Raw genomic sequence first — 72,089 nt, 5'->3', positions numbered from 1 at the left:
TTCACCATCAACAAAGGGCTTTTAGGAACTGAGAACCCAAATACTTTTTCCCTTGAAAAGGTGAAGAAAGACAAACACAAAAAAGAATGGAAAATAGTAAAGAAAATTCAAGATCAGCGGGTTGTGACAAAATTGTAAAACAGATTGCCAAACTGCTAACTGCAGTGTGCAATCTATTGCTTAAATCTGTGTTGCTGCCAGAGAAACATAAAGGGGTAAATGTCATGCTGAATTTTGAGAATTGCTCCTGGGTGTTGCAAGCCAAAAAGTCTGGTTTTCAAGAAAATAAAATTAGATGAAAATATAATGAAAGAGGGAATGAATAGATCTAGGATTAAAGATGATTAAACAAGCAAAAGTCAACACAGTTTTTGTAGAAAGTAGTTCTGTACATACCAAAGAGCTTTTTCTCTGAGGAACTCGACAAGTAGATGAGCAGACTTTTATCTTTAGAAAGACTAAATGGTTAGTTCTCAAAAAAAATCATCTGTCCAACACAGGGACGTACCATGGGATGTATGCTCTTCAATAGATTCCTAAATGATCTAGGGAAGTTGCTGAATAAGAAGAAGCCAAAATTATTCACAATAGTCAAAACTATAACTGATGGCAAAAACAAAAATATACATCTTAGTTTGTAAAATGACCATATTACAAAATGGCAGAGAAATTCCAGTGTTACTAATCACAGAGCTGCAGGAAAGTGAGCAGGAAACTAACCTGATAGCTTATGTACAAGGGGTGCTCCAAAAGTAGTGCCTCCTATTTTATGATGTTGGCCCACAGTGTCAGTAGTGAATCTTGGTGCCGTAGCAGCAGAGGTTGGACCTTCCCATTTTGTTTTGTTGCTGTGTGACAGAATGGCTGAGAACTTGCTCTGTCAAACAGCATTACTGTGTGCTTTGAATCTGTGGCTTCCTGTAAGCTGTTTTTATGCTTGAAGGTCTTTCACTGGCAAGAATGCAGTCCTAGCCTTGCTGTATAGCACTCTGTAGTCCAAAGAGTCAGCATGAAGAGTAGGAAAATTGAGGCTCTGGGTGTCCCAGAAGGTAGTAAGCTGCAGGTCATGATAGCTCAGGACTTGTTAATGTATATCCTGTGGAGGGTCATGCGAGAAGAGCTCATGCATAGTGAGAGAAGACACTAGATGTACACACAATTCATTATGTGGCCAGTTTCTTCTGAAATGTAGAATAGTGAATTACTCTGGTGGGCAAATGTTCTCCAGGTCAGGAGTTTTGGGTGTCTTCATGTCATTACTGGATAGTGTCCTGTCAGCCATCTACTTTGGGACAGGAAATGCAGCTCTCCCCCTGCCAGATAGCCAAAGCCCCAAAAATGCCCAGTGCATTATCCCACCTTCTATATTCTGCTTGAGGGATTTCCTAAGCTTGATATGATTTCACACTTAAAAGCCAAGACATCTTACATGCACAAATAAAGCCCATCCCATGTCAGTTGGCCTCAGTTCTTGGAAATGTTGCGAGGCACATTTAATTCTTATTCAGCAGTACTTGGGATTCAAAATAATGTGCCTTTCCCAAGGAGTTCTTGTCTCTTGACAGCTTTCCACAGGGAAATCTCATGGCTATTTCTTCTGCAATTTTTTCTCCTTGTTTTGAAACTTTTTTTTGGACTGTGGAAGATTCTGCAGACTGATGTAACCATACTTTCTGCCTAATCTCTACATTCACTTCTCCAGCCTGAACACTCATCATCTGTGCCTAGGGATGGTCTGAATGTAAGAACAATCACAGTAGGCAGTATGGACGTGGCAATATGCCATGCACTCTGCCATGTTCACTCTGGCATTCTTTGCCCTATTCCAGCTGACCTTGACACTGCATCCTTTCTTCCATGTATACACTTCATCCAGTACACATCAAACATGCTTCTACCACTTTATTAGAAAAACAGCTCTATTTCTTCCTTTCCTGAATTTTCAGCTCATGGGAGTGCAGCTCCTTAGTTCCCACTATAGTCAAAGGACAACAGAGGACTATGTGCACCAAGAGTGTGATAATCATTTACTCTCTTTGAGAAGATCTCGCATAGGGAAAGAGGTTTAGGGAATAATTTGGATTCCACATGTTATATCTCTTACAACAGCACCTGTTGCTCTTTTTGCAACTTAAGGAGAGTTAGTTTAGCAGCAGGAAGGATATAACTGCACGTGGATGGACAACCATCATAAATCATGAATCTTTAGAATGAGGTATACACAGGATAAAGATTGCAGCCTGTATTCTGGTGTAGCCTAGCATGGATCCCCAATTCTGTGATGAGCTACAATAGATACTTAGACTGCATGATAACACAGAGTCCCTGGTCATCAGCAGCCTAGGCTGGAATACAGTGGCTTCTTATTAAGAGTCCTCTTTTTCAGCTAGGCCTCTTCTTCCTGGCACAATTTGTTGGAATGGAAAAGAGCAGTCTGTGGATGCTAGAAAGTGCTGTGATTACTCAGTGATCTTCTCCACAGCAAGTGGATGTAAAGGAGACAGTTGTGCTACTGATGCACCATCTCTGAAGGCATTCAAGGCCAGGCTGGATGTGGCTCTGGGCAGCCTGGTCTGGTGGTTGGCAGCCATGGCAGGGGAGTTGAAACTACATGATCTTTGAGGTCCTTTCAACCCAGGCCATTCTATGATTCTGTGATTCACTAGAATGCCAGTAAGGCCACAAAGGCAGTTTATTCTAGTAACCCTGTTTCCCAGTGGATGGTCACCATTTCTATCAGATAAACTAATTTTGTGTGCACGTCTACAGCCCTGAAAATATTTCACCACGACAGTTGTTTCCTGGCTGGAAAATTACTAGCCCTGTAACCTTTAGACAACAAATGGACCAAATGGGAGGTGTATATGCAGTTCCTACTGATACCCATGTGTTTAAAGAGCAAGCATGCCTTGAAAACTTAAAGAAGAGCAACAGATCTGAGTGACCTGGCAGTGAGTATACAGAAACAAGTAATTTATCTTAGGATATTCTTGAATTGTAACTTAAAATAAGATAGCAGTACAATCAAATTGCAAATAAAGCCTTAACTCTTTCCTACAAGCTGTGCTGTGAGAGTATTCCTTGCAAGGAGCATGGCTAGCTCAGTGTAGCTGGCCATCCCTTTATTCTTTGTCCATAGCAAAAACGAGTCAGCTTGGTTTCCATGGTTTCCAGCAGCGCAGAAGGAAGAAAGCAGGGAAAGATTTTTACTAAGATCAAATGCTTGGTATGCAGTATACACCAAGCCAGGCAATGTGCCATAGTGAGTGAGGGGAGAAATCTTTCATTACTTCATCTGATAGTCTCCTATAGCAACTGCAGCAGTACAAGCAGTCAGAGGCATACAGCTGCATAGCAACCTGCTATGTCATACAGAAGGGCTTCATTCCCAGTTCTGAGACAAACTCAGGAGAGTGGAGACCTCATCAAGATCACCCCAAGTCTTTTCCTTCTAGGGGAACTCAGGAGTTGTGTCCATATAGGTGTTCACCTATCACTCTGTAACATGTGGGCCCAGGGTGGGTCCATTAATTTGCTGTGACAGAAACAGCTCTGGCAGTCACTGTGCCAGCCAGACTGCTCTATGGGATCGTCTCATAGAGCAGTAATACAGCAAATCAGGACAGGGTGCTTATCATCTTGATACCTTGTTTGTCATAGTCATCCTCCTCTTGCCAGCATATGCTCCTCATTTCTTCTGCAGGCTGCTTTTCCAGCTGCCTCTCAGTGGCAGTGGTCACTGAGCGCACTTTGGAGGCCATGCTGCCCCATCATTCTGGGGGATACCAGATGGATCTTGCTCAGGGCTCTGCTGCCAGACATATTACTTAGTGTGCAGGGAATGTATGCTTATAACTTGGGCGTAGCTTCTTGGAGAACAAGGGATATATTTTAGGCTTATATTCATGCTGTGTGAGTGCTTCTGTAATGCTTTTGTCCAGATAGACTCAGGAATGGGTCAGCAAAGGTTGCTGTGTTCACCACAGTCTGCCCTTCCTAGGGCACCAGCAACAGAGTTCCTCCTGCAGGGGAACATTCTTCACACTGTGGACTACCTGGACACTATGCCAAGCTACAAAAAGAAGCCCATAACCATGGAGAACTATTTTCTTTTGTTACTAGTTGTTGTTGAAAGAGAATTTTCCTCCCAGTCCCATGGGGTCTTATTTCATTCTCCCTTCCTAGATGTCCTAAAAGTCAGGCATGAAACCCATACACATACCTCCTCTGCATGTCTGAGGCCCATAGGACTCCCTTCAGGTTGGTCTAGTACAGCCAGAATGAGTGGTTAGAGATGTGGGAATTGAAGTATTGGGAACAGGTGTAGTCCTATCTTTGATATTGCCATGGAGGGCAGAGCAAATTTGAGTTTGCATAGGGAGAATTTTGAAGCTTTCCCACTCTCTGCTTCACCAGAGTTGGGCTTTTCTAACTCAAAGAAAGTTTAGTGTCTACATTTTGTAAGGGCAGACCTTCCACAGCTTGGACAGTGCTTGTTTTGAGGGCTGAGCCTGTGTTGTGGGGCAAGGAAGGAGCTGAGAAAAGCAGAGGAATGCTTATCCAGAGCTGATCTTGGTCAAGAGACATATGGACCCTGCTGTGTCATGTTCCTTGTACTTGGAAGACAGCAGTCCATCTGACATGGCTGCTAGCCATGCAGACCTAACTCTCTAACCACTAATGTTTTGTTTTTGAGGCAGGCTGTCAGCTGAAGAGATGACAGATGGTACACACTTCAAACCTCTGTGTCTGCTGCCCAGCATCATAAGGCATCTGATTCCAGAACAGACTCCAAGTTTTTTTCTTTTTCTTCTCTATCAGTAAGAGGGAAAAGGATACTTCTTGTACTTGCCTCTGTTCTTAAGGTGGAGGCTGCTAGTGCTGGTGGGAGAGCAGGAACGCTGTGACAGCAGCTTACTCAGGAATGGCCCCAAAAGAGACAGCCTTTGATACTGGAGGCCAGGACTGGGATGAGAACAGTGACTGATGAGGGTATGGGATATTGTAGGCCCTCAGTACCCAAAGACACAGAACAATATCCCAACCTATCAGTGAGATTAGCGGACTAGGGTCAACCATGCCAAGTTCTGCCATATCTGCAGTCCAGACCTCTAGCTTGCCTGAAGCCCATCACTTCTTTTTATATGTACTCTGGGGTATTTTTGCTACCATGTGATTAGCAAGGTCCCCTAAGCAAGAAAGTGAAAGCTGTTAATGCTCTTCCCCAAGGTAGACTGATAAATAATCTTCTGTTTCAGCCACTCTCAGGCTCCCATGATCAGTCTCTGCTGTCTCGAGTAGCAATATTTTCAAGGCTCCTTGGAGGTAAAGCAAGGTCCAAGGGAAGAATCAAACATCTGTTGCAGAGTTCTGCAAAAGTAGAGGACTGAAAATGATGAAAGAAAAGACTGAAGAGACCAATCACACATATAAATAAGAAAGTAAATTCTTAGGCATCTGCAGATAGTGACCTCTACACACGAGGAGGGAAAAGTGAGCTGAAAGGAAACAGCAAAACAACATAGGATTTAACTGCAGGAGGGACAAAGTCTGGCACTAAAGAAGAGCAGGTGCAGTGTATGTCCTGCCATGATGAGGTTAATTCATCAAAAAATCTTTGCTAATTGGATTTGGCACAATGATTTTAACGTGGAACTTGGCTTTGTGTCTTGGGGACATGACTTTTTTCTTGCAACATTAAGAAGCCTTACAGCCAAACTCAGAACTCAGGTCAAATAAGCAGGAACACATGAGAATGAACACTGTAACTTTTACTAACTAACTATACCATCACAATGAAAATGAAAATGTAAGGACATCTTATAGCACATACACAAGTGATAATTAACTGTCAGGTTTATTAACGCATCCAGAAAACTTACGTGCAAAAAAAGACACCTTTTGTTAATCTTCCTGAAGATTGTGCCTATGAGGGAAGCTTTAAAACCATTGCCTCCTATTTTATGATGTTGGCCCATGATGTCAGAGGTGGATGTTGATGATATGACAGTCAAGGTTGAACCTTCTCGCCAGTATTCTGTTACATTTTGTTGCCGTGTGACAGATGGCAGCAGCGGGGCAGTCTGACAGAATGGTGTCTGATTTGGGAGTGTGGATGAAGCAAAGATGTATCATAGCACTCCTGCATGAGACAAAAAATGGCACACGTTGACATCCGTCAGTGCTTGCTTAACAGGAAGGTGGTAGGTGGTGCATTTCAGCAGTGGCAACAGTGATGCATAAGACGAGTCATGTTCTAGATTGCCATGCACAGCTGTCACGCTACAAAACAAAGAACAAATCAGTGGGTTATGGCCAGAGAATCGTGTATGGAATGGGATATCAGCTTTGCTGCATTGGAAACGATGGCGACAACATTGGAATATGGCACATTTTGCTTCAAGAGTGTCTCACAAATGCTCATGGTGGAACAGAGTGAACACCATACGCAAATTTGCCAGCCCCTCTTGAATCACAGTGGTGCAGCAACATGTAAATTCCCCATTTTCCTACTAACAACATCATCACAGCAGCTGTGAAACAAGGGGTCAGCTCCGCTGGTGCAGATTTTTATGAATACAGCATGCAGGCTCTTGTTTATTTCTAAATCATCACTAATGGTGGTGACTATGTTTAATGCTAGTGTTTTGTAGCTGATAATTTGCTCTACCAGTGTTACTGTGCTCTTTGTATCCGTTGTAGTTTCTATGGAAATAAATAAGCATTACTTTCAGAGTGACCCATGTATTCAGTGTATCCTGAAAGTCCTGGTATCTGGAGACTGAAAAAGATGGAAAAACATCATTATTACAGTAATTTCAAAACACGTCGGGCCTTTTCTTTTGTACTGACCATTTATATCAGCTCTTAATTCCTTAGTCTGTATCCACCTGTTTAAGTATCCAAATGTAAGTGCTTTTCTTATACTGAAATTTTCCTAGTGTTGGGGTTTAAGGAGGATGTTGATTTACCTCTGGACTATATTGCTGCACTAGAAATTGATGCCAGAGTTTAACTCTCTGTAGTTAATTTCCTATACTAGATTAATTGGACTGTATTCTCAGTTGCAGTCTGGCTATGCAGCATCTCCATTCCACACATCTGCCAATGCAACTGACTCAGTTTCCCAGTCCACTGTTCATCTGTGTGACTGTGCTGTCCCAATAGGGTTCTTCTGAGTCTGGTTTTAATGCTGGCTAATTCATTGTAAGGTGAAGACATGCTTGCTTTCATTTACATTTTAGACCATCATAGAACACAATGGTCTACATACATGATAAGCAAAAGAAAAAAATATCAAGCACTACAGTTCTCAGTCTTCTGCAGAAAATCAATCCATTGATTTGCTTGGCTGGATCACATCAGCTGGGCAATGCTAAAAGGTATTGTTGAGCTTTAAGACTCCATTGAACGTAGGATCATTGGTAACAATGAGTTAAAAAAAATAAGATGGTTCTGAGCTAAAATGAAAAAGATAGCAAATGGCAAATGAAGTGAAAGAAATGAATGTGGAAATAGGCTGAAATGAATAATGGGGCCCTGCATGTAATAATACATATTTGAAAACACAAAAGGCAGCACAAAATAAAGGTAAGTGATTTAAAACTGTTAAGAGAGTTATGAGATCAATGCGTCATGAGTGGCATACGGAGAAAATGTGTCCTGTATATCAGTAATACAGGATTATAACATTATGACAGTGATTCAGTACAGATACAATTGTTTTTCTCTATACAAAAAGCAAGTGTTTAGGAGTCAATACATCCTAGAACTTGTAAGTGGTACTAAAGCGTTCAGTGTTTTTAAGAAGGGGAGAAGGATCTATAGAAATACCCACAAAGTTGTTGTGTGTTAATTATTTGTAAGCTTCGTTTTCTTTGTGCATTTTGGGGGGGGGGGGGGGGGGGGAAATGTGGCCATTACAGAATTTAACTTCCACTGCTGTAAACCTAAGTCAATAGGAGTCCTATTTTAACCAGGATTCATTAAAGTAATAACATTTCTGCAGGGTTATTTAAGCCATTTGTAATGTGCATAGCCCTTTATATTTCACACAGTCTCTGCTGATGGGATTGCTCTGAAAGGAAGAAATAGTGCTGATAATCAGAATGAAGAATGCAGTTCTAATTTGATTACCAATGCACTTCAATTAAAAAGGTTGTTGTTTTTTTCAGAATCAGAGGCTTAATCTTAACTTTATAAACCCTGTGAGAGCAAGCAGGGTAAAACCCAGCTGGCTCTTCCTTCTGTCAAATAAAGATGTTTATTTTTTCTTTTGACTTATATCAGAAGCACCTTCCTATACTTAATTTTATTTCACCTCTCTTTGATTTTCCTGTATTAACGCTGTAATTTAAAGGTTAAATACAATGCATCTTTAGATCTCTTCGGCGCATCAAAAATGTAAAGCCTAGGAAATAATGATTTAATTCTAACACAAGACAGTCTTTAAGTGACTGGAGCAAGACTGAGATCAAAAAAAGAATCAAACACACAAATTCATCTGGAATGGATGAAAATCTTTAATCTTTTGTTTTAATGTAGGCTATTTGCAAAAGCCCAGGACATTTGCAATAAGTGATAATGTCTTTGCCAATAGAATAACAGAAATACGGGAGTCTTACAGAAAGATAAGTAACTACAGAAGGATTTTAATTACAAAATCAATGTACTTTTATATGTAAGGGCTAATTCATTTCAACCATAGGCTAGCTATTAATATTAACACTGACTGAATATTAACATTAACTGACTGTTTTTTTGCTGTGAAGGCTGTGTGAGCTGCTTCATTTTGCTGAGAAACAGTATTTTAAAAGCTCTGATTTTTATTTTTTTTTTTTTGACAAGTAACAGCTCAAGATTTAGTCCTCAAATGTATGTGAATTGAGCCTCCTTACACATTGTGGGCAGTTATGGCCAGAAGCCTAAAAGCAGACTGCATAGGAGTACATTGCATCTCATTGCTCTCCTTGAGACACTGGGTCTCCTGCTTGCTGGAGGCTGTGTCTTGTTGTTCCCTGACATGTCCATGACCCTGACAGGGTGAGCTGTTGTGACTTAGGCCTTCTTGGGGGTTTCAGTTTTTCTGTTATCAGTCTTCAGATTGTGCTAATTGATATCAATACAAGTCTTAAATCTACTGACTTTAATCTATTGACTTAAATGATCATTGGTAGTTAGAAGTCTTTAACTCCAATCACGACCAAGTCCCATCTTACATCAAGGAGGTTTTCTTCACGTATTTTGGTTGTTTTGTAAAATACACTGAAAATACAGTTTTTCAAGCCTAATCTTGAAGGATGTTTCATCTTCAGAAGTCTTTTGATGCCTTTTTGTTTGCCTTTATATAAAGAACCATCACTTTGATGAACAAAAAAAAAGAAGATTTAATAAACTGTTATTCTAAATAAGGAAATATAAGAAATGCATGAGTAGAATTACAACTATGGAGCCTCTAACTTGAGCTACTTATCAAAGGAATCGAATCTCTGAATTGCAGACTCCAGGTTCTGGCAGTAACATCAAAGCTTTTAATATTAGCTTCTTAGTGAGCCAAAAGATCCAGTAAACTCTGTAAAACAGGCTGCAGGTCATCCTATTCATCTGACATGATATGTTTTAGGCACGTTCAATAAATCCCAGCATACCACAAGTTCTATTTTGTAAGAGAGGCACAGGGGAGGCAGAATCCTCTACAGTCTGTGCAGCTGCACCAGTGCTGCTCTTCCCCAGCCTCTGCCGCTCTCTCCTCCAGACCAGTCTTTGGGTAACAGCACATCTCATCTTGCTCTGCTGTTGGATTCCTGCCCTGATGGGATCTGACTACATGGCAAAGATAGGCCACATTCTGTATTGCGGGTGGGTGGCAAGGTGTTGTTGGTGGGGTGCCCTCTGCAAGGGCCTATCACTGCCCAAAGCTGAGCCCAGCCATAACAAGTGGGGCACCATGGGGGAAATATAGTCAAAAAGGGCAGAAATGCTGGACAGCAGTCTGTGGGAGAGAGGAGTGAGGAAAAAAAAGTGTGAGAAGTAGTTCTTTAGATACCAAGGTTGGTGAAGAAGGAGGGGAGGACCCTCACCCCCTGCACTGCTCAGTGAAGAGCAGACGTAGAGGAGTCGGGGGTGAAGGAGTGGAGTTGAGTCGGGGAGAGGAAAAGAGTTGTTTTAATGTTTGCCTTTTGATTTTTCACTACCAAACCAGTAATCACATTTTTATTTTAATCAGCCATGTGCTAAGCTAATTTTTCCCATGTTAAGCCTGTTTTGCCCACTAAGTCAATTAGTAAGCAACCTCCCTGCCTTTTATCCCCACCCATGAGCTTTCTCATACCTCTCCTTCCTATTTTGTCTGCACTCCCACTGTGAGGGTTGGTAATGAGGTGCCAGAGGGAGTTGGGCTGCCAATTGGGGCCTACCCACCACACACTCTTTGACATGAGCCTTTATGAAACCAAGGCATCCCCTCAAGATAAAAGAGTAATGTCAAGAAAGTAATTGAAATGATAAGAAATATTAGACTGCAGTGGAACATCTAGAAATTATCATTACTTTTTGAACAGTCAAATGGCGATAAATCTGGAAGGGATTTCCCATAGCGTTAAATGAATCTGATAGGATCATCTCTGTCTCGTACGATCTTATGCTTCTGATGCTTGTGGTTAGATAAAACAGTAAGCTAGAGTTTGTGTTTAATTTCTTCTTTGCATGTGAAATGAAAGTCTTTCTTCATCCACGTAAAAGGAACAAATGCTGTCTCCTATTTATAGTTGTCACTCAAGAACAAAAAGGCAGATGCAATTGTTTGCTTTCTCAAGCAAGAACTTCAGCTTTATAGGTGCAGATGCAGCTCTCCTGATTAGAAGTTCAGTAAACTTCAGTGGGAGCTGAACTCTGTCCTAACTGCCTGACATTCATATACAATAAGGTGGTCTCTGCTGCTCATTGTAAATATAATGTAGCTCTTTGCCTATTATTGTAAGCCAATGCTCATGGGTGTGGGGACAGGCCACATGATTTTGTGGATGGCGAAAGAGAAAAAATGGTATTTCTTTGCAGTTTTATTATGGCTTTTTAGGTTCATGTGAAGGCCAGAGAACTCATGTTAAGCAAAGGAGAAATTCCTAAGTCTCCTTCATATTGAAACCATTATGTTTCTTTCTGCTGAAATACTGGCAATGTTCTTTCCACATCACAAAGAGGAATGAAAGGATATTTTAATAAGAAGATGACCCTCACAGTAAAAGTGTCTATTTTCCCCATGTGCAGCACATAACACCTGCTGTATCTCAATAAAACAAATGATTGATTCTGAATCACTCCTTATGAGAGAGTTACCTTGGGAACAAAACCGTGTACCAGCTGTGTCACAGCCATCACTTAGCAATTAGCCGAATCCATCCTCAAGCAGAAACAATGTCACTTTATCTCACAGGTCAGAGTTTTTAGGCCAAAAAGGATACAGTTCTGCATTTAAGTAACGCATGTAATTCAAAGTCAGTCCACAAAGAGCTGAAAAGGGATTTATGGGAAAAATGAAGAGGATGTCTTATTCTTTGGCATATGTATTTCACAAAATGAAACCAACCATTTTTAAACATACTTGTTCTCCAAAAAGTGTATCTTACCAGCAACACTGGTAGACTTTAACATACAGTGTTATCCAACTAGTAAGTGAACTGTATAGTATAGTAGTCTTAATCTTAAAACACAGTAAGAAAAGGACAAAAGGCTTGCTTAGCCCTTGAGTGTTCTATATTATGAAATATAAATGTTTATTAATTAAAATCCTAATTAAAATAAGTTAATTCAGGATCTTTTATTAGTGAAATTAGTCATGATAAGCAAATCCAAGTGCTGATTTTACAACATGACATTTCCTGTACTGACCTCAGACTTCCAGAAGCACTGTGTTTTGCTGAACTGATCATAAAAGAAGGCAGAAAAGTGAGACCTCACTTCACTAATATGGACTTCGGTTTTCAGAAGAAATTTAAAGTTTGAGATTATGCCCTCCCTTCTGAGCCTATTTAAAGACCCATTTCACTGGCCTTTCCCACTAGCAAGACCCATCAGATCATGCATTTTGCACTCCCTTGGCTTTCTGGAAGAAGGCGTGTGTTGTGGCTGGTTTGAATTTCTCAAACCTGACTACAGAATAGGGATGCAGTCGCAATTTTTTTTCTCAGTGCTACTCTACCCATTACTTCTCAGTCTTTCACACAGGCCAGAAGTCTTGGCCTGAGCTTGTTCTTTGAGAATGTTTTCTGCATTTTCTAAAGGTCACCCAAAGAGTTAGGCTTCAAAAGACCTCTGGAGGTCTTGTACAGTCAGCTTCTCCAAGCACATCTAACTGCCAAGCCAGCTCAGTTGCCAGCTCTCATGCTTAATCAGTCTTGCAATGTATTTCCGCCCTACCTCTCTATGTTTCTTTTCAAATGCCAAAGTGGATAAATAAAGACAACACAGCACAAAATAAACAGGAGCATACAAAACATTACAGAAAAAAGGAAAAGCAGATCAAATGCATAGCAGGCAAATCTTAATTATTCAACAACTTAGAAGAAGTTAGATAGAAGTCGTATAAAAACCTCCCAAAACAGCTGGCCTCCTACGCATGGCAGAACTTACTTTCTCTCTAGTTGCAGGTTATGCAGTCTCTAGTGATAGTTTGGTGATGTGTAGTCACTTTTAGAGGTCACTCTATCCTTTGTGATCAATACCGCTACAGTACAGTGCAGAGAAACCCACCCTTTGGACATGATTTTATCTGAAATTGTGTGTTATCTCGAATGAGGAGACTAGTCACCTGAGGCATTTTATATGATTATTTTCAATTTATGGAGTGGTAGGAAATATCAAAGGGACTTTTTCACACAGAAAAGTAACAACAGTTTCTCTTTTAGACTGAGGGTATTGTGAAAAAGGTGCTACTTTTTATCAGGGAGCTGCAGAGCAGAATTGCATAGATCTTTATCCAACCTAATTGTTAATGCTACCCTCTGTCTTTCTTCATGTCTCTAGACCTATATATTCAGGAGGTTTTTCTTTATAAGAAACATACCCACATAAAATGGTGTTCACAATCTGTTGATTGCTAGAAAATATTGCTGAATGCTGTATAGTATTTATAGCAAAGGAAGCAAATCATCTATTACTAAAGAAAGCACTTGTTAGCAGAAAGATACAACAAATTTATGGACCAGTGAAAGCTATACGGGCTGGTTTAGAAGAGGCTTGTGATTCACAGTAGCAAATGCAAGAGTGAGGCGTTCCTCTTAAAGTAGACCTTATGTGTTTTTTTCTTCAAAGGAAAAGACTCCAATGAAGATAAAAACACAATTGGTGCTTTATTCTAACCTGAAAGAGTTAATATGACTTTTAAAAGCCTGGACATATTGAAATATCTGACAAAGACGAAAGAAGTAATATGGAGAGATAAATTTTTATCTTTGATGACCTGTCATGAAGTGTATTGAGTACCAGCTGCTGTGAATTTAATTTCAAAGATGTTTTTGACAGTGTGTTCCAATTATATCCTTATTGAAAGGCTACAGTTTTGGTAGATTGACAAGTTTCCTTTTTATTTTTACCTTCTAATGAGCAAAACAATCTGTTGCAGTATATTGATGCAGCTTATTTATTTCTGGATATTTAAAATATGGTCTGTTGTCCTCGAGTCTCGAGACACTTTTACCACCTCTAATGGAGAAATACATTTGCATTTGTAAAAAGAAGGGAGATGATAGTTGTTTTCAAGGAATTACATTTTTGTGTGTGTGTGAAAGGACAGTATTTTCAATAAAGGCTATGTGCTTGTCTTAGTTGGAAGGGGGTTGGTTGTGTTCAAACTAAACACTTTATCTAGGTCCAATAAGCGTCATCAGCAACCTCAGGAAACTTGCCAGACTATATAGTCTACTTAAATGCCATGAATTATGACTAATACTTAGACACTATCAGCATCTGTTGGCCTGATTCTAGGCAGTGCATGAGGACCTGATTCAGAATATTACTGTTGAAGAGTCATTTTTCAAAGTGGTTGCAGCATTTGCAGAGCGTAGGAACAACAAAGAAATCCAATACATCCATTCCGTTTCAAGAGGGATGCTATCAGCAGAAGAGAACTTCTCAGAGTGCGGCAAAAGGACAATTGGTTACAGTAGTATGAGACATTTTGATTGGACATATTGAAAGGAATGTTTGCTAAAAGAAGGCTTAACAACTGCCCAGAGAGGTGGCAAGATGAATGTCTTTGGAGGTTTATAAAACTGTCCTGGAAAAAGCCTATGCCAACCTGATCTAGCTTTTTTCATCCAAGTTAGCTCTTGGATGAACTTCCAACCTAAATCCTTCTTGGAGTCTATGTTCCTTTCAAAAGAGGCTATCAGTTAAATAAGCCATCATTGCAGGCAGTTTGGTGAGCGTCCTGAACGTCACACTGGGAAATCAGAATTTATCCTTGCTGGATAAAATTTCAGAAGGTCCAGAAAGAAGACAGCATGGATGAAGAGCAGCGCAAAAGCAAGAAGTAAAATCAAGCATCACTTGTGATCTTTCAGAAACATGAAAAATAAGAAAGACTATGAGTGCTGGCAGACTAAGTGTGAAAAGCATCCTAAGTCTGTCCAAACCAGGTATTAGTATTTATTTTTAGAAGATATCAAAACTAGTCTTAACTCCTTTTTGAATGCTTCAGGAGCTGGAAGGCAGACAAAGAACAACAGAAGCAATAAATGACAAGGATACATAATATATATAGAAAAAAAAAAGAAAAATGACACAACAGGAGAGAAACTACATATCACCATTTTATTATTTCTGTGTTGGGTTCAGCTTTCCATAGGGAGTACCATTGAGAAATTTTACCATGAACCCAAGTGAGGAATACAAAATTCCTCTAACGTTTAAGTTAGGAACTCTATGACCGAGCCAGCAGAAACATACCCAGAATAAAAATTCATGAGATTAAAAGGACATCATTCTGTGAAAACCAAATGAAAACATGTCAGGCTGTGATTAATGGTTATAATCAATGGAGTACAGCTGATCTGGGTAATTCAGCAATGGGGGTTGGGCCTCAACTGTGTTGATGTTAATTATGTTTTCATTTAGCTTGCTTTTTGTGTTAATTTAATAGTGGCAGAGGATATTAATGCTGTTATAGCTAAAGCAATATCCTAATGGCTGAATTAGATTATGGCCTTAATATGAATTTCTACCCGTGTGAGCGTTTGAATTTCCATTCTGTGAAACTCCCCAAAGCAGATTTCTAAGATAAACCTGTGGAGATTCATATCACACTCGAATATGTGCACACGCATTGGAACATCATTCATACCCTAAGACTGCATTACTTAACATTCTTGTCAGGAAATATTTCTAGGCTGATGGTGTCCTTGCTTGTTTGTGTTACAGTCTGTGTTAGAAAAAGAATCGCTCAGTGGTGGGTTTTTGTTGTTGGTGGCTTTTTTTTGCTCTAGCAGAAGTTGTACAGATTAATGCAATAGCTCTGTTAAGGAAGCACGGACTCTTGGGGAGCCAGGAAGACTGAAACATTTGAAATAAATAAGAAGCAAATTCTCCGTGCATGGTAAAAACACGTTTTTCTTTATTCCCACAGGATATCAGCTAGTCAAGATAGTGTGTATTCCAACATTAGCAATATATTGTATAAATTAGATTTATTGATAATTCTTAAAAGCGTGCAGTGTTTTCCATCTGTTTATGTAATGAGGCACACCATCAGAAATGTGTAACTTGACCATATGTTTGGATGCTGGGAAATTTACATCCGGCTCCCATTAAAGTTTGGGGTAGTTGGCTGGAGGTTAAAAACTTTGGACTGTTTTAAATAAGAGATAACAACATTCAAGCTGATTTGGGGGGGGGCAGGGGGGGGAAGAACAAAACAAAACAAAACAAAACAAACCCCACAGTATAGCTTTATCTAATACACCTGCACTCCAAATGATAAAAATATATGGACTGTTAATGGGATCCTGGGCTCCATCAGGAGAGGGGTGGTCAGCAGGGAAAGGGAGGTGATTGTCCCTCTCTACTCGGCCCCATCTGGAGTACTGTGTCCAGGTGTGGAGCCCTCAGTACAAGAAAGACATAGAGATTTTGGAAAGGGTCCAGAGGAGGGCCACGAAGATGATCAGGGGGCTGGAGCACCTCCCCTATGAGGACAGGCTGAGGGAGTTGGGCTTGTTCAGCCTGGAGAAGAGAAGGTTGCGGGGTGACCTCATTGCAGCCTTTCAGTACCTGAAGGGAACCTACACCCAGGAGGGAAGTAAACTCTTCAAAAGGGCTGACAATAGCAGGACTAGGGGAAATGGATGCAAGTTGAAGGAGGAAAGATTTAGGTTCAATGTTAGGGGGAAGTTCTTCACTAGGAGAGTGGTTAGGCCCTGGAACAGGCTGCCCAGGGAGGTTGTGGATGCCCCGTCCTTGGAGGTGTTCAAGGCCAGGTTGGACGGGGCCCCGGGCAACCTGATCTAGTAAATGTGTATGTTTGGTGGCCCTGCCAGGCAGGGGAGTTGGAACTACATGATCCTTGAGGTCCCTTCCAACCCGGGTCATTCTGTGATTCTGTGATTCTGTTAACCACATGTTCCAAAAATACTGGGGATGGATAAAGCAGATAATAAGAATTTCTTTCTTGCCAAAGAAAATATTTCTGACTTATGCTTATGGTCACGGTCGTTCAACTTTAACAGGCATACAGTAACTTCTCTGAATATGATGCATGATTCTATCATCAATCATCCTTCCTCCATTTAGGGCTTTCACCATTCATTGATGGACACAGAAATACCAGACTATATTTCCCTTTTTAATAAATATTATATTATAAAGCATTTATTTCGCTCCGAGTGTTACTAAGCTGAGGCATTTTTCTTCCTAAAAAGTAATTCTGTCATTTTTGCAGATGCAGAAGAGTCTGAACAGACCTCTGTAAAATGGTATGGGATATTGAGAATGAAGCAATCAATTGCTTGGATGAATTGCACTAAAAATAGTTTGGCAAATCAAATCTAGTGTAGGAAAGAAGTTAAATCACTCTATACCCCTCTGCTGCCATCTGTCACACAGGGAATACTGGTGGCAAGGTTCAGCCTCTACTGCCATTCCACCAACACCTGCCTCTGCTGTCATAGACCAGTATCATTCAAGAAGAGGCATTAATTTCTGAACAGCTGCCACACATTGTGCTGTTCATCTAAGGATGAAGACTCTCCCTCCTCTCTGGAGAATCCCATACCAGGCTTATTTGGACTCCCTGTGAAGACTTTTTTCCTGTGTCCACTCAAACCTCCTCTATTGCACTTTGTGATTGATTATTTTTCTGTCTGCACTTTGAGAAGAGTCTATATCCATACACTATGACTCGCCCCTAGGTAGGGGAACACTGTACATAGGCTTCCTTCTCCAGTTCTTCATGCAAAGAACAACTTTGCCATCATAAACATAGTAAAACATTTTTTACCTATCAGACTCTTAGATGAGTGCTCTGGTAAATGACAACACAAAAGCAGGCAACAAAGAAACAAAATGTAGTAATACAAGAAGTAAATCAAATGTATGTTTCAAATGATTTACTTTTATGTATTTGGAAAATAAAGCATATAAACAGTTGTCACTTGTATTTCTTTAGAATATATTCACCATTTGATTCAGCAGGTGCACTTTAGGAACCAAGAGACCACTGCTTAAGCACTTAATATTTGTGGTATTACCATGCACTGCAAACCACTGTGGTATTACCATGCACTGCAAATCACTGTACAGCTGTGAAAGACTCCTAACTCATCCATTAGTTCTCCTCATTTTCCCTCTCCCGAGCCCACCTCTGTCTCGCAAAGATTCAAATACATGCCTTAGAACAAAATAACTTGGTTAGTCCTTATACCATGAATAAAGCAATGGCCAGTAAAAGGCTTTGTGAAAAGACTGAATTTTTCCACACAAAGCTTGTATCAGCTCCAGCCCAAAACTGTGTGACCCCAGGAGGGCTACTGGAGTTGGCAGTATTTCTTCTTCACCTTTTGAACATCGCAGTGCTCTGCTTTCTGGGCTCTTTGAAACAGGAACTGTTTATGGCTTCCCAGGAGGGCCAAAGATCCTATAAAAGATCCTACACAGTACAGAATGTTGTTTGCAGTCCTGACAGTCCACACCAGAGGCTAATGTTGATGTACATTAGTTTAGAAATGAAAGCTTAGATGACCAGACTTACTGACATGAGCATTTCATGCTCATAAGGCAACATTCCTTAAGAATACATCTAAAGGTATAAGTCCAAAAATTGGTAAGAGCAGTTGATAGGGTACAGTGGTTAATGAGAGCACCTTACAGCTCACACTGTATCAGATGACAGGCAGAATACCTAAAACAACCTAATTTTCTTTCACGTTTTCAGTATTTTGTCATTGAAAGGGACCTCTGAAGGCCATCTAGTCCAACTGCCCTACAGTGAACAGGGACACCACAGCCAGATCAGGTTGTCCAGGGCCTGAATCAGCTACACTTTGAAAGTCTCCAGGGATGGGGCATGAACCACAGCACTGGGCAACCTGTTCCAGTGCATCACTACCTTCACTGAAAAAGATTTTTTCCTTATGTCCAACCTAAATCTGCCCTCTTTGAGCTCGAAAACATTTCTCCTTGTTCTGTTACCACAGACCCTGCTATAGAGTCTGTCCCCTTCTTTCCTGCAGCTCCCCTTTAGATACTGAAAGGCTGCTATCAGGGCACCTTGCAGCCTTCTTTTCTCCAGGCTGAACAGCCCCAGCTCTCTCAGCCTATCCTCTTGGGAGTGGTGTTCCATCCCTTGGATCACTTTTGTGGCCCTCTTCTGGATGCAGTCCAACAGGTCTGTGTCTCTCCTGTACTGAAGACACCACACCTGGAAGTGCTCTTACTATGTTAGGTCAAAGTGAAGTGAGGTGATGCAGAGTCTGTCACTCAAGGCACGAGCTGTGCCTGTCCAGAGCTCTCCCGAAGGCACTCCACACATACAGTACAGTGTTCTGTCTTAGGGCCAGCCCCTTTTCTTTCTTTTCTCATCAGTGTATCCGGCAGCTTGACCACATGGGGCAATTGCTCCATTCTCTTCAATGCTGATTTGCTGTGACAACTTTGGGGACACACACTGTGCTCACCAATGGAGAGCAGGGGAGCTTGACCGTTCTGATTCACTGAGCTGCCACAGCAAGAGATAAGTATTTACCCGGTTCTGCTGTTCTACAGATAATAACATGTTTCAGACAAATTATTTCAGTAATTAAATTGAACTTCTTATCTCGCTGAAAACAATATCCCGAGGGTTTCCCTGTGAAAATCCTAATAATGGTTTTACTACTTCCCTTCTGGCAGCAGCTCACTAAGTGTCAGTAATTCCATTCTCTCCTAATGTATTTCAAGGCAGAAGAATTAAACAAATGCACTGGAACAGCATGAAGTGATGTCCCATAATCATGAAGGGTGAGTTGGTCTGGAGAGTGCTACTGGCAACTACTGAGCACAAATGCAGTGCTTCTCTTGGGACAATCCCCATTCAGAGATCTCCTTCTACTGGACACAGAATACCTCAGTGGTTCTGTCATTGGAAAAGTTCAATTAGTATTTGCTTTCCAGTCTCTTCAGCCAACACCACCCATAACAGACTGAAGTGTTCCCCTTCTTGATGCTCCTAATATTGATTTCATTTAACGGTGAATGTTCAATTCTTACTAAAAATTTTAAATGACTTGATCTTCGTCAAGACAAAAGTCATTGATGGAAAATACCCAGTAGACAGTGTTAACCCTTGTTATTTTGGCTGTTTTATCTTGAATAGAGCTGCTGGATTCAGACTGCTCCTGGACTTCTAAAGCATTTCATAGTTCAAGGGAAGGAGATACACAATAAAAGCATATTTCAATGATTATAAAAATAGCATCTAATATAGAACAACATATTACAAGTCAAGACATCTGTTCACATTATTATGAAAGTCTCAGTTCAATTACATTCATTATAAATTATGGAAGAACAATTACAATAAAAATGTGCATGTTATTGTTTCTGAGCTTGAGGCTAAATTGAAGATTAGATTTCTGTGCATTATGAAATCTGAAAGAATTTTCTGAGCCATCGCAATCCAGAATTAGTGCAATAACTTACATTAAAAACTATATTTGAAAGCAGATTAAACACAACTATGCCCATATATTTAAACCTCGGATGTCCAAAAATAACTGCAAGTACACATAGGGCTTAAACACAGTCTTTAAATGGGAATGTGTGCCATATCACAGTTACCTTTCCACAACAATATTTATCCACTGGGAATATTTGTGCACGACCTACACAGAAATCAGGAACATTCAGTGCAATTTCACTACTTTACGCATCCTGATGAGTTTTACCTACCACTTAAAACAATTTGTCTCTAAGTAGTCTGTAACTCCATCTCAAAGCAGGGCCAACTCAGATAAAGTTATTCAGGGCCTTGACCAACTGAGCTTTCAATATTCCTGGAGTTTACAATGCAGTGAAGTCTCTCAGCAATCTCAGTGATTCACTGTTTGTTTTTTCCTCACATTGCAGCTTCTGTTGTTGCCTCTCATCCAGTCACACTGCACCTCTAGAAGCATCTTGGCTCCATCTTTTCTAAACCTTCCCTTTCAGCAAACGGAAATGTAACAAGATCCTTCCCTTATCCTTCTCTTCTAAAAACTGGAGGAAGTAATTTGCTGAGCTGCTTCTTGCATGTGATGTGCTGCAACCCTCTAACCATCTCGGTCATCATCTGCTGATATCAGTGGGTTTTTTCCTAGCAGAATCACAAAACAGGGCACAACATGGTACATGCAATTTCAGCAGTGTTAAAAAGTAGAGGGGAAACCACCTCTCATCACCTGCTGGCTACACTCTTGCTTATGCATCTTCAGTATGCTTTCATCTTTCCCCATCAGGGAGCACTGCTGACTCAGCATGTTATCCATGAGGATCCCCAAGCTCTTCCTGACAGCAAATGGGAATAAATGCTGGCATTATCCCAAGAAGAAGGTTTAATAAATGAGGATTTTGAGATGGGTCCACTGTTAAACATACATGAGCAGTTTGGTTTGAGCTTATCAAAACAGAGAGCTGTTGGTTTATTTGGGTTGTATCACCACAATAAACTTAATGTGTCACAAGCTATTAATCTCTCAGAGCTTCACTCTTCCTCCTCTAGAGAATAAAAAATATTCTCTAGAAATTAACCATCACTTTTTTCTCAGTTTTGATACAGATAAACTATGACTGTTCAAATGTTAGAATCTGAAATATGGGCTGCATCTACCGGTAGAGTGAAGTGAACCTTGAAGACACTTGAATTCAAATAGGAACAGCAGTGGCTAAAAGCCAGGGCAGGACACAGATGAGAAACAACAGTTGGTGTTTTGGTTAACCCTATGACTCTGTAGAGACAGGATTTCTGTGGGCTGTAGTTACATTCTTGTTTTAGCAACCTAAGCATGAACCTCCTGGCTTCCAAGAACACTACAAAGATCTCAGAGTTTGGCAAAGAGTTTTGGAGAGTCAGGGATTCTGGACTTAGGTATATCAGAGCAGGCTACCTAGTATCATGATTCTTTTTTCTATCTATCATCTCCTATATCATATTGGAATGATATTTCCTTAATTCAGTATTGTAGAAACAGTGAAAGTTTTGCAGTAAATGAGACCTGAACTGAGAGAACATATTTACCAAGCTGGTGTGATGCTGGATGCAAGGTGGTTAGAAATTATGAGATGAAAATAACTGTGGGAAAAAAAGAGAGACATCACTGAAGTCACATCATACTTCAAACTTAGTATCACACTCGTTCTTGTGTACACTGAGTACAAATCAATCAGTTTTTTCTCCCTCATGTAACTTTGCTGGGACCACTACAAGTATCTGGAAACATTTTTTAAACTCACCAGTGAAATACCATCTACCATCTTCAACTGGTGTTTACCTGAACATTTTTCTTACATTTTCATTCTTCATTTTCAAAATGGAAAAACCATTTTGCTCCAACATAGTATTGTTTAGACCACTTGCTGCGATAAAATTCTTGTTTTTTTACAGTGTTTTATAATTTTTTTTTCTATATAACACATGCGGATGCAATGTGAATACAGTTAGTTAAAGAAAATGAGCTGTAGGAATGCAGAGTTACAGTTTTAAGTATGAACAGCGCAGGCAGTAGAATCATAGAGTCATTTGAGCTAGAAGGGACCCTTAAATGTCATCTCAGCCAACTCCCTTGCAGTGAATGGGAACACCTACAGCTATATCAAGTTGCTCAGAGCCCCATCCAGCCTGACTTTGAGTGTCTCTAGGAACGGGGCTTCCACCATCTCCAACCTGTTCCAGTGCTTCATACCTAATATCAACTTCCCCTCTTTTAGTTTGAAACCATTTCCCCTTGTCCTGTTACCACAGACACTGCCCCCTTCTTTCTTATAGCTTCCCCTTCCGGTACTGGAAGGCTGCTCTCAGGTCTCACTGGAAATTTCTCCTCTCCAGGATGAACAGCCCCAACTCTCAAGAGGAGAGAGTCTACAAGGACAAGCTCCTAGAAGAATGCCCCTAGAAGAACCAGTTTCTTGGTGTTCAGTTACTGGTCACTGAAGGAACAACCTCAGGAGTGGGAAAGTCAATCAACCAAATAAACAAGCTTTTTCTTTAAGAAGGAAATCTTCTAGCGAAGCTATTGAAGAATGCAACACATCTAAGCAGCTGGATAAAGCCACCTTCCAAAGCCAGGCACAGCAGCAGAGGGCAAAGATTGGAGCCCTGAAGACATCTTTCAAGAGGACAAGATCCAAAAGCAGGGAAGAATATTCCTAATCATACAGTCAACGTGTAGAATTCAGCCATTGAATTTTTTATATCACATTTCTTACAAACAGGGATAACAGGATACTTTTTTTGAAGATAATTTGCTCTATTGCTCTCAATAAAATAATCACAGAACTAGTGCAAGGAAGGTCTGGCTTACACAGGAGCACGTTGATCCGCAAAACTTAATAAGCACATTCTGATCATGAATTAGAGAAACAAAGTTATGAGTGCATTAACCAAAATAATAATAATAAAAAGAAAAGTTAAGTGAAAACTGTGGAGAATCAAAAACTAAGAAAAATCAATTAAGAAAAACACTCACTGATTATTTCCCTTTCTCTTGTTGTGCCTAGATGTTGCAGACCCTGAAAGCTATTTTGAGCTTCCTGCAATAATCTGGAAAACAACACACGCTTAAAAGTAGACTCAAATGCCTTTTTCCTTCTGGGTATGTCTGCAGTACTGCCAAGAAATACTAACATAGCCATGTTAGCTGTAAACAAGCCAATTCAGCTGGGAAGTAATGCCAGACAGCTGGATAAATTGGTACAGAAAAATCTTTCAACTATGTGAGGGGCCTGCTGCTGGTTTACATCTACATTTGGTCTGGGTGAAGACAAGTGAGAAGAGAGAGACGGCATATTGGTGTTAAGTAATACAAGTAAAAAGCAAGTGGGCAGATTAGCAATGGTTCTGACTCAATGCATACTGATGAAGAAGAAGTTGTATAGTTTTATCTTGTCCCTGGGTCAAAAGCCTTCACTGCTTTCTGTTCAGAGAGCTGGAAATCAGCACCACATTGCAGCCTTCAAGAAAGACAAATTCCAATGTTCCACATCTCTTCATGTAAATCCTCCTCTTCCTCTCCCCCTCTCCCTCTCCTTAATGTTCCTTCAAAGCCCTCATGTTGATAATCTGTTCAAGTTATCATAAGCGATCTGCTGCATTCCTTTTTCCTTGTTAAGAAAGAGCGTAATATTTCTTCCTGACTTGGTTGCATCTGTACAGTTTTCAGGTTTTGTTTTTATTTTATTTTACTAACAAGCAAAGAATGATTTAAGCCACCATCTGATCAGCAACTTTTTGCACTAAAAATGGAATCGGTTGCTTGTTAGGGTTTTTAATATGAAGAAACACAGAATCTGACCAAGAGATCAGTTTATGAGGATGGCTGTGGTGGATGGAATCCTTTCTGCTCCCAAGTTTAGTGAGACTCTTTCATACAGAAAGTATTTTTGCAGCTGTTGGTATTAGAAAAATGGGGCTCTTATAATTCTGATGTGCTGAGATACTCTGTAAATGTGCCAGGGTCTCTTCTATGAAAATAAACCAAGAAAAGATGCTGGAAGGCTGTATAGAGACTTTATACAATTTTTAGGCCCTAGGTGAACTACTCTAGATTTGGTACGAAGCCCTGAAATCAAAGAGATTATAATGAGAATGTTGGCTCATCTCCAGCAATGTGGACAGCTGTGCAATGCTGTGTCCTTTTCTAATTTTGATCTAGCACAGTGATGCCCTTCATTTCATGCAAACCAAACAAAATCAATATCCAGCACACAAAGAGTACTTTATTTCATTTTGTTGTTCCAAAATACTTCTCCTCAACTGCATTATGCAAGATAGAAGTTATGAAAAAAAGAAATAAATGGGTTGTGATCTGAATATTGCTCTGAGTGGTAAAACCTATGTCATTCTCTTGGAAAACAACTCACAGTACATTGAATGGCTGGTTACCTTTTTCCTTCTGCTTTAGTTGGCTGCTTAATTAAGGTCCTGTTTTAAAATACTGAATAATGCATATTGATTAATAGCTTTCACAAAACCCGCAAGAGTAAGATTGACATCTGGTGGACTTGACAGATGCACAAGCCATTCACAATGCTTTGATGTCAGGCATTTCAGTCCCTAGAAAAGGAAACTGTGTGACTAATGAGTTTTGCACCACCTCTTCATGTGCTCATCTGCTTTCCCATTGATGTAATTTATTAGGCACTTATGTGAGTCACGGTTAGCACGCTGAAGTGGGTGTGGTTGTTGGCAGCAATTATAATCACCATAAAGCAAATAAAACAGAAATCAGTAAAGTAGCAAATGATGTCTAAGATGTGGGGAACACCTGTCTTCCATATACGCTTGCACAAAATATTTGCAAGGAATTAAAGAGACAGGTTGGCATTTGATAATATGTTTGTACTCACATCTATTTCTATGAACAAGTATTTTGTATCACTGGTGGACTTTTTTAAAGAGTATGGTTAGTTCTTCCCTATTAAATGAAAACTTTCATGATTCACTATGATGAACAGAGTTGTTTATGTGGCATCTTCAATTTAGTGACACTTTCAACAGTCATACAGCAACCTGCTAAACAGAATGGGAAATATTTGTAGGTTATCATAAGGATGATATATAGTTGCTGGAAGAATAATCTCCAAAAATAACTATCCGTGTTTAGTTCTCAAAGGGGTAAGACAATGAAAGTGAGATTTTGAGGTGAACAGGAACGTTGTGTTTCACGTGAATAAAATCAACAATGGAAGTCAGTCCTGTGAAGAACACAAATTTGAGCTAGCTCCAGGCAAACTGTAATGTAATTGTACATACGAATTACCCTGACAGAGTATGGAAGTGGGGTTGTCTAGTTTATTTATATCCAAGCCCAAAGGATTAGTAACGAATTTTTATTAGCGTCCTGCAAGCTTTGTTGATAGAAACCCAAGAAACTGAAAAATGTTTGTGTGCACGTCATAAAAGCAGATATAATAAACTGATTACATTCAGCACGGTAGATTTTTTATTATATTTTTTGTAAAGGAGATTTTTGCTGACTGTGACAAATATCGAGCACCTCAACACTGGACTAATCAAAAAACACTGAGTCAGGTTTGGAATGTGTCAGTACAGACTAGAATATGACTGCACGAACAGCAGTCCTGCTGAAGAGGACCTGGAGATAACAGCGGATGGCAAACAGAATATAAGCCAACAGTGTGGTCTCATTGCAAATAAGGCAAATCATGTGCAGAGTCATTTTAATATCACATCAAGCAGGCTGAAGGAAGTTATTAGCTTCCTGTACTTGCCGTTACTGATGGATGACTCTCCATCTGTGTGCAGATATAGGCCTCTAATTTCAAAAAAGAGATGTAGGAACTGGAAAAAGTCAAGTAGCAAAAATGGACAGAGCTCATGTTGGGGGAGGTTGTAGTACCTGACCTTTGTTGGTCTCTTGAAGAGAAAGTAAAGAAATAATCTAATATTAGCCTATAGCTATCTAACTGGTGGTTACAAACTTGAGGGGCCACATTTTTTTTTTTTGGTAGCAACTGATGAAGCTGACAGAAGACACAATGGACTTGATTTATAGCATGAGAAGCTCAACTTGGGCATTAGGAAAAGATATATTCACCAGAAGGGTAACACAGCACAAAAGCATGTTAGCAGTGCAAAAGTAAAAACATATGTTTCTAACATCATTTGCATACTCATCAGTGCTATATGATATTTCTTAACTTGGCATTTAAAGAAGAAACTAAGGACTTGCAGGAGAAAAGTAGCTCACTCTTTCTTGAAGACCTCAAAGCCAAAGCTTTCCTTACTTGTGAAAATCATGCAAAGAAAGATGAGGTTAAAGATTTGAGTTCTGAAGAGACCCACCACAACAATCAGAAATTCAAGACAGGCCTTGCTGCTTCTCTTACAAGCTGTGACTAAGTGTTTTCCATTTACTGGAGGTAATAAATAGAAATAGAGAAATGGCATAGAATTTATCAATATGATAAAGGTAAATCTGGTGTTTCAAAGTCAATGTAGCCATTGAGTCAAAGGCAGTTATGTCTAAAAGTTGTTTCTGTAGCTTCTGAGACAATCATGCCTACATTATGTGTGCAGAAACGAATAATTTCTGGCTATTTAGTGCTCCAGTCCTATACTTACCATGATTTAAGGAGCAGAGGAAATTTAGCTGGTTAGCACTGTTGTTTCCTAGTTTAAGTCAAGCAAGGCACTGTGGATAGGGACTGAAAGAAATCTGTCCACATCCATCCAAGACAAGACTGGCACAATGCAATTTCTGTGGCTCATTGGTTGAGTCAATTGTTTGCTGCATTTGTGTGGTGTTCAATAAACCTACCCTTCTGATTATAGGGATTACGTTTTAATTTCAACCTGAATTTGATTATTGTGGTTATCACACTTCACAATTTTAGTAAAAATCATAGTAAGTTTGCTTAGTGTATGATCAGCTAAGTAAATAAATATAAGACAAGCTGCAAGGATGGAACGCTGAGACCATCAGTAGCCGCAGACAATAAATTTGCCAGTCAGTTATGTCACTGCAAGGTCATTTCCTCTGAATAGTAATTCAAAAAGAATCAATTCCCTACAGAATTAGTGCTTTCTAGAAGTGCAAACCTTCTTCTGTAGGATATTATTGAACAGAATAAGCAGTTTTACTGGTCATACAATTGGAGGTGACTTCTTGGAACAGCTTAGAGAATTTCTTAAGCGTGGAAGCCATGCTAACCTGCAATCACAGTACAGAAGGAGATACAGGAAAGCAAGAAAATGAACCGAATGAGAAGAAGCCAATTTTATACTTCATGATTTTTATTGTATGATTTTAGATGTAATCTTCTCAGCTGCAGCCTCTATTCCACTTCTGTTATTATAAACTGGAAGTTGTTAATATTCATGGCATTTATATTTTCTCCTTACTTTTGAATCATGATATTCTCTTGAAGTGCAAAGATGAAGATACTGAGTCTCTTAGCCCAGTCTCCTGGTCTGTTGCAGACAATCACCCAGCATAATCTTATGAAAACTTAGTAAGGGAAGAGAAAGGGAAAGGGAAAGGGAAAGGGAAAGGGAAAGGGAAAGGGAAAGGGAAAGGGAAAGGGAAAGGGAAAGGGAAAGGGAAAGGGAAAGGGAAAGGGAAAGGGAAAGAAAAGAAAAGAAAAGAAAAGAAAAGAAAAGAAAAGAAAAGAAAAGAAAAGAAAAGAAAAGAAAAGAAAAGAAAAGAAAAGAAAAGAAAAGAAAAGAAAAGAAAAGAAAAGAAAAGAAAAGAAAAGAAAAGAAAAGAAAAGAAAAGAAAAGAAAAGAAGAGTTTTTTCCTGCCTTGGAATTCTCATAAATTCTCAAGACAAGGATTTTGCTAAACAAGAAGACAATAGCTCTACATATCCCACAAAACAATTTAAAAAAATGATTTAAACACAGAGATGTATAGGTTAGTTTCATCCAGCTCCTTCACGGCTAGACAGAAAGCACAGTTAGTTAAAGGCAGAATAATATCCTGGGTGGAGGCAGAGTGAATAGAAGGAAGAGGAGAAATCACTACAATATCATAATACATTTTTTTTCTAATTGTTGGATGAGGTTTACTCTAATATTACAAGCTCGAGAGTGATTCCTAGATTTTCAGGACGGCTACTCATAACATTCCTGTAATGTCTGAATTCCTCACAGCCTTGGTAACACATACCCTCACTCACTGTGGTTGCTGTTTCACACACACATGATCCCCTGCCACCAACAGTCACACTGCCATTGCTGCATGCAGACTCCCTTACAGACATATGTGTGCCCACCATAGGCAGCCCCTCACCTGGGAAGAGGTTTATATACAGACTTCACTGAGAAGGCAGAACAGACAGCATGAGGCGCAGGGCACAGCCAGGCAAATGCACTGAGCAGCAGCCTGCTTCCATACACTCACCCCATTTATCTCATGCTTGTTCCTCCAAAAACCACTTTGTTCCTTCCCTTTGTCATAATTACAGTGCTAGCTACTGCATCTATGCGTTGCCACTGCGTGGCCAGTAGCAGAACTGGATGTTGTGCATGGGATATGACACCATGCAGAAGGAGTTCTGAAGGGGTGGCAGTTCCTCTCGCTCTTTTGCACTTCTCAGGGACTAGCTGGGCATTGGTCATAGGGTGGTGAGCAATTGCTTGTGCACCACTTGTTATATACATTCATATACATAGATATATTTGCTGTAATTATTATCCTTTTCTCTGTCTTAGTAAATAGCTTTATCTCAACCCACAAGTCCTACTTTGTTTTTCTTGATTCTCTCCCTCATCCCACTGGGAAGGGTAGGAATGCGTGAACAACTGTGTGGTGCTCAACCACCTGCTGTGTTAAACCACAACAGCAACTAAACTATAAGCAATTAAGCAATAAAAAGTATTCCCTAACTTCCCTAACTGATTGTAAAAGAAATGTACCATTGTGAGAGCAACCAGATTTGAAGCCTGTTATGCAGTGCCCTTAGCACTACAGGTTTATTAGCCTGTAAGATGACTCCCTTCATCTGACAAGTACACAGAGCCTTCCTACTGTAGGATAGAAGTAATGGTAAGGCTCAGACCCTGTATCATCAAATAGTCTTCCTCCTCCTCCTCAACACTGATGCTGGATACAGTAAAACACAGCTATTCAAGGGTTTGCATGCATTTTTGGAAACTGTAAACTAACTCTCTTGTCATTATTTGACTAAAGAATTAAGTCTAGTCACAAGCAGTAATGTAGTATAAATGCATCTGTTCATTTTTTCCTAGTTTAAAACATAAAAGGAAAATAATTTTAAAAAAAGAAAAATCTTTACTGACTTAAATAGACTCACCCAACATGACTTCTGGCACATGGATGGCAGTTCTTTCTCCACCTACCGGCCCACAGTTGCAGAATAGACACAGTGCCCTGGTAGCAGGAGAGGCAGAAAGCTGTATCTGGGGAAGTATCAGAGTGTGATGCCAAGCGTGAACCACGCATCAGCAAGAGGAGGAAGTGGCAGGGGACAGTAGTGGTTGGTTTCTGCTTGTAGAGGACAGCAGTCCCCATCTGCCCACTTGGCTTGCTGTCTAGAAAGATTCATTGCTCACCAAGGGCTCAGGTCCAAGATACAGCAGAGAAACAGCCAAGGCTCTCAGGCTGTAAGCCCCTGCTGCTTATCCACATGGACATCAACAGTGCTGCCAGGGGAGATCTTAAGTGTACTAAAAGTTACAATGAAGATCTGACTAGATCTGGAGCTACAGATTGGTCAGACTCAACTACCAGACCAGACTGCTCAGAGCTACAAGGAAGACAGTCTCATCTTCAGTCTTCAGCTCCACCCAAGAAAACCCAAAAACAACATAACCAGATTTCATTATGTTGCAAAGTCCTTCTCCTGAAAAGAGGCAACGGTACCCACACAAATCTCTGAGCGAACTGAATGTTTTCTGCAGTACAGGAACAAATGAGGGGCTCACCCAGCTCCTGGAGTGACACCACAAGTGAGGAGAGGCAAGACAATTAAAGAACAAGATAAGCAGCTGAAGCTATCAGAGCAGTAGCTGCAGAAGAAACTTTCTGAGCCCCCGTTAAACCTGACAATAGCCAGACACATCTTTAGAATCGTAAGTATCTTCACTTCTACAGGTTTGAAGCATTTGACTGAAGATTGCAGTCTGTCCCTGGAGGACAGCTGGAGGTCTCCAGGAGCTGCATGGAGATATACTGACGCCCCAGGAACCTGCTCTGCCAGGTGCCATTAACATATTCACCATTATCCTTGACATCTTCCACCACTGCTTTTAGGGACTGTAAAGGAGAATGAAAATCACTTTAATTTGATCAGGATCTTTTGATGCGTGGAATTTCCATTTTCTACAGGCACTTTGGGTGGGATGTTTGAAAACAAAGTTACCACTTCATAATCACAATGACTCTCAAAGGAAAAGGGCAGACACTATCGTTTGTGTCAGGAGTTAAAATAAACAGTTCCACTTCAAAACTGGAAACTCTTACAACTTTGGTTTCTCAGATGTTGAAAATAATGCAGTAAAAGTAGGAAACAAAATGAATTGTTTTAAATAATTTGCCATTGGTTTGTCTTCCTGTGAACACAAGTAACAAAACTGTAGCAAACTGCAAGCTGCTCAGCTGTTTTCCAATCTGGAGAAACACCAATTTCATATTCACAGAAGCCAATATTTTGTTATTTCATTAGAAAGAGGGAATATAAAAGCAATTTCCTTCTGTATTCTGAATTATAGGGTTGGAGCTGTGTGTTAAACATGAATGTACCACCTCTGCCCCTCTTCTTGCTGTATTTCTTAAGTGGGATGTGGTCTTAGAATAGCTAGATGACCTTCCGAGGTCATCATGCTGCCTAAACCCAGAACACATTGGCTAACACTTCATGTTCTGTAAACATCTGTGAAGGACGGTCCAACCTGGTGGGTAGACAGAAACTCAAGAGGAAGAACATAGTGAGTAGAGAAGGTGCTGCCATTGCCACTCTTATATAAGAACCCTGAGGCTGACATCAGGGACGCCACTGCAGTGATGGTGTTCCCCTGCCTGTGGAAATCTGAATTTAAAGCTCTTTTAAAACGTTATTATCATAAAATCATATGGCAGTTTCTCAAGCTGCAGCTGATTTGGATTGAAAACAACCAAGTACCCTGCTGGTAGCAGATGACTTTCTCTGCACCAGGCACTTCACAGGACATGATAAATGCAGGTGAAAGAGGGAGAGGACAGAGATCATTTTTGGCTTTTTGCAGCAGGAATAATAAAAATAGGAGTACCAATCCCCTTGCCCTGCTCCCTCAGTCCAACTCTTTGTCCATGCATGTTCCCCCTCCTTTAGTTTGCTAGGTCTTATCCCATAAAGAATTGGTGAAACAGTCTTGATACAAGACATTTTGGGTTGGAAACCCCTTGGCATCTCAACCTGTTCTACTCTGAATGGAATAACTGAGTGAGAGATATACAGTAATGATAGCTTAATTTTCAGAGCACTTGCCTAGAAGCTGGTGGATAGCTAATGTAATTGTAATATGTTCCCATAACCAGATCCATATCAAATGCAGGTACTAAAAACCATCAACAACCATGAGAAAACATCACCATATGGGTGAGGAAAGTGTTTTGTTTCTTCCTAAGTTTCACTTATGTAAGCATGCACATATATCAGTAGTAGTAGCTCTAGTCTCCAAAACAATCAAGAGCAGCAGCCTGCACATACAGATATCCTCTTTACAGACGTGAAACCAGACCAGAGAATCCAGGTGTTGACATGCACCTTCTGGAAGTTCTCTATGGAAAAACCAAGAATCCAGTATATATATACATAAAAAATTGTTATTAATTTGCTACTACCTCCCTTTTCTGCTCAGCTGTTTAAGCACAACTAAAGCAGAACAAAATAAAACATGGAGCAAAACCACAATCAAACAGCACAGAATAAAATAAATTACAATAGTAACACAAAGGCAAGATTCCTGTTCTCCAGTCTTCACCTTAAAAGCTCAAATACAAAGATGTAGCCCCTAGTCTCAAGTGCCTTTTTTAACTGTTCCCTCTTGAAAGTCAATCCTGTTCACTGGTCTGAGGTTTAGAATTCCTAAATTCAATCATTCCTAAAATATTTTATTTTTAAAGCTTCGTAACTGTACACAGTGCTGTAGAATGGCATGTGAGGGAATAACATCAGTTCCTCTTGGTATCTGTGCTATGCTTATCTCCATGGTAGCTAAGCAATTTAGAAAAGAATAAGCAAATAACTTACTGCTGCATACTTCTCTCCCCCAGCCCTCTATTAGTACATACTATGGTGTCTGAATCAGAAAATGCCAAGGTTAAACAGTCACATAATCTAACAGTGTAAAACACTTCACAACTTTGAAAGTCCTGTTCCTGCTAAAGTCATTAGTCTGATCCTATCCAATCTGGAACAAAGAAGAACTGAGAGGGGAGCATTGTAATTAGCAGGTATGGGTTAATTAAGCTTCTCACAGCACCAGGTTCACATTGTCCTCAACTTCATATGTGCAGATTGCAGCCCCAAGCCTTTCTCATGTTTCCCTCACCACAGAGCCAGTTATCTGAGTTACTTGTGCAGGACTGAGCTTCCCACCAAAACCTGGAACTCCCTCACATGAGATGTAGCCAACAAAGCCACAAAACAGCTACATCAGAAAGACAAACTCCATCAGAAATGGAAGGTGCGTGCCTTGCTAGAGGCACAGCCCTGATCACCAGTCTCTCTTTTACCTTAAGCTGCAGGTATGATGCTACTGCATGACCCAAATTGGGGACTGCTAAGGGAGTTGCTGGCACCTGCATGAACACAACACCACTCATATAAAGGTAAACACAGGTAGCAAGGTCCTGTTCCTTCTCTCCTATTTATCATGATTAAAGTTCACTAATGCAAACACTACTCACGCACATAAACATGGAGGATTGCAGTGAGCTCAGAAAATGTCCACACAGACTCTCCAGTTGGCTCTATGAGCCCATGACCTGAGACCCTACGCAGCTGCTGACACATAGACCTCTCCTCACATAGGACAGCAAGTGACACTGCACCAAAAATAAGAATAGTTAAGAACATGATTTAATAAGAAGACAAGAAAGACTGTAGTACATGCAAGAGCTCAATCAGATGTTTATAAACCACTAGCTTTCTATTACCTGATTGCCCTGATTTATCCCCATTTCCCTCAGTTTTCCCAAGCTTACAAATCCCCCATCCATCTTAATTTCTCCCTTTCTTCTCTTAAACAACTCACTCCACCTAATTTTTCCCTACCAGTCCTAATTTTGGTAAACCATATTTGGTATTTCTGGTACTGTTACCTAAGTAATTTAGGCTTTACATGATGTTACTGAAAACTGTAAGTTAGGCACTGTTTTCTATTCAAGACTGCTCTCCCCAGCATGTCCCCACTATTCCCCTCCACATCCCTATGTACCCTGTCATCCTCTCAAGTAGCTCCCTATAACAATCTGTGAAATGCAGTCATTTCTCATGGTGTTTTCTGCAATGTTTGTCAGCTGCTCACACTGCTATTTGTTATGGAATCATAGCATCCTTAGCACTGGAAGGCACCTTTAAAGGTCATCTAGTCCAACTTCTTGCAATTAGCAGGGATATCCACAGCTAGATTGGGCTATGGTCAGCAATTTCTCTTCTGATGTCTGGCTTTTGCTAATACATCTGATGCAGGACAAAGACAGTGTAAATCTTCAATCAGCATTCATGGATGAATTCTTGAAAACAGAATTCAACTGTACTTCCCATAAGTGGCTCTTTGAGACTATAGAGACATAAAAGTATAACAAATAAATTACAGCTTTCAATTGTATGGAACCACATTCCTGGAAGCAAGGCTAATCTCTTGTGCAGAGAAAAGCAATGGAACAGTCTTGGATTTAAAACATAAGAGAAGCTGTTACAGAGCTTTAAACAAATGAAAGACACTTTCAGAAATTTAGAAAAGGAACTAGATACAACCTGGCCAAGGATGTTGGCATTGTCGGGGTTGCTAAGCAACTAGATAATAGTTATTCATTTCAGGATTAAGTAAATTTTGTAATTTAAGGAATCGATTACAGCCTACTCTGTGTTATTTTGAGGGAATCAAAATATACTTTATAGCGACACAGTACTTCTTTCCGGCTGTACTGATAACACAATAGTTAAGAGATATGAATTTTTTAGTCCAAATTTGTGTACCAAATTTGCATGCCTTCTTTCCTCAGTTTCTCTCCTTGTCTTGAGACGCCTTAATGTCACCAGTCCTGAAGCTGATGTCTATGACTCCAATCCCCCTTTCTTTATTGGATCTGTATCTCTCTAGTTGTCAGTACATGACAGAAAGATGTATTACAGTAATCAGTGTTCTACTGAAGGCACAGCATCATGTTTGATGCTCATGAGATTTATGAGCTAAAATGAATTGTGGGTCAACATAGATGTTAACTAGCTCCAAAAACACTGCTGGAATCATCCTAGAATACTATTATTGCTATTATTATTATTATTTCAGAATTGTGCCTTATTAAAAATCATTCCCAGTTGGTAGTGCTGGAATATACAGCAAAGTGTATTCGGGCATTGTGAAGGTCATTGGACAGTCTTGAGGTAAAGGAATAAAATGGGCAGCATAACAAGACACAGGATAAGAGACTGTCACCAGCTGAACACTAGAGGGGTCCTGCAGCTCTCAGCAGATGGATTCCCAGAGCTCACGCACCCCACTCACCTGCCTTTGTACTGCAGCCTCCTCACGCGGCACTGAGGGAGTGAGGTGATTAAACACGTGCCGTCTACCCAGGGATTTGTTGATATAGTAATGAGGGAATGTTTATTCCAGCTGCTAGTGGAGGGCGAACAACAGCAGAAGAACAGAGCCGGGGATCAGCACCAGCCCAGGCTGCATCTCCTCTTGCTGCCCGTAGCCCCCATGATGGGCCGGCCGCTGCCATGGAAACACGGGGCGGCAGAAGGCAGAGGCCTGACAGCCGGGTATGAGGAGCAGGTTGAGCATTCAGGCTAATTAAAAGGTTTTGTGTGCAGGGTCACCTTGTAAATGAGATACGATGCTTGGAAAGCTGCAGCCAGCGCCACTCAGCAGAAAACAGAACAAATGAGCAAAGGTTATTTCGGTGTTCACCCTTTCTTGATCACAACCTGTAATTCTCATGGTATAAGCAATTGAAATGGCTCCGGAAAATTGGTTGCTGGTCATCTTGCTAAGCAGACAGAAGTCGTTTTCTTGTGAGCCAGGCTGTAAGTCAGTCACGCCCTCTCCGATGAGTGATTTGTACCAGAGGACTTCTACCCTCAGAATCTTATCAATGCATTTGACAAAGTACATTACAATTAACTTTAACAAAGTCAGAATGAAATTGATTTGAGCAGCTCTGCAGGCTAACGCTGCTCCTAAATATTTTGTCATCTCAGTCAGTTTGGAGATCTTTCAGTTAAAGGCTGGCATGTTTTCCAAACACCCACACGAAACATCTCCAGTCTCCCTGAGGAATGGGTGTGGAGATGCGCAGCTTTGCTCCTACAGTTGCTCTTCCTCTGGCCTATGTTTACGTTTCTAATTCAGCTTATAAATCTGCAGCTTGAAACACACCACTGGAATGTTGTGAAAATTAGTGTTTTTCTAAGCACTGACTTCTTTCCTGTGTACACAGAAAATGAAGGGATGCTTTCTTTACTACAAGTCACAGTGTGGAATAGAGCTCCAACAAATCTCTACTGGCATTTGCCATGCAAAACTTCTCAAATTATAGAATCATTAAGATTGGAAAAGACCTCCAAGAACATCTAATCCAACCTTTCACTTACCACCAATGCTGCCCCACACACCACATCTACCCTTCTATCGCACACCTCCAGGGATGGCGACTCCACCACCTCCCCTGGGCAGCCTGTTCCAGTGCCTCACCGCTATTTCTGAGAAAATTTGATCCTATTATCCAACTTTAACCTCCCCTGGTGCAACTTAAAGCCATGCTCTCTCATTATATCAAATAATTTGAATGTTAACATAAGATGTATTTATTGGGGGCAAAAACATATACCAGAGAGCAACAAGGGCCAACCGCTCAATAAGGGACAGGGAGCTATGTGTGGTGGCCTGCCAGGAGAGCATGGGATGAGTCCTGCAGTGCCCCATGAGGTAAGCAGGGCAGGCCCAGCCATCATGGTCAGCTTCAGCCAGGCATCCAGATACTCAGGCAAGGCCATAGCAACAAAGCAGATCCTGCACTACTTGTGTTGCTCACACAATAACAAATAGAAACAACAGCATTTCTTGTGTAAGGTTTGTAACTCATTTGCTTACAAAATTTGGAGCCCAAATAAATGAGAGAAATAAAAGCATTTTTACTCATTTCTTCCTTTCTTCACCTTTCATTGTAACTCAGTGAGTTCAAGCATGTAATAATAATCTTTCTTTCCTCTCTGTTTGATCAATATAGAGCAGCTAATGAATTTTTGTGTGCAGCAAGAGAGAGAAGGTTCCTGGCAGAGCAGGGGACGGCCTCGTGGCAGCCTGCAGCTTCTCACAAGGGGAGTGGAGGGTAGCACTGATTCAGTTGCCTGATGACAGTGACAGAGCCTGGAAAATGGAGGAGAACAAAGTGGTGTCCAACTTCCACAGAACAGCAAGGGGCTATGTCACACACATAGTCCAGAGAACAATGAGGAGGAGCTCATGGGGGTTGGTCCTCCACAAAGCGCCAAGAAGCCCAGGCATGCCAGATGTCTAGGGAACAGTGTAGAGATCAGGCATACCAACAGGTTAGGAAACAAGAGGCACAGGCATGGCAGTCATTCAGAGGACAATGAGAGGCTCAGATGTGGACATCATTCAGAGAATGACGTGGGGCACTTGCATGATCACTGAAGAGACAGCAGCATAGGCCAACATCCAGGGAATGGCCTGAAATCAAATTGTATCCGCCATTCAGAGAATAGCCTAGAAACAAATCACGTCTACTGTTGAGAGACAGGCAAGGGGCCAAAGGCATACAAACCATTCAGAAAGGAGCACGGGGCACTTGCAGGACCACTGTTCAAAGAACAACAAGAGGGTAGGTTATGCATGTTACTGAAAGAATGAGTCACTAGAAAGTCAATGAGGTTTTGTCCAGGAAAAAGATGCAGACAATGAATTTCTCCTAAATTAGGTTTCACTGTTGTTTCCTCAAGCATTTTATCTAGGGTATCCACTGTCATCTCAAGCACAGGTTCACAAGGCCAATTGTATGAACTTTGACAAGACCTTATCGCTCTCTATGACTCGCTGAAAGGAGACTGTGGAGAAGTGGGGAGAAAAGGAATTGTCTTGAAAATTTTCATACTGTGCAGAAAGATATTTCTTTTTTTACCGTCTGAATTACATATGGTATAGTTCTTGGTATTAATATATCATAATACAGAAAACAAAGAATTCAAATTAATAGAATTAGGAAGCTTGTTACGGAAGTATCTTACAATGCGTGATTCTCCATTATTTTCTTTAAGAAAATATACAGAAAATATATGCAGTAAGCACAGTGTTCCTAGAGCGGAGCAGATTCTTGTGTCACCTTGACTCTGTGCTCTGCAGAGCTGCAAACACATCCTGCCAACTATTTAGTCTCAGTAAGATTAGAAATATGATGCTCAAATAAGGGAATTCAGAAACAACTCCTCACCATGATCTTTCTATTTTACTAATGCGCTTTTCAGCTCAGTACTTAGAATACTTTTTTTCCAGATTTTTAAGTCTCTCCTTATACAATTTCTCTTTGAAATACATAACTCGTGCAGATAACATCTCAAAAATAGGCAAAAAAAGTGATTTCTCTATTTCTCTGATCCTAGCAAGTCATTACATTATTTGAACCACTGAATTACAAAATCGTACTGATCTGGAAGAAACCTCTGGAGTTCATCGTGGCCCAATCAACTACAAAACTCCATCAGATTGCTCAAGGTCTTGTTCAGTGCTTGAAAACCTCCAGAAATTGAGATACTACCACCTGTTTGGTCAACCTGTTCCAGCACTCATCCAGCAAGTCAGTTTACAGTTATTTTTCCCTAAGCTGGCATACAAAAATGAAAGCTACTAAGGATGCTCCTGTGAAGTATTAGGAGACTTACCCTGTAGTTTATAGAATAGAATTTTAACATAGAATTCTAATCACCAGGACAGTCTAATTGCTTATTTTTATTTATTTTAGTTACTTTACCCATGCCCTGTATTCAGTCCACTGTTTTTAGAGGCAGTAGGTGCAAATCATACACCTTACTTCAAGCATTCCTCCAGGCCCGGTAATGGGGAAGAATATGCAAGGAAACAAAGAAAAGATGTGGGAGGTGTAGTGGTGAGGCTGGTCTCTTTCCAGTTGTGCATGGGGATAGCACTAGGGGTAATGGGATGGAAGTACAGCATAGGAAGTTCCGCACGAATGTGCGGAAGAACTTCTTTATGGTGAGGGTGACGGAGCACTGGAACAGGCTGCCCAGGGAGGTGGTGGAGTCTCCTTCTCTGGAGATATTCAAGACCCGCCTGGACGCCTACCTGTGTGACGTGGTGTAGGGAGCCTGCTTTGGCAGGGGGGTTGGACTTGATGATCTCTAGAGGTCCCTTCCAACCCCTACAATTCTGTGATTCTGTAAACAAAGAACCCCAACGACCAACTACAGAAGCCAAAATGCCAAGCTTTTGGCATCATCTTCGAGTTTTGATGCAGATTTCATTCCTATTGCTGAAACCAAGGAATATGCCATTTTTCACAGCTTTCAATTCATTCTCCCAAGAGCAGCATACAAAAGAAACACAGTAAAATATCATGATTACAAACTTTTTATTCTACAACCTGCTTACAGAAAGCGATTAGCATTTAACAAAGGTCTACATATACAAAATACCAACATTGCTGAGGAGCTAATCCCCAAGCATGCTCCCTTTCAATATCAGCCATCCGCACTGCAGCCTACAGAACACAATCACCTCAAGGTTTTCTGGACTGCAATTCATTATGACACATGCAAAGTGGAGCTCATGACAGGCTCCTATTCAAGAGAATTTGGCAAGATTATAAGAGTCAATTGTTTGGACTGTAATAAAAAAAAAAAAAAAGATGGTCATAAATAGAAAATAATCAAGTAGAATAAATACATTTGTCAAAAAACCCATAATCCTGGAGCACACTTCTTAGAAAGCAAAACCAAAAACAAACCACAAACCAAAACAACCACCACCACAATCTCTTGCTCCAAAGCCACACTCTGTAGGAAATGCCATATAAATGCCTGTGAATTATCAAAACATCTCTGAAATCCTTCAAGAAAGAACAGGGTACCACAAGAAGTTCCAACTGCAATCCTTGAGTGAAAGTCTTCAGGAAGATGCATTACCTTCACTCCAGAACCATGTGCAATCCTCAAGCTCCTTTACATCCCATCTCTGCCATTTTTAGTAGAGTTGTTAACAAAACTTTTGGATACCCTGTTACTTCAGTCAATGTTTTTCTTAAGAGTGGTGTCAGTCCATAGAATTGATGCATTGAGAGATATCAAAGGTCTGCTTAAGGAGGAGGATCCTCGCCTCGTATAGCTTTGTACTTTGCCATGTCTTCAGGGAACACCTTTGTTAGTTCTTGAATTAAAAGACTTTTAAACTTCTGGAAAGAAAAATATATATATGTACACATATATACATACATATGCATGCACACCAACTGCATCATTTATTAGGTTTTCTTAAGTAATGTTACCCAATTAATAGAAATCTTTTGTACAAGAGTCCTACATTTCAGCGACTGAAGAGAATGGTATTAAAAAAAGACACCAAGCGACACTCATGAAATTCAAAGAAAACACTCAAATGAAGTCTGCTGGCAGAGTATCAAGCAGACTAAAATGCTAGAATACTTATACCTCTGATAGACTACTGCATGTTGATATCTGCCTGGGATTTCACCTCTGCACCTCTAAGCAGTTTCTTCTACACATGATATACATTAAATCTATAAATTATAACACAATTGTAAATGAAAATATTCTGGACTTATAGGCTTAAGTCTCAAAATATTTTTTCCTTCTTATTTTTTTTAATCACCACTTTCCTTTCTGATGCTTTCCATGAAACTCCTGAGACAATTTAAAACTAAGAAGCCCTCCCTATTGCAATTGCTTTCTTATCTCCTAGCATGGAAAGAAAGTACTTTATTCCCCTTTACAGGGCAAGAAAATGCAGGAAGTAGACAATAAGTGACATTACTGAAATTCAAGACAAGCATATGGTCCTCTTTCCCTCCCCCCATTACCAATATAAGATGGCCCAGAACAAACAGTAAGACAGATGAGAATTAAATCCATCCAGCTTAACTAAGATACCTAAAAACTAACCATAAACAGTCAAAATTTCAGGGACTGGATACATTGCACTTCAGGCCATACATCCTTAATTGTAAACGCGTCTTGTTTAGATGGCTTTGTTAATGTGAAGCTGATAAAGGACGTGTCCATTTGATTTGGCATGTAAATAGCTCCACCTCCAAGAACTGGCACCTGGTTTACAGTTGAATAATTCTTCCTACAACTTTTATGAGCAACAAGCTTTACATCAAGAAAAAAAAAATGCTTAAAACATACATAGATGAATATATATCCTGCAGTACAAACTCCCATCCCCCATAATTTCAGAATTCAGCCTAAGAATGTTCTGAAACACAAATAACCCTTTCAGTCACAATACACTTCTTTTCTGATTCTGTCTTTCAGCAGTAGTTAAACGCTAAGAAGCTAAACATTCTGGTATGCTGTTCTACAAGTACAAGTTCAGAAAACCCTAAATACTAAAATATGTTTAAAGTCATTCAGTAAGGATTAACTTGGGCTTATATAGCACGTTTGCCATTTTACTAGCCTAAGATCTATTCAAGACGGTACAAGTACCCCCTCCTCTGCTTTGCCTATTTCTAGATTTACACAAATCACTGTGAGCATGAAGTACTCTATGGTAGTCAAAGCACAAATAGTGAAGAGATCTATAATACACATCCATAGTCAAAAATAAGACATAGCAACATCTGTACCACCAGTTATAGAGTCAATTGCAGATTTCCTTTCCAGAACAGGTTGTAATGGCATTCCTGCTAAGCTACAGGGATGCAGAGCAATCCCTAATGCCAACCACCTAACAGGAAAATATGATTAACTGTGCAAGCAAAACCACACACATTTACAGAAAATAACTGCTCAGATGCATTATGACATTAGTACTTTCACCATTTCTGGTTTTACCTTCATTGTGTCAATTTTTCCTTTCACTTGCTCATTCTTAGCCAAAGCTCTCTCCAGGCATTCCTTAGTGTAAAGCTGAGGGTTGCGTCCTTGATCTATGTACCTGAAAATGCAAAAGTCATCACTTAGGTGCTATCATTAGTACTAGAAAGTTCCCTAAGGAACAGAATTATTCACCCTCCTGTCATCCTTGATATCATTTTTTGATACTATACCAGAGTTTAGATTAGTTACTTTCAAAATACAACTCCAAGTAGCAGCTGTCACAATACACAGTTGTAAACGTTTGTTTGTAGAGAGCCTATAGTTCTGAAAAATATACAGTTACAAGCACAGCACACAGGCTCCTGCTCACTGGTGGATAGTGGTAATGACCTTAGAGTAGTGTGTTGTAGCTGAGAATCTTCTTTATCAAACAATGTCATTGCACTGTCTTTCTCTACTGTAGTTTTCATGCAAATAAGCAGGAAGCATTACTTTCACAGCAACCTACATATGGTAGTGAAAGCAGTACCAGCACCTGCACCAGGAATCATAAGCCTATTTTTCCTTTGCTGCGTTAAATATTTAGTTAAGAGAAACTTAATCACACTGATGGAAGAAAATGAAAGGTTTAGGATATTATGGTAGACTTGAGAAACCCTAATACTGGCAGTCAGACACTGGATCATAGCAAAACAATACCTGGACTTACAATAGAAGAGCTAAGTTAGCTCATGCATTTACATGAGAGCTGTTGCCCAGAGCTCTCCCTTCCCCTTCCTGCCACCCCTCCACAAGCAGGAAGCGCTCCCTGCCAGCTCGCAACAACTCAGGAGACACACAGCTCCAGTACGGGAGAAGCCACTCACTCAAACACCTCCAAGGGCACGCTGATGTCGTGAAGCTGCTGCCGGCACTTGTCGATGTCCTGTAGGCCCGTCACCATGAAATTCCTGCAGGAAGAAAAGCGGAGCTGCTTAGCGGGCTCTTCGCTCCCTGTCACCACACCCTGCGGCACCTCAACCCCGGCCCCACTCTCGCAACCAAAGCACGGGAGCGGCTCACAGTTTCTGGTTGAGGCCGGCCTGGCTGCTGGGCTGGAAGTCGCTAACGATGATGCCGAGCTGCCGGATGTTCTCTACGAACTTCTCCAGGTGCTCCTCCAACGAGTCGAACTTCTCCGCCATCGCCATAGCGGCCCGAGCACCTTCCGGGCCACAGTGCATGCGCGGAAGGCGGCTGGGTGAGAGGGAGGAAATACATGTAGGCCGCGCCTCTTGTTTCAGGCCCCGGCTTCTCGCTGTGGTGTTGCTGTGGTGTCAGAGCCGATGGAAAATGAGTTCTGAACAAAAATAAGATCTATAAAAGTTAATTTGCACGAGCCGGTGTTTGCTTTGGGCTCTGCAGATTTATCAAATACACAACTGCAAATAATGAGAAGTATTATTTACCCCCGAGGTAAATCAATACTAAATTATATTTAGCGCCTCTTATAAGCATCAGATAATTGGAGTTTGGTGCTATGGATCATTCCGCAGCCCTTAGCGTTGCTTTGTTTGCTGTTCTTTTAGGACTGCAGAGCAGGGTGGGATGCACGCATCATGATGGAATTGCCAGCACCTCCTCAGAAGGGGTCACAGAATCACAGAGTCACAGAATCACAGAATGACCTGCTTGGAAGGGACCTCAAGGATCATGTAGTTCCAACCTCCCTGCCTAGCAGGGCCACCAAACATACACCTTTACTAGATCAGGTTGCCCAGGGCCCTATCCAGCCTGGCCTTGAACACCTCCAAGGACGGGGCATCCACAACCTCCCTGGGCAGCCTGTTCCAGGGCCTAACCACTCTCCTAGTGAAGAACTTCCCCCTAACATCTAACCTAAATCTTCCCTCTTTTAACTTAAAACCATTCCCACGGGTCAGTCTGGGAGCTCCCTGCTCAGTCTCTGCTGCTGCAGCCTCCATGATGTGATAGCTGCATCTGAACATCGAACAGCCTTTCTACCCAGCTTCCAAAATACATCCCTGTCCATTGCTACAAAACTAGAATCCAAATCTCAAATCTGCTCTCACCATGGTTTTACAGTCATCGTGGTGATGGGATCTTTCAGTTCCTCTGGCTATCCTGCTCTGTGTGGAAATTAAGCATTCCTTGAGCAATGGAAAGAAAAGGCTTGATGTAATACATGAAAAGCAATGGAGGAGCCATTGACTGATTGTCTGAGAAGGGCTCGTTATCTTCCCCATCTGTACAAGTTATTTGTTTCTTTAAAGTGTGTAAGAAATAGAAGTAACATAGTAGTCCACCTGACAATAAGAAACGCAAAGAGTTTAACTGGAGAATGACAAAATATCAGTCACTATTAAAAGTACCAGCTATCGTTTTCCTTGCAGGAAGATTATTTGACATGTTTGAATTCCCCTGGCACTTCACAGTAGCAGTATGTTTTATCAATAGCTTATTTCCAGTATGCCTGTTTTCACCTGAGTCTGAGAAGTAATGTCAATTAGAATCAAAAGTCAGCCCTTTGTGCCTGCCATGCTACCACTGAGTTAAGTGGAGTTTGCTGTCAGGTTACAGCAGATAAGAATCTCATGCTTTGATTCACTGTGCTATTTGAATGGATATTTGGATTAAGAACTAATATGGCTATGATATTCAGTCAGTAAATAGAATGTATTTTAGATATTTGTAGTTATAACATCCAGCCATTTCTGTTTGACAGAGAACCATCAAAATGAGCAGTACCTAATTCATTGACTTTTTATTAGCTATATTTTTTTCTTCCTTATATCCTATCAGTGAAAACACCAAAAAATGGCCAGTTCTTTGCTCAGTTACTGTGCCAGTTAAGCAGCATAAAGCTGCATCCTCGCTAAAATCAAAGCACTGTTCCGGAGCTCATAACTTTAAGTATGCTGACACAAAGTTGAAAAGTGAGTGATTGCAAACAGCATTAAATATTAAGGAAAATTTGGCACTGTGCAAATGCTAAATTGTAAAAGCAATCCAAGGCTGCAAAAAGCAATCAGTCAGTTCTTGTCCCTGTCAAGTATTGTCGCCATATGATAAATAAATCCATTGCCTATTGATCACCAGTTGCTGGGATTCAAACATGATAACCATCTTTGCTTGAGGGAAAAGATGCTTTAAACACATTCACTAGACGTATGGAGCAGACTAACATGCTTTAAATCCAGTAACAAGAATAGTCTTTGAGATACTGCTAAAGCCTCCTCTCCCCCCTCTTTGTGGAGCTAAAGAAACATGACTTAGTTTCTTGTGATGAGTGAAGTCTGCTCTGTGCCCAGTACCCACTATAACTCAGTTAAAATATCTGAGTGGAGGAAATAATAGAAGTTGACCATCAAATATAGGGATATGCATTTCATATTAAATCTATACTAACTAGGCTGGTTATTTGAGATTAGCGAATATTGTTAGATAAACATGTGCACAGTGATCTAAGATTAAAAATAGCAATAAATATACAGCTAGTTATTAAATTCTTTGCTACCTACAACTTGGAGAGTATTTTCCTATTTGGGGGGGGGGGGGGGGAAAGGCAAAACAGAAGCTTGTGTTCCAATGAGAGGCATAGATAGACAGAAGATAGATGGACAGATAGGCTGACACATAATCAATGAATCAGAAGATACAGAGACAGAAAGATTTAGAAAGAAAATTGCACGGTTCATCATTTAAGTAATCATATTGCAGACCTACCTTTATCTCCATGGAGAGAGCAGGAAATTACAGGCTTGTAAGCCAGACATCTGTACTGGGCAGTTAAGTAGAATTTGTAATAAAGGATAGAATGAGAGGCCATGTAGATCAGCGTGACCCATTTGGGAAGAGTAACATGGGTTATGTAACAGAAAATCTGATTTTGTAAACTTCTAATGAATTTTTTCAAGGGGTCGGCAAGCATGTGGATAAGAGAGCTCTAATTGATACAGTCTACATGAATTTCCCATTGGCTTTTGGCAAATTCCTTAACAAAAGTCTTCGGAGGAACTAAAACAATGGCATAAGAGGAGAAATCCCGGCATGAATGAAGAACTAATTGCCAAATAGGAAACATGGAGTAGGAGCAAATATTAAATTATTTCACGGGTGAGTGATTCCCAAAAGAATTCTAAAGGGATCTGTGCTGAAATTTGCGCCGTTTGACATGCTCGTAGGTGACCCAGAAGAGAAATCAAACAGTGGAATGAGAGAATTGGTTCATGAGAAGGTTAGTCTGGGGAGTAAAGATGAATGCAGGTTGTTGGAAAGTGTCAAAGGACCTGAAGAGGTTTGGTAACTGAGCAAAAAAAATGTGCAAAGAAATGCACATAGTCAAGGTAAAATGACACACAGAGCAAACAAAACCAAAATGTAAACTCATGACATGATGGCGACTCATGGCTGATGGCCTCTTGCTCCAAACAAGATCAACACTCTTGGACAGCAAAAGAAAGTTCTGTGAGAATATCAGCTCAGAGCTCGGCCATGATCAGAAGTCCTACAGAGAGGAATTGTTAGGAATTTGAAGACAAAGTAGAAAACGTCATTATGACAGTGCATAAATTCACAGTTCACCCCAACCTTGAATACTGTGTGCAGTTCTGGTTCCCAGGAGTAGACTTGGGTTAAAGCCAGAGAAGGGCTGCCAAGATGAAATGGCAGTATGAATGGTAAATATGAAATGGTTTCAGTACTAGAAAACTGAATAGGAAGAGACTTGTCAGCTTGAGTGAGAGCCCAGTGAAGACATCTTCAGCAGAGGTTTTTCTCTATCTATACTGTCATGATTGGTCTGGAAGCTAAACTGTCTTTCAGCACAAGAACCCAGTGAAGCCAACAGAAGCACACACACACAAAAGAAAAAACAATCACAAGTGATTTTTGTCATGCAAAGTTTAGCAGCCTTGGAGAATTACTTCCCAATTGATGCTACAGACAGCAAAAGCTTAGTTGGTGTGAAATGGAAATGGGACAAATGCTTGGTAGAGTGGTAGATAAATTATGTCTGGCTTAGGAAATCCCCTGAACTGAAGGCATTCCAAGTCCAAGACAGCATTTCAGGAGTGTTCTCATCCATATTTGTCATGTCCTCACTCTTCAGCATTCGCTTCCGATTACTGCTGAGCCTTTATCTGAATCTGTGTCATTACTGTTAGCTGTCCCATCTGTTGGAACTTTCTAAGAATGACGTGCTGTGTAGGATGTAGGCAGACTGCATGGTGGTTTCTTACAAAGCAGAGTATAACAAGGTTGATTTGAAACTGGTTTTTTAGGTGCCGGTCTGAAAAACAAACAAACAACTATCCACCATTTTCATGTATGATTATATACTCCATACAAATGACCTTTCTAGTGTAATATGGCACAATGGAGTGTTTAAATACAGATATTGTCACCTTTTTTTTTTTTTTTTCTCAGAAATATAAGAAGACACTGATTATTAATCACTTTGTCCATCTCTGGAACTGTGATTCTCCACCCAGCTCCAATTTTATGCCACTGGCCAATAAAACAGAATTAGTAAATATAGTAAATACAGAACACTTGTTCCAGTTATGGATCTTTTTCTCTCCTTCAGTCTTTCCACTTTCTTTTTCACTTTGCTTCTATTGTCTTCTACATTAATGTATCTAATCCATGGATTCCTTTCTCATTCTGCCTCTACAGGCCCAGAAATGTATGTTGAAATTTTATGTAATTAACTGGGGGTATCAGCTACCTAAAAATCCTTTCTTATAAGCCAACTACCCTGCCTTGTTTTGACTGCAACAGGTGATAAGCAAAAGAGAAGAAGATGGATGTGTGCAACACGAAGAATACTGTTTTATTGTTCTCGATATATCAATTGGGTAGTCAGGCATTGGAATGCACTGCCCAGGGAGGTGGTGGAGTCACTGACCATGGGAGTGTTCAAGAAACGTTTGGATGTTGTGTTGAGGAACATGATTTAGCTGGGAAGTGTTGGGAATGGTTGGACTAGATGATCTTCTAGGTCCTTTCCAACCTTGATAATTCTGTGATTCTGTGAAGTTGATGGTATTTATGTCTGAGATGGTTTTGGACTTATTCCAAAGCACGCTGCATTTTCTTATCTTACTGTAAAAAATAAAGTGACAAAATAAACAGTTTTCCCAGAGTAATCCCATTATTCAGCTGAATAAGAGGTGTAATGATAGTTTCCATGTAGATAACCTGTTCGTTAATTACTTGTAACAATACATCCCTTACCACCAACTAGTGGGATGGTGCATTTATACATCAGGGCTTGATCTAGTTCTTATTGAAACAATCCATATTTATTTATTAAAGAAGTGGCAGGATCAGGAGCTTGTTCATGCAGTAATTTTGCTCTTCCAAATCTAGTAGATCTGGAGTCCAGCTGGTATGCAGTGACCTTATCTACATTCTAGCTCCTCAAATGTGCCTGAAAGCACTTCCAGGCCAAAAAAAGCTAAGCAGGGACTTTTGTAAGTGTTAAACAGAGCGGGTGCATGTGTATCTGTGTTTGTGCCCCAACACTTATAGGTCCTTCCCCAAAAGCACTGAACTAAAGACTCTTGCTATTTATTTTTTTTTCCAGAGGATTCAACAACTCTCCAATTTCATAGTCATTCTCCACACTCATGTGCATTCTTATCTCACTCTCTTTACAATCTGCCTGCATCTCTAGGAATGTTATGTCCAGCATCCAGCCTTAAAATGGGTTTTACTCACAGAAGTTGTCTGAGTGAGACTCGTTTATAGGTATCTATTCTTTCCACATCTTTTTCTAGCCAGTGAAGAAATGCTTTATTATCCAGTTAGTTTGTTCTGAATATTCCGTGCTTTAATCAAATAATTTAATCATTTCCTCTGTTCTCTGTGTGATAGATTAAACAAATTGAACTCTTTACATAATTTTCTTGGATTGCTTTCAGCTTTTTCTGCAGCGTTTCCAATTTTTCAATATCATCAGAAGAGGGAAGATGATCTGCACCTTGAAATCTGGTATTGGTCTCTGCAGAGATGTGGATCCCTGTTCTCCCATGCTTTGTGCTGCTCACTCCTTTCCTGTTAATATATTGCAGGACTGCAAAACCTCTTTGCTATAAGACTCCGCTGGGAGTTTGGGCTGATCTGCTGATACGTTATGAATCCTAATTTCCTTTCCTGATTGCCACTATAGTAAATATATTCTCCAGTTAAATAAACTAGCACAGTTTGCTCATAGGACTTTGTGAATTATGTGTGTTAAAATACATTTATCTCACAAACCCAACTATTCAATTTAGGCTGCCTTTGTCACTTCACCAGCCTTTCTCTGAGCTCTTTCCTTTATATGCAATTTTACGTTTACCTCCAGATCATCAACACAACCATTAAGTTGAACAGGTTCTTTGGGGAGCCCTACCAGTACTATTGCCAAATAAAAGTATTCTTGGGAGTGTCCCTGGAAGCAGATCACCTACTTTGCTGAGCTGTTCCCAGAACTGATTTCAGAGTGATTTGGCTCACTTCATGTGAGATGAATGCCAGGTCAAATCTGGCATAAGGGATTGCTCCAGGGCCCTCTTCTTACAAAACATATGGATGAGGTTGTGTCAGACTTGCCTTGCTCAGCTTGTTAGTCCAACCCTTACTCCAACAGGCGTCGTGACCCTGCATGTCTCTACAAGCCCTGCCTCAGGCCATACTGTGTGCATCTTCAGCATCATCTTATAAAAACACCATTTGCAGGAGTACTCAGTGTTCTTCTTTTTCCAGGATGGCAACTTCAGTGGCACACGCTCTTAGACAGACTAAAGATGGATGTGCTGGCAGGGAAGTTCAGTATGGGTAACAGTCCACTATGGTCTTCCCTGTGGAATTCGTGTCTTCCTCAATTCTCTTCATGGAGAATGGAGACATGGACACTTTTGAAAGGAAGCTATGAGCTCTGCTTGAGACCATCTAAAGAACTGTTTGGTCCCCTGCCTGCTGAAAGCCCTGCTGCCAGGGGTTTGACATCAGCCCTTCTGCTGTCTTCTCTCTGTCACCAGAACGACAGTGGCAAAATTAACAGTCTCCTTGGACAGGTGTCACAGGTTTGGACAAGGCCTTGGCCCAAACTCACAAGACATTTATTTAAATCCACATTTTTTACCTAGAAACCTGAATAAAGCCTTTTCTGCTTTTCACATGCTTTCATGCTTTTGGATTTCTATACAGATGCCACCACTGGCTCAGATTCAAAAAAAATGTGATTCCTGTGTCAAGATTAGTAGGAATGGGTGCATGTAGATGAAGGTTCAGTTTAACCCACCATCCAACTCTGTGGCTACAGCTGTATGGCAAGAAGGGAAGTATACACCCTCTTTCCAGCTAGTAAATATGAATGCTTCCAGAACTGCAGCACAAATTTACTGCTTCTGTTCTCCTGCTGAGGAAGTTGGAAGACAAAACATGTATTGTTGCTAAATCTAACAGAGCGGTCTCCACCCCTTGGTTTTCTAATGACAATCCCAGTAGCCAGTTTGCAACAGTGCACACAGCTTCTGATAATCCAGGATCTATGTGTGCATCTTTAGGCATATGGCCTGGGCAGGAAAAGAACCGCTCATCTGCACCAACACCCTAAGTGGGACAGAAGCAACATTTCTTTGACTTTCTGTAGATGTTGGTTTCTTCGTGGCCTGTCTTCATGGGACATCTCTCCAACCAAGAACCATTGACCTACCAGCTGGTGGCAGCAGCAGCTTCTCCAGGATCAGCGTGTGATGACCTGATCACAGATCCCGGGGAAAGTAAATGACAGGCTATGTAAATACACGCTTCTCACTTTTGAGGAATCGAGTCATTGGCAGTAATCTTTCAACCTAGCTATTTCCTAAAGCTTTTCTAATCCTTTCTCACCCCCTCTGAACATTTTTTGCAGAGTTGCTTGGGAGTTATAATTGGCACTCTGTGAAACATGAAGCTAAAGCATGATGACAGTGCTGATCGAAGCATTTTCTAAGCCCTTTGGAAATAAGAGGAATAGTTCATTACCCATAAATGCTTTGCAATTGACCTTCCTTATGGTTGTATGATGAGAGATGAGAGAATGTGGTTTTACTTCAGGAAACACAGAGGATTGACTGGAGTCAAAGAAGCATCATCAGTATCAGACATTGTCACTTCAGAGGATGAAAGAAGGCAGATAAATATTCAAAGGTGCTTGCTGACATAACTCACATGCAAAGGAAGAGTCATAGAATCATAAAAGAAGAGATGAATAAATAGCTTGCAAAAAAAAAAAGTGTTCAAGTGTTTTCAGATTTGCAAAGAATTTGATAAATAAAACTTCATTTGGTTCTGAAAAGGAGACCATGTTCCATGCTGTAAAGGAAATCATTGGCACCTGCTAAGATGGTCTAGGTAAATAACTCTAAAAGATCTAGAAGTTGGCTTAATCCTGAGGATATTAGTAGTGTATGCAAGTCTTAAGATTTTAATGCCACCAATAACAATCTGTCTGCAGATCTGCAGAAGAACTTGAAAAGACCAGTAGAAGACAAAAAATGGATATATAAATATACATGCATGGAGATATATATCCATATATATATATATATACTTTCCAACTCTGTTGGAAGCCCTGAGGCATGGAATTTATTGTTAGTAAAATGTGAATCAACAGTGATCTAACGTCTTTTCTCACCCACTTGGAGAAGCTGGTGCATCAGATGCCAAGGGACTCATAATATAAGCCTCATTTTCTATCTCTGAGCATTCTCTTATCCTATTCTGTTATACAGTTATGTCTGTAGGCTTCTCAGGCTCTATCCTACAGGAGCAAAGGCTACTGCTTCCAATACTTGGGAGAGTATTCAAGCCTTTCAGTCATCAGATAGCTGAAAGCCTTTAGTTTTCCAGTCCAAATGTATTCAGGATTACTCACGGTGCAGCCATTTGATCATGTGATAAAGTCAATATCCCTCTCTGACATTTACTTCTCAAATACATTTATACACTGTCACACCCCCATTCAGTCCTTTCTGGTCTGTACTAAATAAGACCAGATCTTCTAATTCTCCTAAGACAGTGTGCATTTTATTCCTGTAAACATCCTAAAAGAGCCTGGGATGTCCTTCAGCAGCACCACTGTGCTCCATGTGAGGCTGAGGGCTGCTGCTCAAAGATGTGAACTTTGAACACTGTCTAGTTTCACTAATCAATGCACAATGGCTTGGCTTGAAATCAACTCCAGGTAAAGATGCAAATGAAAAATCTGCCAGATGTCAATCCATTTTTTTTATAGCATGAGAGAAGCAACTAGTCTGGAGAAGAGGAGGCTCAGGGGAGACCTCACTGCACTCTACAACTTCATAAAGGGAGATTGTGATGAGGAGGGGTTTGGCCTCTTCTCCCAGGCAACAAACAGGACCTGAGGAAATGGCCACAAGTTGTACCAGAGGAGGTTTAGATTAGACATAAGGAAAAACTTTTTCTCTCAGAGAGTGGTCAGGCACTGGAATGGCTGCCCAGGGAGGTGGTGGAGTTGCTGTCCCTGGCAGTGATCAAGAGGTGTCTGGATGAGGAGCTACAAGATATGGTTTAGTAGCTTGTGGTAACAACGGTAATGGAAGGATGGTTGGACTAGATGATCTTGTAGGTCCTGTCCAACCTTGTGATTCTATGATTCTATGAACTATTTCTGCTCCAAAAAATAAAAAGGACAGTGTTGGGGACTGCAGAGAAGTTCAGTTTGACTTCTACACTTCGGAAACTAATAAGAAAGTATGACAGTGAATATGGTTTACAGATAAAATCATCAAATCACATAGAATCTCAGAATTGTAGAGGTTGGAATCAAGAGATCAACTATTGAACATCCTGAGTTGGAGTGGACTTATAAGAATCATTGTGGCTCCACAAAGAGCCACACAAAGCTCAAACCCTATGTCTGACAGCATTGTCCTAATGCTCCTTGAACTCCAGTGGCTTGGGGTCATGCCTGCTGCCATGAGGAGTCTGTTCCATGCCCGCTGCCCTCTGGTGCAGGCCCTTTCCCTAATCCCAGCTGCCCCTCCTCTGGCACAGCTCCATGCCGTTCCCTCGGGCCCTGTCGCTGTCACACAGAGCAGAGCTCAGCACTGCCCTCCTCTCCCTGTGTGGAGCTGCAGCCACCATGAGGCCTCCCATCAGCTCCTCTGCTCTGGGCTGAGGAAACAAACAGACCTCAGCTACTCCTCATATGCCTTGCCCTCAGACCCTTCATCATCTCTGTGGCCCTTCTTTGAACACTCTTTAATAGTTTTATGTCCTTCTTACGTTGTGGCACCCAAACTCATAGTGAGAATGCATCAGCGCAGAGCAGAGCAGGACAGCTTCTTCCCTTGCTCAGCTGGCAGTGCTGGGCCTGGTACACTCCACGGTATAGTGTGTAAGAGACTATGGAGTAAGAATTGATGAAGATTCCACAGAGATCTCAGACCAAAATCTTTTAAGAGTTTTCTTGAGCCACTGATGATGTGGATAAGGACCACCTTATCAACACAGGAGGATCCCCACTGCCAAGCTGTTTCATTCTGGTTTTCCTCAAGACATTCTGGTTTTCCTCAAGACATGCTGGTTTTCCTAGACTTGCAGCCATCAATATTCCAACCTGGACTAACCAATTAATCCCCTCACTGAGGAAGCCTAGGGCTGAAAAAGAAGAGCTTGCTACATCACAACAGCTTTTTTACCCTATAGGCAGCAAGGCACAGTCTGAACCAGATGTCAGAGCAGCTCTCTGTCACAGCACAGCCCCATTTGTCAGGGCATACCTATCGCACCCTCCACACCAACCCAACAGCTTTCTCATCACCTCCATCATCCATCTTGTGCTGCTTTACAACTCAGTGGCATCAAGCCACAGAGCTACTGCTTGGCTCAGGTCTCCCTTTGCAGACCACTGGGCAGATAACTCAGCAGTCACATGAGAAAGGTAAATAACCTTCATCATGTTAAATTGATGACCACAGCTCCTACTGCCAACTATCACAGAACACCACACGGTGACCTTTCAGTCTGAAACATTAATGAAGCCAACACAAAGGTTCCCTCCAGTTGCTAATTGGCATTCTGCTTCAGCTCAACATATGTGCCCCACAGTCTCGACTGGCACGAGATACTTGGACAGGGATGGCTGCTGAGCACCCTGTCCTTCACAGCTACCCACCAGGATTGTCCTAATCCATCCTACCCTGACCTATCTCACCACACCACTGTGCTTGTTCTGGCTGCAGACAGAAGGAACAGCCACGTCCTCCTGCCCTCCCCCTGCACATCCTGCTCCACTCATATACTCACCAAAACACAGACTGCAGTCTTATTAAGATGATTTCGAGCCCTTAGTAACGCCATACTTGAAAAGCAAAGATAATTCTGCTTCTTCTTGATCTTAAAAACGGCAAGATTATCTAACCTGTGGTTTATCAGACAGATCTGTCCTTTAGAAAACCTGGCAAAGACATTAGCTGTGTTTCATACCATCTGTTGATGGTGAATTGTCACCTGCTGAATGCGGACTCACTGGTAAAAGCAAGCGGTTAAATAACAGCTAGAAGAAAAAGGGGGAAACTGAATCACTGAGGTTAGAAATGAGGTTGGAAATGACCTCCAAAATCATCTAGTCCTACATCAGCCCATCCCTGCCATGCTCACTAACCGTGTCCCTCAGTGCCACATCTACACATTTCCTGAACACCTCTAGGGACGGTGACTCCACCACTTTCCTAGGCAGCCTTTGCTGCTGCCTCACCACTCTTTCTGAGAATAGATTGTTTCTAATATCCAGCCTGGACCTCTTTTGGCACAACTGGAGGCCAAAAATGTAGGCAGACCCTATCATTAGTATGGAAGCAAGTCAGTTACTCAGTTTTTGATGAAAACAGAATGTTTTCAAAGAATAGGTATATAAAATCGCGTCACTTTTGTGCGCTTTACAGGTGAAACTGTGTGTTTAGGAGCGTATACATACAGATCTGCACCACAGATTCACACACAGCGATGCGTTTCAGTCCAAGAACAAGCGTACCACGTATAACGGCGCCGCAGCAGCAGCGCTGACCCCCGGCACGAGCCCCGGGCCGCACTGCCGCAGCGCGGATCCCCGCGGGGCACCTTGCGGCCGGGCGGCGGCGCTGCGGAGCGGGACGGTTCGGAAGGAGCCGGCAGCTCGGCGCGGAGACAGCGCGGGGTCTGCGGCACGGCCCGGCCGCGGCGGCGCCGAACAAAGAGTCCGGGCGCGCTGCGCCGCCGCGAGCGAGCGGGGTCCCCCCGCCCGGGGGAGGCGCCAGGCGCTCCGAGGAGACCGGCCCGCCGGGGATTGGCTCGGGTGGGTGTGAGCCGAAGGTGCCGGGGAGGCCATCTGCAGCGCGGGGGGAGGGGGCTCACTTTTGCGCTTCCCTCTCCTTTTTTTTTTTTCCTTCTTCTTTTTGACGGGATGATGGCCGCGGCCGCCGGGCCGTGATGTCCCCGCCAGCAGCCCCCGCGCCGCAATGCCGCTCGCAGCAGCCCTAGCGAGGGGAGGAGGCGTTTGAGCGGCGGCCGCACGTCCTCCCGCACCGCCGCCGCCGCCGCCTCCCTGCCCGCCGCCCCTGCGCCCGGAGCCGAGCGGCGCGGAGGGGTCCCCGCCCGCGCGGCGCCGCCCCCCCGCCCACCGCCGGAGCTCCAGAATAAAGATAGAGGGATAGATAGAAAATAGCGGCAGGAGGCACCGCGGCCGCGTTACGACATGGCCACTCTGCTGCGGAAAATCGGGCTGATCCGGCTGCACAACCGGGACACGGAGGATCCCAAGCACCATCACCACCACCGCAGCAGCCAGCAGGGCTCCTCGCTCCGCGGCCGGGGCGGCCCGAAGAACGGCAGCAACAAGCCCCAGCCGCAGGGCCCCCCCGGAGGCGGCTGCAGCAGCAGCAGCAGCGAGAGCAGCCCCGGCGGCCGCAAGACCAAGAAGGCGCCGGAGCCGGCCAAGCAGCCCCCGCCGCCACGCACGGGCGGCGGCCGGGAGAAGCCGCGGGAGGCTGCCCGGGAGTCCGGCGCGGGTAGGGAGGCGGCCCCGCAGCGGCCCGGCTCCAGCTCCGGGCCGGGCTCGGCTCCGCTGGTGCCGCTGGCGTCGGGTTCGGGGCCGCTGGCGCCCGCGGGCCGGCAGCAGCACTGCACGCAGGTGCGGACCCGGCGGCTGATGAAGGAGCTGCAGGACATCGCGCGGCTCAGCGACCGCTTCATCTCGGTGGAGCTGGTGGACGAGAGCCTCTTCGACTGGAACGTGAAGCTGCACCAGGTGGACAAGGACTCGGTGCTGTGGCAGGACATGAAGGAGACCAACACGGAGTACATCCTACTCAACCTCACCTTCCCCGACAACTTCCCCTTCTCGCCGCCCTTCATGAGGGTACTCAGCCCCCGCCTGGAGAACGGCTACGTGCTGGACGGCGGGGCCATCTGCATGGAGCTTCTCACTCCCCGCGGCTGGTCCAGCGCCTACACCGTGGAGGCCGTCATGAGGCAGTTCGCCGCCAGCCTGGTCAAGGGGCAGGTAGGGGCCGAGGGGCGCGGGGTGGCCCTGCCCCCGCTGGGATAGAGGCCCCGGGGATGATGGGGTCCTGCCTAATGCTGATTTTGGCTGGCTTCTCTTGGCAGAGACACGGGACAACACGGAGGGGCGAGGGGCAGGTACCCCACCGAGCCCTCCTGCGTCCCTCCTCTTGGCATCAAAGCGTGTGATGGTCGCATGCTGAGCCCCAAAGCATGAGGGGCTCTGCAGCACCTGCTGGGGCTTGGGGCTGGCATCCTTTGCCAGCTGGTCAGCCATGCCGGCAGGGCCCCATACTGGCTGGCTTCTTGTGTGAAGCCCAGCTTCTGGTGCAGGGCTTTGTCTGCCTCTGTCCTCCACGGTGGCCTTTGGAGCCCAAACCTGGCTTTGCTGTGGCAGAGCTGTGCCAGCTTCAAGTGCCATTGCCCAGAGGTAGCACCTCATGCAGGGTGACTCTGCAGCTCCCTCTCCTTTCTCCCCTCCTCAGGAGGTTCCTGGCTGCTCCAGCCCTCTCATCTCATCTGTCCCCAGCTGAATCAACATGTTTTATTTCTTTTTATTTCCCCTTCTTCTGCAGAATATCCCAGGGAGTGAAGTAATTCATAAGTTGTTTTTAATAACTGGGTAACTATTAGTGGTGAAGCCTGTTGTGGTCACTGTAGTGGGCAGCGTAGCGTACCCGTAGCTGAGTTGGTTGGTTTTTCTGCTCACCTCGTGAACGCCCTTGAGCTCTGTGCCAGGCACAGCTCCTCATCAGTCACTGCATGATGCTGTGTAACTTCTTGTATTGGTATCTTGGAAGTGAGGAGAAGAGCAAATAACATATTTTTCCATTTGCTTGGGAAAGAGAATGTCACTCCTGTTTGCCTCTGCTTAGTTTGTCTTAACACAGAAAATCTGAGTGTTGGGAGGACTCGTTTCTACGTGGCTTTTTCTCCTTTATTGAACGATCCAGGCCTACTGTGCTTTTTTTTCAATCAGATTGTATTTTTCTCTGCCTTTCCTTTGAAGAGGCCAGGTTCTCTAGGTCACCTTGGGGTATAAAGAACACCTCCTAAGGAAAAAAAAACACAGAACAAAAAGCAGCCTTCATTTACACGGAGCCCATTAAGGCATACCAAAGTTCTGCAGCTACTCCTACTATGTCACACAATTTATTAACTCATCTCTTATCACAGCAATTATATTTCTTGTTATTTTTAACAAGAATTTAGGAGGCCAGTGCTAAATTGGCTCTGCTTTTTTTTCCCCCTTTTTCCCCCTCAACAGTTTCAGCGCAGCAGCATCAAATGTTGAATGTTAAACGCTTAAGATTCATTGACATCATAAAATGAGTCGGTTAAGAAAAACACTAAATTATTGAGTTAGTAATAAATGTGTAGCTATATATCCTTTATTTTGCTCTAAATCCTATAAGAGTTTTCCCCAAAGTCACGGCAGTTACTGATACCAAAGGATGTTTATGAGAGCATCGTTAGTAGGCACGTTTAATATACAAGAGTTCCAATAACATTCTTCCACAAGTTCAAGATGTTAATTATAAAACGGATACTGTGTGGGGGGTGAAATAAAAGGATGAAATAAACAGCTGCTGGTAACTTAGTAGCTCAGTAGCTGCGAGATGCGTGTTCCCAAGTCTCAGAGTGTGCGTTCCAAGCTAATAGGTGATATTAACAATAAATTCAATTTCTCAGTTGCAGATGTGTAATCTGCGATGGGCTGCCGCTCTGTAACTGTAGCCAGGCTCTGTGTAATGGGAGCCACATTTCTGTAATCACACTCTGGTTATGTAATCTTGATTCAATTGCATAATAGGGCTCAAAATACAGCAGACACTCCTGGATCCCTGTTTTGGTTTTTTATTGTGAAGGTAATGTGCTTTGGGCTGTAATTTTTAGAAAGAGAATGCGGCAGCAGAAATGTCGGAAGCAGAGGGTACTGTGTATTCCCCTGAGCTGCAAGGCTGCTTTGAGGTAACTGCTGTCATGCTGTAGGCAGCCTCACTGCCCGCAGTGGCTCTTCCTGAACAAATAGCAGCGGCCTCAATCAGGGACATGGTTTGATTTCTAAATTAAAAATCAGTAGTAGTTAACAGTGGGTGTAGTGCAGCTCATGCTAAAGTCCAGGGCAAATCATCCTCAGAGGCAGCCTTGCCATGTGGGTCCTGCTGGGAGCATGGGGCCATTGGGACCTTCAGGAGAAACGTCACCCACGCGTGGAGTGGTGATGTAGCATGAAGTCATCACAGTCAGGGCTGTGACACATCTGAGGGTGCGTGTCTGTAACGCAAACGCAGATGTGAGTAGGCAGGGCTGAACTTTCCACCAGCATGCGTTTTTCCTTTTGACAGTTTGAATGATAAAACTAAGGTGGCTGATTTCATTCACTATTTCTTTCCATTGCCATTTTGCAATACTAACTGTGGCGTTACTGTTCTGCGCTGGGTTTTAGCTCTTCTTGGTATATCGAGTTGTTGACCTCCGAATCTATAGGACCTTCTTTATTTATTTCCTTATTTTGTTGACAGAGTGGTGGAAAAGCTCATGGAGTAGCACTGAAAATACATTTCGAGGCAATCAGGACTCTTGACAGTTTCAGATTTTTCTGACAGATATTGCAAACCTTTTAGCAGAGCATAAGAAAAACTGAGAGAAATTGTCTTAATGTCTCTCAAGTGAAACATCTAATTCAGGAGTTTGGTTTGTAGGAAGACCTCTGCACGGCTGGTCCACTGCTTGAGGTGTTAGGTCCCAGTTCCCAAACTCGAGCAGGAGTTTTATCCTGCATTGGATTCTTACATAGGATGGGTATTTCTCTGCGTTTCCCAGGCAGGATCCGAATGCCTCGGGTAACATTGCTTGTTACAATGTTTTACATTATGGGATTCAGAGGCATTCCCATTGGCTTAGTAACTATTTTGGGTTTCTCCATACCCTTGTTTCCTATTGGAAAGCTTGAATTGAATTTTTTTTAGATAGCTTTTGTCTGGAAGAAAATATTTTAATGGAAGAGAGATAATTTCTGTTTGAATGAAACAATTCACCAACCTCTAACTATGTTTTTTTCTGTTTTAAAGGGGAAAAAAAATGTTAATTGCCAAACAAGTTGGGGTTTGTTTGGTTGGTTGGTTCAGCTATTCAGCTGAATAAGTCAATTATTCACACAGCCCTAGTCAGTATCTTGAGGGGAATTCTCAGTACATCAAAGGCCTAAGACTGTTTATCTGTCTGCAATCCAGAATCTTATTTTATAAACTTGGTGTTGTCCTTAGCTCAACTGCAGCCTTGGATTCAAGGGGACAGCTTCATGTTGAGTCAAACGCTCACTGGCTTCGCTCCTTTGGGCAGACGCTTGGCCCTACTGAGCCCCAGTTAAGGTTGCCATCAGCCCATGGTGGGGCTAGGAGCTAAGCCAAGGGAATATGAACCTGGGGTGATACTAAGTAACATAAATGCTGGTTGTTGGGTATCTTGAAGGCAACCTGCCTGGCAGGACCTCCCATGTCTGCCCTCTCATCTAGGCTGTGGGAATGGCCTGCCAAGTGGTGCTACCTCACAATAGTCTGAAATTAAGGAGAGGAGGGGTTTAAGAATGCATCTGTTGTTCTCAGTTTCCTGATAACAGTACAGTTGTGATGGTAAGACTAATAACATGAGTAGCTGGGTGAAGGCAGTGGCACCAGTGCTAGTCATACGAGAGCAGTGAAGGAGTGGGTGGCTGGTTGTGATCCTCACTAGGTGATGCACGTCACCCAGGCTGGCATGGGGCTCAGGAGCAGGCTTTCATCTGAAGATGCTGCAGATGATACGGTCCCAAAGAAAAAACAGACGTTGCCCAGAAGTGGAAGGGATTTTGCGTCTTTTAATACACAAAACCAAACACTAGCACTTTATATTTAGAAGAAAAAGATCGTGCAGCTTGTTTCCTTGGATAATGTTTGCAGGCACTTGGAAAAATGAAATAAATCCATGTTGTTTCTCTCCAGAAAGGAATGATTTGACATTGGCTTAGTAGCAGCTTCAAAGAGAACAAAACTACATCTTTTCTATTTTATGGGTACGGCTAATACAGCTGCATAGGATGCCTTGAGGAATTTGGGCCTAAGCTGGCAACTGATTGGTGGAGGCCTTGTCCTTTTTTCTGAGGCCCCGGCTCTCTCCACAGAGGCTGAGGACAGGTCTACCAGCTGAAAGTGACTGTCAGGTCTGCAGATAGTCTTATGGAAAATGTTCTTTGTTTTGAGGAAAACAGGCCCTCATTCTGCCATTGCAACAAAATACAAGAACATAGGGATTTTCTCAGAGTGTACTGAATGGTGGATCCATAGCCATAAGTGCTCTTGCTGATCTGCACCTCAAATCAAAGCCAGATGTAATTTGTGATTAAGATTTGGGGGCTTGTTTTATGAAGAAAAGCAAGCACAGAATGTAGCTGTTACTCGTAGTCTAAACTACTCCCTCTCCATCCTCTCAAACAAAAGTGTGAGAGAGCAGATAGCAGATGGGGCTTGCATGGTATCCAGGAGGTCAGCAGGCTCCAGGTCTTTCAAATACATATAGCGTAAATTAATTGCAAATCCATGAGCTTTCCTACTCCAGATCCTCGTTTTGAGGACAGCAGCCTTGAAAAAATCAGCTGATCTCAAATGCTGCGGACAGTTGTAGAGGACTCAATGGCCTCTCAGTTATTTGGGGCCGTCTCCATATTAGGACCTTAAAAATAAAACTATGTTGCTTTTAGCTTTTGATTTATTGCCAGAGCAAATGATGCCGGTTGCCTTCAAGGTTAGGACTGCCTCTGAATATATATTGACTAATATACAGAGATTACACAGGAAGCCAAGAATATATTATGGGGTTTGTTCCCCATGAAAAGGTATAAATGCTGAGTTGAAGAGGTGACAAAGAATATTGTTTAGTTATAGAGAGGAAAATCAGATATATTGGCCTTCGAAGGTTTCTCTTTTATTGCAATTGAGAAATCCCTCATTTTCAAGCTGAATTTTAAGAGGGAGCATATATTTGCCACATTGAGATGCTGGGAATGATGAATGGGCTGGAAAAAAACATTGTTCATGTGTACTCTGATATATTGCTCTTCTGACTATAGACTCTATTATCATGCAAATATATTCTACTGAGAGGAATGAAGACACAAGGATTCTAACTCGTTGAAGTAGGAGGCAGCTTTAATTCTTCTAAAAAGCGGAGGGAATGTAATCACCATTTTTACCCCTTCAAAGCACAGAAAGGAAGATTTTTAGGGATTTTAAGATACATTTAGCTATCATTCTCAGTGTTAAATAGTCATCAAATAAGTAAAATCACTAAATTGAAACAAACCGCCCATTTTGGAACTTGCTTTTATGGCAAATGGAACTGATTCTTCCGTGCAGTACTTGGCTGATCTTCTGAATCAAAACTCAAAAGAATCGATGTTTTGGTTCGTAACAAAATTGAACTTGCTCAGGAGGGCAAAATTCTTCCTTAAGCTGTAGAAGAAGTCCTCATTTTCTTAAGCGAAAGAGTTCAAGTAGAGTGAGCTGTAGCGTTTGTGTGTTCTGTCAGACTCTTTGTGTGAGAATTGTATTTTTTCAAATGCAGAAAGCCTAGTCCCTGAGGGGTGACATGGTGTTCTCACGGAGGAGTAACCAAAGCAACCTACTTTCTGCTGTGTGGAAGCTGTTTTTCTTTTACAGGCTTGCCTTGAAAATAGGCTGATTTCCTAGCATCTGCACAGCACCCAGGGATTTCCTTGCATGACCAGAGACTTCCAGATAGAAGATTTGTAACTCTGAGATAATTCTGGTCCTCATAAGGTGGATGTCTTACTGTTAAGCATGTCCCCCAGTGAGAATCTGCAGTCACAAGGTGGGATATTGGTTAAGTAATTTAATAGGAGCTGTGTTTCTTTTTCCCGCCTGAGATCCTTCACACCGATGAGAGACAGTGAATATCTCTTTCCTTGACATATTCAGACCTTCACATACGGTTTCCCGTTAACAAATTATCTTCTGCAATTGTCAAAAAAGGTAATGCTGACATTAGGCACCGGGGGGGATGTGAGGATTGCCAGGTGCAATCATTCTGCAGTTAAACAGGGAGAACTTTGGAGGCTGTGGTGATTATCCTGTCTGAATGGCTCAAAATATACGTTAAATTTAATATGCGCAGTTGTCTGACTTGTAAATTGGATGCTGTTTTTCTGTCGTTCTATGAAGAGAGTGTGGCTTAGGGCTGCCCTGCCTGACACCTCATTCAGCCACACGCTTGCAGTCATTTCTGCTGAGTGCTGAACGCTCTTCCTGTCAAGTTTTAACTCTCAGCAAAAGCAGTGGTAGTCACTTGAGTTCGGGAAGTTGCAGGACAAGCTGCATGGGATGGTGCATAAGCTGGGAAGAAACAGAAGTATACCTCGATGAAAATAAATATGTGCTCTGTACTGTAGAAGTGCCACTTTGCTACACGGGAGGCTCGATTCCCGGGGTTGGACTCGATGATCTCTAAGGTCCCTTCCAACCCGCACGAGACTGTGATACTGTGATACTGATCTGTGCAGAGCAGGCAAGTGGGCATCATACTTAAGATACACAAGTTCTGAAATAGGATCAAGAAGCCAATCTAGTTTTGCCCGTTCCAATCTAGTTTTGCCCATTCCTGTTAAACACCAGACTGAAGAGTGGTGCATCAAGCATGCATGTACTCAGATGTGTGCAAGATGCCTTTCTTTTGCACATGCAGTCTGTCCTTGGAAACTCTCATCTTATCCCCCTCATGATTCTGTGCATGATACTAAAATTGAAGCTCCTCATTGATGTCATCCTCCAGGGTCTTCACAAGCCCTGGGTTTTCTGCAATGAATTCCTTGGTGAAGTTAAAAATCACTAATGATCTCAGGTCTGCACGCAAAGATGAGTGAAAGTAAACCTGAGGGAGAAATGACCTGCATTATGTAATGGCCCAGAGCTCAGATGTTTCTCATACTTAAGTTTCATGAGCTGTAGAATGACGAGGTGTTTCTCCTGGTTCTAGGTTTGCGTTATGAATAGTAACAACCCCCCACTTGCTCTAGGACTTGTTTCCTGAATATGCGCCCTTAGAAAAAAATCACAAAGAAAAAGAAAATGCGAAGTAATTTTGTCACATTGTCTACAAGGTTCTTTAAACGTCAGGTTTCCTATAATTTTGACAAAATTAAGTATTTCTATAAAGTATACTCAGAGTTGAAGTGTTTAATAATTATGTGGGAGGAAAATTAGTCTTTAGTTAATAATTTAAATTTCCTTGTTAGAGCGTTTAAGCTGAACAGTGGAAATTCAAATCTAGCGTCTGGGTTTTGAGGCTGACTTCAGGTGCAGCTATGGGCAAGTCATGTAGCTTCTCTATAGTCTTCTCTCCCATCTGTGAAATACAGATAACCCATTTTCTAAAGGTGCTTTGAGGATACGTGCTTAAAGCAGTTGGAAATGAGGGTTCTGACTAAGATGTCCATGTGCATCAATATGAAACATATCGCAGTCAGGAGACGGAGGAACAAGCGCACTGGCTTGTGACACTAGTCCTACCCAATTTGGTCTTCTGTCATTTAAATGTTCCCAGAGGTAACCTGCTTTTTACTTTCGTTTGTTCAGTTTCTATTGCTATGGTGTACCTTTGCGAAACATGAAGACAGACATTGCGATCTGGGCTGTGGCTCCTTTGTCTTCAACACCTGTCAAAAAGGATGCTTTGCTTTGCTTTGTTTTGAGTTACTTTGCTTCGCAGCCATGGCAGCGTTCAACCTGGTTGACTTCAGTTTGGTGATGTGGAGGACCTGTGGACACGTGCAGAGAGGGCTGTCATGCTTCTGGCTCTTTCATATAATAGAATCATATATTAGAATGGCTTGAATCATCATGCTCCAACACCCCTTGCTGCGGGCAGGGCCACCAACCTCCACGTTTAATACCAGACCAAGCTGCCCATGGCCCCATTCAACCGGGCCTTTCAAGGAACACGTTCACCTCACCTGGACAAAGCAATCACTGTCAGTAACAGAATCACGGAATTATCAAGGTTGGAAAAGACCTAGAAAGATCATCTAGTCCAGCCATTACCAATACTTCCCTGCTAAATCATATTCCTCAACACAACATCCAGACGTTTCTTGAACACTCCCATGGTCGGTGACTCCACCACCTCCCTGGGCAGTGCATTCCAATGCCTGACTACCCTTTCCGAGAAGTAATACTTCCTAATGTTCAGCCTGAATCTCCCCTGGTGCAGTTTAAAACCATTCCCTCTAGTTCTATCACTGATTACACGAGAGCAGAGGCCAACCCCCAGCTCACTACAACCTCCCTTCAGGAAGCTATAGAGAGTAACTGTGCAGGGACAGCATGGAGAGAGGTACTTCAGGGAGCTTGGTAGAAAACTGATGCAGAAAATAACCCTTCTGCACGTAGTCTAACAGGTGCAGTGTGGTGGCACGGCTGCATCATGATGGAAGCCCACCTTTATTCTGATCTAACTCATGTTGTAACTTTCGGGCTGGAGGCAAATTTCAAGGATGTAGTTGGCTGACAAGATTTTCTTGTTCTTTTGCCAAAACAATGTTTGTCTGACTCTTTAAATGTACAAAATTCCTTAACCCTCAGCTGTGCTGAAGCTGTGGTGCTGACTGCTGTCCTTAGAGAAAGGTGGGGAGGAGCAGCGCAGTGCCCTGTAGCAGTCAGGGATTGAAGCTGTAGGTGTTCGTATTGATTAAAAGATGCTTGCACCAAACAAGGGAGTGTTAATAATTGCCCGACTGGAACTCAGATCTCTTTTTCCTGGACAAAAAAGGCATATCCCCAGAAGGAGCAATTTATAGGATGCTTTAAAGCTGGAACTCGCTGAGTTACCACTTCTTTGTATGGATTATCCTTAAAAAAAGAGATTTAAAAAAGACAAGGAAATACAGCTTCAAAAATCATACATTTGCAGAAAAACATCATGTTTTTAGTTCACTTACTCTGCAATGTTAATGGTATTTATCTGCATCATTTGCTATACTGCTTTGTTTTAGGTAACAGTAGCCTGTTAGTGCAGTAGAAAATGTATGCAGTTTTGGGCCTAGTCGATTGTGTTTCATTGATACATGAAGGAAAATAAATAAAATGAAACCATGTATCAAGAGGTGGAAGTGTGTGTATTACACTCTTAACAGTGATACGGCACATTCCGGTCACTGTCCTGAGAGCATAACAGTAGCCCACTTCAGTATTGCCCTGCTTTTGAATGCTTCTCTAAAGCTGGTCGAAGTGTTTTCCTCTGAAAACTTGTTTAAATATTCTAGAACGGGGCCAGTTCAGTCCTAACTGTTGGATTCCTCCACTGCTTATCTGAACAGATTTGGCTGTTTGCACAGTACATGGCTTTGCACAGTTGAGGCCCGAGCCCATTAGTCACAGTCACCTGAGTGGAACGTGTTACATACCAGAGCCTCACACTGTGCTCCAGCTCACTGAAAAACCTTTGGTTTGGAATAACCTGTGGAGGACAATGAGACAATATGGGTGTATCCTTCCTGTCCTTGGAGGGATCACTGTGGATGCCAAGTGTGGCACAGTGACTTGCTACAGCCTTTTGAGGTCTAAACCTCTGCTTTTTTTCTCTCTCAATATTTACCTATAAGTGATTTGCTACAGACTGCTTCTTTCTTGGCATGGAAGGCTGCGGTATGGCACAGCTATTGAAGAGATGAAGAGAGAAAATGAAATTTTGGCCATGCAGCCTTGTGCTGACTCAAACACATGGACTGCATTTAGCCCTGTGTACAGAAAACAGGTATGTTTTTTCTTGGAAGACCATTCTTAGGTTGTTTGCATATCAAGCATTAATGAAAGGAATGCATGACCAGGGTTTGTGTTAAGGTTAGTGCTAACTACTCAGAGGCCTCTTAGCTTCTTGAGTACATTAGACGTGTGCTGTTTGTAATGTGTTTCATGTTAACAAGCAAAGGCAAAAAAAAAAAGAGTACTGAGTGAGGCCTCTGTCCCTGAAGGATCCAGAACGTAGCTGTGCAGTGCTGCTGTGGGCTGGGCCTGTGTTGGTGGTTCAGCTCCATGTGCTTGGTTGGGCCTAGAGACCTCCAGAGGTCCCTTCCAGCCAACGCGTCTGTGACTGACTGGCCTTGTGAGAGGCCAGTTCCCTGTCTGTAGTCAGATAGTGCTGAAAGTGATACGAGGTGGAAGAGCACCTCACTCTGCATGCTGTTGCGTATCGGTCTGGGAGCTACTCTAATTGGTTTGATGAGAGAGATAAATCCCTTCATTGCTGCCAAAAAAATGCCCTTCAGGCCACCCTGGGACTGGAAATAGTGGAATGAATGTCAGGACGGTTTTTCATGGAACATAGGCTAGATGTGGGCAGATAGATGGTTGGAGTTGGATTCCAAGCTGAAGAGCTTCAGGCTTCATATTTGGTATCTCTGTACATGGCTTAAATCTGTCTGCAGACCACTTCATGACATGATGCTGTTGGATAAGGAAAGATATGGCACGTTCCAGATAGCGGTGCCAAGCAACTTCAAACAGCTATTTGACGTTGGGTTTTATATTGGTGAGGATGTGCGTCACTGTCACACCATGTCCTCAGGGGGAGGACGTGCTGATTGTGCTGATGGTTGAAGAGAGGTGGAGGCTACTGTGGCATCGCTGAGAATTAGAAAAGCCCCAAGATTTGCCCACAGCAGTTTGCAGATTTGGGTGCCAGACCATACGTGAGGCTTACCTGTGTTCTGTTGCTGAAAACAGAAATACTCAATATGGCCAAGGTCCTGTAAAGATGACCTGTAGCTACTACCAGTTACCTGTTAGTTAGCAGGGTTGTGGATGAGATCCTGACCAGTATTGTAGACCAGCTTGTAAGTTAGGCAAAGAGTGACCCTGAAAGCCAGGCACAGCAGGAGCATAGACTCACAAGGAGGCTCAGTGCAGCACATGCTCTCCTGTGTTTCAGCATGGCTGTGTAAACCATGCTGCGTCATTACTTTCACCTTTCATGTTTCTAGCTTGTTAAAATTACATCTTGGTAAGTACATGAAGTTACAGCAGATGGCAAAATCTGAAATGTTCTCTTCAACTCTATATTTTAATTAGGTTTTCAGTTATTCCTTTATGTGAAGCTCTCTGCGAGTGTCTGAAAGTATTGCGAGTACTTAAATAAGCTCCTGGTGCGACTTCTCATAGCTAAAGTTGACATTAATGGCTTTATGAAAGGTTTTCTTGGATTTTCTCTGTTTTAAATCTTTTGTGGAATGTGCTGATCTTGTTCAGCTATTGGTTTGATACTTTTCTTGGTTGGGTGCCAGGCACCTCAAAATATCAGTGATGCAAATGATCTGTGTGCCTTGCCACGGTGGCAGTGACGTGTGTGGTTTGGAAATCAGTCCCAGTGCAGTTGTGCACAGTTGAGCTATGGCAGTCCTGTATTTGCATACCACATTTAATATATTTTTTCATGTTTACAATATGCAGCAGCTCACGGTCTCCTGACCAGACTTAACATGACTGTACGTTTAGATAGCAATTGGAAAACAAGGTGTAGTCAGGGCGGGTGATAACGCCTGTTAAAATTGTTTGATGATATTTTATAAATATGCACAAAAATGCCATTTTTAGTTAAAACTGGGGAGAGTTTTTTGGGAATAGCAAAAAGACAGAAGACCTTAACATGGTAGATACCACTCTAGTGCCAACTTAAAATCATCCAGATTATTTTGACTGACGTTCCACCCTTCTTGCTGAGATTTATTTGAGGCACCAGGAAGGGAAGCATTCAAACCACAAGGTTAAATTTTAAACAAATTATAAACACCTGTCAGGTATTGGTTAATATGAGACAGTGGTGACCGTATTTGCTATATAAACATATGGAAATGAGTAGACTGCATCCAGTACAGTTAGATGGTCTTTGATGGCATGGTATACACTTAACCTGCATGTGGTACGTGATTGTGTTTTAGAATTGGCTTTATGGATTTGTCACACTAAAAAGAAGTATGAGAAAATCATGGGACAATGCTCATTTTCTCTCCTGCAGTTCCAGTGTCATTTTAGGTGGCATGATGCTCGCTACGGTACTCTGACATCAAAGACTTCTTTCCTTTTTCAAAGCAGTAAGCAGTTGACACTGGATGTGAGTGGTGGCTGTTCTGAACACCAAGATCCTATTTCTGAATACGGACTAGTATTAAAACTTGCTTAAAACTGAAGAAGACATAGATCATACTGTAGTAGGGGCTATGCAGATGATTCAGAAGGGTATAAGAGCTTTAAATTATAAAAAAAAAAAAACAACAAAAACATGTGTCTAAGATGAGATGGTGAATTGGTCTAATCTATAAACAAAGTACTGAATCAGGTTTATATATACATTCAAAAGTACTTAATGGGTGACATTTTGAAGACATAATTTCCCTTGCTAATTTCATCTTCTGCTGCAATTTGCATTAACTTTTCCTATATTTCTCCAAGTATGCTTCCAACGGAAGCTTGGACTGGGAAAAACATACAAAATATGTTTTGTAACTACTGCAGCATATGGAATTGAATAACTCAATGGGAACACGTCGTGTGTGCAGCACCCAGCTGGAGCAGTAATTCTCCAGGGAAGAGCAATATCAAAAGTAGCACTTGGAAAGTTGTGAAAGTGTTACCTAGTTTTATTTAATTACTAAATTACTGAAAAAGAACTACTTCTTTTTAAGCAAACAAGTCTTCAGGGCTGAGTGCCCTTCAGACCACCCTTATTTGCAAAATACTAATCACCACTTTAGTATGGGGATAGGGAAGTTGTCTCGCTGTTCAGTCTAGCGGGCTATTTGAAGAGAAAATACACCGCCAATTTATAAATGGGGGATAGGAAGAAAAGCATCGAAAGGTAAAATAGCTGTATCTGAGAAAACCAGGGAGGGATGAATCAAGAGTGAAACGAACTTCCTAATCTCAGGTTTTCTAGAAGAGAAGTCAGAGCACACATGAAAACGACTTTTAAGGACAGGAATGAGAAACGGCCTTTTTTAACATCCTGCATCCATGGTTTAGTTGTAGCAGTAGTGGTGCTGAACAGAACGGTATCTGTGCGGTATTTTGACGGCTTTCTCAGATGACTGCAGAGGAATCTTATTTAGCAATACTCTGAGGGTAGAGTGCATGGTTTTCTTTTTCCCCCATGCTTTATTCTTTTCCTCCCCGCAGCTAATCATTTTCTCAGTAATAATTACTGCATCCTTCTGAGCTAAAGAGTGCAAAAAATAAGAGCAATAACTTGGATCCTGTGGTATTTGCTCATCAAATACGATATGTTCCAAACAAGTGCAGGCTGACAAGTTGGAGAAATTACTGTTCTTGGTTTTAATAAACATCTATTTTGTGACAAATCCAATAGGCACAAATGCTTTAAAGAGTATTAGTGCGGTAGAATGGAAGAAATTTACAGCTATGTTTCTTTCTTCTGCTGCTTTGTAATTGACACAGACCAATGTGCAAAATAAGGTGGGCTATTAATAACAAACTAATTGTCTGTGTTGCCATGCAAGGATTTGAAATTATATACTGCCGTATGTTTAAAGGTAATAATTAATTGCAAAGTAATAAAAGTGCAGTATGGTTAGATGCATATGTATTCGGGTATTATCAAGTCAACTTGTCACGAGGCGGTAGTATGTAAATAGGAATTTTTTCTAATGTAGGTTGGAAGTAAGCAGGTGCTCCTGCCTGCAAGAAATCCCAGGGCTGTTTGTTTCTGACAGGTCAGAGGAAAAGGCAAATGAAGTGTGTTTCAGGGGCAATGCACGTTTTGTAGTGATGTTCTGCATTAGCAGCAGAGTGTGGTGGGGTGGGTACAGGTGGCACTGAGATGGAGCAAGCAGAAATGCGTCACTTTTGTGGTGCTTTTCCAGTCATTGGTTGCCCCACAGTCAGTCTTACCTCAGACTGCTTTATAAGCATGGCATAAAAATTGCTCTGAAATGTCTGTCTGTCTTCTCAGACCCATGCTGGTTCCTGGAGCATGGGGGTGACCTGTGGAGCCCTCCCTCTAGCAGCAGGAAAGGGCCTGGGGCTGCACACCTACTTAATGCTGCCTTTGGACTGCACAGTGAGGGCCTGCACGCTGAGTGCTGTGGAGCAGATATCCTTACCTTCATCTGCACAGCCCACATGCATAAAGAAAGAGCAGTGAGCCCAGAAGGGCAGTGTGCCAGCGCAGGGGCTCACTGGGGAGAAAAGCCCCGCAGAGGTTTTTGGGTTATTTTTTGTTTGTTGTTTTGTTTTTTTCCATTACTGCATTATAATGTTTAATGATCTCTAATAGCGTATTTGCCTGCCCCAGTTCCCAGTTTGGGAGCTATGCTTTCTGGGATCTGCAACTGAGTGCCTAATGCCTGGAGGTGTTGAAAATGTAAGCTATGGTTTCCAGCTGCGTATATTCACATGCTTAATGAAGGTTTTCTCTTTTGTTCGGTGCAGGGCCGTATCTGCAGAAAAGCTGGCAAATCAAAAAAGTCGTTCAGTCGAAAGGAAGCTGAAGCAACATTTAAGAGTTTGGTGAAGACCCATGAAAAATATGGGTGGGTCACTCCACCCGTCTCTGATGGCTGATGTTAGCAACCCGCACTTAACAAAAATGCTGAACAAAAGTACTGTGACATCTCCTCAGTGCTGTACACCGCCCATCCTTTTCTACTTCAGCTTCAGTTACATACCATGAATGTCAAGGAGACATCTAAGTTATTTATGAACAGATGTGTTTACAGAGGGAGAGGGGAAAAAAAAGATGCTGTTTAGGATTACGTTTCAAGACTGGAGAATGGTCGTCATTGAAGTCACTTGAGCGGATGTTGAGATTGCATCATTTGCCCCCATACAGCCCACATTGTCTTCAGCTTCTTTCCATGACAGCAGCACCAAACAGCAGTATCGGAAAGTCTATCCATTACTGCTCAGTTCATTTAAATGTAAATGAAACAGTTAATATTTAATAGGGAAGCAGTGCATTGCAGGTACATGTTTGCTGTGCTGTTTATCTTTGTCTCCTAGCAGGTCAACATAACTTGAAGATTTGTCTTTATGTGGAACTGTGGTCTGCTGTGACTAAATTTAGACCTCATTTGTGCTCTATATATGACCTTTAATTCATAAGTGAAACAGGAATTAAAATGCTGAAAGGTCCTAGTGTTGACAAATTATTAAGTGGAATCATCCAACCGGTTACGGTGCGCGATCTATGCTGATACTGTGATGTGCTGTTCAGAAATAAAGCAGTGCAGTTAGCTGAAGGTTAGGTGGTTTTTTTTCTTTAAACACATCCACACCAGGGCTCGGAGTGGTTGGTGGTAGCAGAAGCATTAATTACCCTGCCAGAACCTTCTGCAGTCGCATGTGGCCCCTCAGTTCTTCAAAACGGCAAAACAAACAAGTGGAAATGGACAAAGCAACCTTAACAATTGTCTGCTTCATTTTAAAAGGATACGCCAGAAACGGAAAATTCTTGAAGCAAATGAAACATGGTTTGTAAGATGATTTGCATGACTGGATTTTTCTTTTTTCTTTCTACTCAATAGACATTGTATGTACTTAGAGCCCAGTATCTGAGAAAACCCACTGATGTATATAAGTGTCCTATTATTTAATCATTGAGATTTAAGTTTTCTGGTAAACAAATGGGAAAACTTTCTTAAGGGACTCCATAAAAGCTGAAGGTAATGTTTAGAATGGAATAAGAAAAGCATTAAAAATGTGGATTCTGAATGGAAAATCGTATTGGACACATGCTGAATAAAATCACCAGTATCATTTTTGTTGCCTCAAGAATTTAATCATTTTGGCCAACCTTTGTATTCAAAATAATAGATTTCCTACTGTGAAATCATATGATGGTGGTATTTTAATTGAAAGCAGGACAGTATCATTTGTAAGAATGTAATTTGGAGGGGGGAGAAGGGCACGCTTGAAAACGCTTTCCTTTGCATGTCAAACACAAAGCCAAGTAGAAGTGGTTGACTGGGTTCTGGTTGTGTTGTAGCAGCATTGAAGACCGTACAGAGAGTTCCGGGGCTTTGATGTAAGACTGCACACAACAGAGAA

The 72,089-nt window shown here is 41.9% G+C and overlaps 2 protein-coding genes across 5 annotated transcripts; one reads left to right on the top strand and one right to left on the bottom strand.

Annotated features, from left to right (window-relative positions):
* Positions 1-39,003: 39,003 nt before the first annotated feature.
* MED10 (mediator complex subunit 10) lies at positions 39,004-42,675 on the bottom strand. Of its 4 annotated transcripts, none has more exons than XR_014942858.1 (4): positions 42,511-42,675; positions 42,148-42,398; positions 41,464-41,566; positions 39,004-39,839 (listed from the first exon to the last, which is right to left on the bottom strand). XR_014942858.1 is itself a non-coding variant. In XM_015854382.3 (4 exons), exons 1-4 carry the CDS (start codon positions 42,669-42,671, stop codon positions 39,744-39,746), a joined length of 444 nt encoding a protein of 147 aa, XP_015709868.1. In that variant the 5' UTR covers positions 42,672-42,675; the 3' UTR covers positions 39,004-39,743. The 4 variants fall into 4 exon arrangements, 3 of the variants coding, with proteins under 3 accessions (XP_015709868.1, XP_085394063.1, XP_085394062.1); XM_015854382.3 differs by having other exon boundaries at positions 42,315-42,398; XM_085537937.1 differs by lacking the exon at positions 39,004-39,839 and adding an exon at positions 40,101-40,184 and having other exon boundaries at positions 42,315-42,398.
* An 11,928-nt stretch (positions 42,676-54,603) lies between these two features.
* Positions 54,604-71,800, top strand: UBE2QL1 (ubiquitin conjugating enzyme E2 QL1). Its single transcript, XM_015854374.3, has 2 exons — positions 54,604-55,984; positions 70,473-71,800. The coding sequence occupies exons 1-2, from the start codon at positions 55,178-55,180 to the stop codon at positions 70,602-70,604; spliced, it is 939 nt and encodes a 312-aa protein (XP_015709860.1). The 5' UTR covers positions 54,604-55,177; the 3' UTR covers positions 70,605-71,800.
* Positions 71,801-72,089: the final 289 nt, after the last annotated feature.

The sequence above is a fragment of the Coturnix japonica genome, chromosome 2 (genome assembly GCF_054131305.1).
Source record: "Coturnix japonica strain WE chromosome 2, WE-NBRP24, whole genome shotgun sequence".
Lineage (NCBI taxonomy): Eukaryota > Metazoa > Chordata > Aves > Galliformes > Phasianidae > Coturnix > Coturnix japonica.
Note: the sequence above shows the minus strand (reverse complement) of the source record. Positions and strands in the feature narration are given on the sequence as shown.

What these genes read in the sequence shown, in the direction of transcription:
- MED10 (XM_085537936.1), bottom strand. Translation starts at nt 42,671, where the DNA reads ATGCACTGTGGCCCGGAAGGTGCTCGGGCCGCTATGGCGATGGCGGAG. An exon ending in GTGCCCTTGGAGGTGTTTGA is followed by an intron (nt 41,567 to 42,314) that starts GTGAGTGGCTTC and finishes TTGCATTTTCAG; the next exon opens with GTACATAGATCAAGGACGCA. An exon ending in GAAAAATTGACACAATGAAG is followed by an intron (nt 40,777 to 41,463) that starts GTAAAACCAGAA and finishes CTTGATGTAAAG; the next exon opens with CTTGTTGCTCATAAAAGTTG.
- UBE2QL1 (XM_015854374.3), top strand. Translation starts at nt 55,178, where the DNA reads ATGGCCACTCTGCTGCGGAAAATCGGGCTGATCCGGCTGCACAACCGG. An exon ending in CCAGCCTGGTCAAGGGGCAG is followed by an intron (nt 55,985 to 70,472) that starts GTAGGGGCCGAG and finishes TGTTCGGTGCAG; the next exon opens with GGCCGTATCTGCAGAAAAGC.